At 41.8% G+C, this 60,948-nt stretch overlaps 1 protein-coding gene across 3 annotated transcripts; it reads right to left on the bottom strand.

The window, feature by feature from the left end:
- Positions 1 to 816: 816 nt before the first annotated feature.
- LOC141758850 (uncharacterized) lies at positions 817 to 56,600 on the bottom strand. Of its 3 annotated transcripts, none has more exons than XM_074620597.1 (48): positions 56,469 to 56,600; positions 54,884 to 54,964; positions 47,500 to 48,539; positions 45,714 to 45,912; positions 45,242 to 45,609; positions 43,740 to 43,865; positions 42,588 to 42,785; positions 41,777 to 41,917; positions 41,380 to 41,640; positions 41,064 to 41,244; positions 40,285 to 40,451; positions 39,983 to 40,126; positions 39,649 to 39,827; positions 37,552 to 37,724; positions 37,147 to 37,371; positions 36,877 to 36,986; positions 35,372 to 35,587; positions 33,339 to 33,465; positions 33,048 to 33,264; positions 32,775 to 32,922; positions 31,726 to 31,903; positions 31,188 to 31,365; positions 30,076 to 30,202; positions 29,830 to 29,949; positions 28,457 to 28,607; positions 27,556 to 27,668; positions 26,769 to 26,919; positions 26,331 to 26,594; positions 24,878 to 25,090; positions 20,570 to 20,751; positions 20,213 to 20,396; positions 18,687 to 18,829; positions 17,922 to 18,106; positions 15,473 to 15,732; positions 15,115 to 15,352; positions 14,812 to 14,995; positions 13,469 to 13,595; positions 13,135 to 13,221; positions 11,526 to 11,708; positions 9,858 to 10,141; positions 9,537 to 9,685; positions 8,294 to 8,378; positions 5,879 to 5,993; positions 4,251 to 4,382; positions 3,922 to 4,161; positions 1,940 to 2,042; positions 1,644 to 1,794; positions 817 to 1,560 (listed from the first exon to the last, which is right to left on the bottom strand). In XM_074620597.1, the coding sequence occupies exons 2-48, from the start codon at positions 54,888 to 54,890 to the stop codon at positions 1,147 to 1,149; spliced, it is 9,168 nt and encodes a 3,055-aa protein (XP_074476698.1). In that variant the 5' UTR covers positions 54,891 to 54,964; positions 56,469 to 56,600; the 3' UTR covers positions 817 to 1,146. The 3 variants fall into 3 exon arrangements, with proteins under 3 accessions (XP_074476698.1, XP_074476699.1, XP_074476701.1); XM_074620598.1 differs by having other exon boundaries at positions 45,242 to 45,606; XM_074620600.1 differs by lacking the exons at positions 54,884 to 54,964; positions 56,469 to 56,600 and adding an exon at positions 52,200 to 52,358.
- Positions 56,601 to 60,948: the final 4,348 nt, after the last annotated feature.

Genomic DNA, 60,948 nt, shown 5'->3' with positions numbered 1-60,948 from the left:
GCAGCGGCTAGTCTATAGTTCTTTTTCACGGGCTTTACACTAAACAACCCGTGTTCTGATCACAAATCTGCTGCTATTGGCTCATTTAGTATTGTGTTGATGCATTACCCCGTGACTGATTCTTTGTAGAAAACAGGCCTCTGGTTACCAAGAGGTTGCATCACAGGATGAAAATAGGGAGGTGCTGTCCCCAGAGGCTGTTTCTGATGTCTCCACCAACACTCATCACATGGCTAATAAGTGTCCTGTTTAGCAAGGATTACCATCCTACAGCGAGTACACAGACTGGCTCTAATAGTGTGGTTCAGGGACCACCAGGGGCCAGAAAAATAAGAGCAAGGAAATATCTGGGTTTTCACACAGAATGATGAAAAAAATGTGCATTGTTACCCCTCCACAGAATCAGATTTCAGATATCAGATGTGGTAGTTTTCTGGGGTTCAGTCTTGAACTGGGCAGAATATCGAATGGCCTTTCTTGGAAGAGTAATAATTGTATCAAGGAGAGCCTTGTAGGTGGTTAAAGATGATTTGCTCAATGAGCATCACATAGATGTTCCGTGTGCCTGCGCTATCAGAAGTACAGCCTGTTCACCGTGACAGAGTAATTACCAGGAATGATGGGAGCTTGTGAGGGACCTGTCCAGTCAGCTCTGCATCCACTTGATTTAACCTAACCCTCAGCTATAATCACTTCATCAGTCAGCGAGGTTAAGGTGACAGAATCCTTCATCACTACTAGAACCTGTCTGTACGCTTATTTAAGGAAAAAGTTGTGTCACTACCCATGAGTCAAATTCATTCAGAGTCATTCAGCTGACAGAAAAAAGATTTATTCCAAAGGGACGCCAGAGTATAGGTGAGGTAGGGGGAATTAAAAAAGGTTAAAACATTCAGTATGTCCACTGATCACTTTAAAATTGTACCCATACTAGAAAACACACAGCTATGTTGGCAATAAAAAGATTTTTAACAGACAAATGAAAAAGGAATGTTTTAACAGGCAAAATAACATAAAACGATTAAAATCAGTGCAGTTAAGACCAACTTAAAAAGCCATGTGAGACACTGTTAGAACACACATGTGGGCCTGTCGTTGTGGTGTGAGTTGGTATAGTGCAAATATCTCCACAAACTTCTAAAGGACTTATACGAACAGATAAAGTGACAGTTCTTTGGTGTGGAGATGCTGCGCCAGGTTCCGAATGCGACACAGGCGGGCGTTGTGGGCGTCTCCCGCGCTGTACACCCGGAATATGTGATAGCGCTGCTTCTCCTTCAGTGCAAAGTCCAGCTCGTTGGCGGAGAGGTGGATGAACGACTTCTCTTTCTTTATAGTCGACTTCACTTCCACGTACACCACCCCTGGCTCTCCCGCGGGTCCGTAGGTCAGCTTGAAGTCGTAGGGCGTGCCGCTCTCTCCGCTCTGGTTGCACCACAGGACGTGTGTGGGTCGCCCGGGGTCGCCGCTGTCCCTCCAGTGGCAGAGGAAGGAGTTGACCAGCTGCTCCCCCCACTCGCCGATCACCGCCACGTCCATCGGGCCGTCAGATAACACCACCTACGCAAGAATAATGCAATTTAGAAAATCTCGCAAAACACTCGGCCTCTGAAAACAAGGTTACCAAGGGCGTTAGTACTGACGGTGGTGGGTCTCTGGCAGGTGAGCTCCATGTCCTCCAGCGTGGCCTGAGGAGCCCTGTTCCAGAGTGGGAAGTCCAGGTTCAGAGGAGGACGCTGAGTCTCTGCAGCCCCCTGAAACACAGTGGACACTACCACGGCATCGGGGACGGCGCTGATAGAGAGAGAGACAAAGGATGAGTTTAGAGAGGAGAGGGAGGTAGAGGGATTTGGGATTATGTGTTGAGTAACAGTAAAAGTCAACATTAGTTTTCTACATCAATGTTTCAGATTTTTGGGGATGAGGAGAAGAGGCCTACAGGCTGTTTGGAGCATCTTGGTCGCTGGCTGTCTCAGCAGGCGGTGCAGATGGAGGACTCTCATCTCTGTCAGACTTGGTGGCCTCACTCTGATGACTGCGCTCTGTCAGTGAATTTAACACAGGATGTTTGATTAGATGATACAAAGAATAAAGCCACGATGGCCAGCATGCTTTATTTTTGTGTGTTCAAAATGTCATAATTTTATCCTATTTGACATTTGTGTGAAATTGTCATAATTAGCATATGAATTCTTGAGTTATGGCCAAAAATGTGTTTTGTGATGTCACAGTGACCTTTAACCACCAAAATGTTATCAGTTCATCTCGAGTCCGAGTGAACGTTTGTGCCAATTTGAAGAAAATTTCTTCCAGGCGTTCCTGAGATATCGCACTCGAGAATGGGACTGGCGTAAAAATCTTGATTAGTGCAGCTTTTAACCCTCTGAGACCCACAATAGACCAGTTTTTGTCTTTTTTAGGGGGGTACAGGGGGTGTTTTTAAGGGGAGATAGCAGATCAACAGTAGATGTCACATAGAAGTGATGTACATCATCTGAAAGCTGGAAACCTGAGGATCAGCACTATGTGTCAAGTTCTTCTAGTCATAACTCAGAAATAAACATGAATGAATGAATGAATGATTTAAAATTAATTGTAAAAGTGTATAAGGGCTTGATCATTATGATAGAAGTATATGATGGTCATCCCCATGCTCTATTATGTCTCATAAGTAAGTTACACAGATTTGGTGCTAAGTTTAACCACTTTTACCACAGGAGAATTGATAAAAATGATCAATAATTCCTCCAAAATACCACATTAAGACACCAAGACCTTGTGGAACACCATAGAAAAAGCCATGCTGTGATTTGGGATCAAAAACGTTTGAGATTTGGAGATTTCTGCAAGAATTGCATTTTTCAGCGATTGGATAGCGAGCACGTCTGTTGTGTAAACTGCTCAGAAACCCCCTTATTGTCAATGTAGCTAGGAAAGCCATCCGTCCTCTGAATGCTCTAGGTCTCTAGTCTGATCCATCCATCCTCTGAATGCTCTAGGTCTCTAGTTTGATCCATCCATCCTCTGAATGCTCTAGGTCTCTAGTCTGATCCATCCATCCTCTGAATGCTCTAGGTCTCTAGTTTGATCCATCCATCCTCTGAATGCTCTAGGTCTCTAGTTTGATCCATCCATCCTCTGAATGCTCTAGGTCTCTAGTTTGATCCATCCATCCTCTGAATGCTCTAGGTCTCTAGTCTGATCCATCCATCCTCTGAATGCTCTAGGTCTCTAGTTTGTGGCTGTAAAGTTTCATGAGGCTGTGATTATCCTAGAGGTCACCACAGGTCATTTTATACAGTGAGGTCAATGAAATGTCTCCTATGGGGACTAACATCATCACACATGAATACAGTTGGGCTCATTGGATTCACAAGAATCTCAGCTTTACAGTGATACCCAATTTATGGAATTCAAGACTGTTTAGAGACCCCAGTATGCAGAAATATTCAAATACACCATTTTAGAATAGGAGACAATAACACATTTATACTGCATGAAAAAACTGCATGTGATTATCATAAAGTGGGCATGTCTGTAAAGGGGAGACTCGTGGGTACCCATAGAACCCATTTTCATTCACATATCTGGAGGTCAGAGTTCAAGGGACCCCTTTGAAAATGGCTATGCTAATTTTTCCTCGCCAAAATCTAGCCCAACTTTGGAGCGTTATTTAGCGTCCTTATCGACATGGTACCAATGGATTCCTTAGGTGGGTAGGGTTTCATATGATATCTGTAGCTTCACTCTATCCCTAAAACTGAACCTACAAGAGCCTCTGAAAGACAGTTAAGTCAGTCGGGATCGCAGGTCTCAGAGGGTTAAATTCAATATTTACAATACAATTACAGGATTTTCCAAGTAGCTCTACAGCAGTATGAACACTGGCAGCAGGAGACAGAAGACTGTTGAATGTGTAACCTGGAGGTCTTGGTGAGTTGGTGGTCACAGCAGCAGGGTCGGTCTGCTCTGTAGGTCTCCAGCTGCTCCTGAGGGGCTGCTCTCCCTCGTAGATGCTGCTGCTGCTGCTGCTGACACTCTTGGGGATGATATGGCTGCTTCCTCTGGGGGCGGCGTCCTTCTCTGGGTCTCTGTCTTTAGGCGCAGCCGGAGGTGGCCACATCTTCATGACGGCCTCTACCACGCTGTTATCCGCCTGACCTGTCGGTACACAGAAAGTCGCGCAGGGAGTCAGAAATGTAGTGAAGAAATGGCCGTGCCGAAACAACCGCGTCCTTCTCAATGTATACCTGAGCGACTGGCTCCCGTATTCAGTATAGATGCTCGGGGAGGCCAGCAGACCAGCGTCTGCTCCCCATCCTCTTGTGCAGGGCGAGAGGTCTCCTCTGGGGAGCTGATGGAGGAGTAACTCCTTGACAGTGCTGAAATACAAGAAGAAGAAAAGATTATGGATAAAAGTTGTAAAGCACCAATCATATATAAAAGCCTGGTTCAGTGCTGTTACGCCATAAAAACAGATTTGTAATGTCTTTTGATCATATTAATCCCTGTGTGTGTGTGTGTGTGTGTGTGTGTGTGTGTGTGTGTGTGTGTGTCTGTGTGTGTGTGTGTCTTTGCTGCAGTGAGGGATCTGCTGCTCTCGCTCTTTGAGCCCTGGCAACAGCTGCTCTTTTATGTCGCCACACACAACAGTGAACAAACCTGAATTAGCATATGTGAGAAACACACCAGATATCTGTGTGTGTGTAGAAGGAGAGTGTTTGTGCAGGGCTCAGACTGAGAGGAGAAACACTCTGAATGTTATGAAATGATAATGGAAATCAGGGCCAGCGTGTCACAGAGAGATTTGGAAAAAATTGCAGATGTAAGATGTCACTAACGCAGACTGAGAGGAAGCAGCAGCGTTGTTGGAATTCATCTCATGCTCCAGTTAAAGCGCTGATGTTACATGCTGATGTTCTGCATCAAACTGGGATTCTCTCACACATTAACAGTCGAGTTTTCCTGACATTGGGAACACTTTAACGAGGGTGTGGACACGTTAATGAGGATGGTAACAATAATCTCCTGATAGTTAACTAATAACACTGATGGATAATTCTGCTGCTGATTCCAACTGAAGACTTTCATCTTTAAAAACTCACAAATACAGTTTAATGTCAGACAGCTGAGCACTGTAGTCTTTTGGGTGTTGTGTCCAAAGCCTGATATATCTTATTCATCTGTGCCATAGAGCTCCATTGTTGATGTTCCTTCGTTATTATGAAGACACACACACTGTAGTTTATTTTGACTCAATCCCCCATACACCTTCCTGCTGCTGGAAATACTTTCTTGCGCACCAAAGACGTATTAATCCGCTGCTGAAAATAGTTCCCAACAAACGCATTCTAGTTTTTATTACTATTTGTTTGTAACGTTTGCTAAAAGCTACAGCGCCCAGCTGTTTTAGGAAATCATTGAGCCTTTTATAAGAATTAAACTAAATATTTGAGAGCAGCTTTTAACGATTTTTGTCTTCAGGAGGAACAAACAGAGAGGGGTAGAGAAGTAGGAGAGTATAGACGAACAGCGTTTTTTCATGTAACTTGTTAATTATAGGAAAAATAAATAAGAACACCTGACTTCTTCTTGAACTGGTTTTGTGGGCGAGGGCTTCCAGTAAGACTATGGAACTATTACTACAGAACAGTGGCAACTGTGGCCCTAAGTGGTAATTACAGGACCATCAGTGAAAAACGGCACAAGCACAATTTTCCTTAATTTTCTTAGATTCTCTGGAGTCAGTTCCTTTAAAGACATTCAACAACAGATTGGAATGAGACCCGGCACGGTGTTAGCTTCTTTTACTTGTGTCTTAAAACACTGCAATTGTCACAAGCTTTACATGCAGTGATGGCTAACTGGCTCTGCGTACCTCTCTCCAGGTTAATGTCTGGTTTGGGAGGCTCCGGGACTTCCCACAGCTCCTCCTCACTGGGCAGCTCTCTGATGTCCTCCTTGCCTAAGAATCTCTTCAGAGCTCCTTGGTCCTGCAGACACAAACAGAGTTAATGACTGCGGTGACTATGCTGCAAAGTTGAGATCTAATCCTGATGTACGACATTAAATCTGTTTTATATTAAAGAGGCGGATCCCCCCCGAGTCTGACTCCAGAGTATTAAATCGGCGTTGCACTTCATTAAAACCTGTAATCAAACAGTCAAAAACGAGATTTTATTTACATTGGCAAATCCAGAACTTAATCAAACTGTCTTATTTAGATTTCAACATCGACTCTATAACGCAGCCCAGTTCTGCTGCACGTCTCAAAGAAGCTGCTGCACAAAGAAAACCACACAAGATAAGAGATTCAACAGAGAGGGATCAAAGTTGAGGCCTGATGTGAGCTTTGTTAACCTTTTAACTGGGACTTTGCAGAGTGTTCTCTGCTGCTCCACTGCTCCACAGAGATGAGAGCAAGTTGCCATGTTATGGAGATGTGTTCCTATCTTTATTCAAGAGCATGACTCTTTGATTTTGCGTTCAGATTTTGTAATGCTTTCTCTCAGAACCCTGTCCTCACACTCACATCGCCCCTGCTTGTGCTTGGATTTGCTCTGCTTTCTGCTCAGACTGTATGCTTGCACTCAGATATGTTGTTGCTTGCACAGATTTCCTGTTCTCCAGCTTCAGCCCTTCTCCTCAGACTCAGGCTGCTTCTGTGTGCTCGTCAAACGTCTGCTCTCACATTGCTGTTCGTCTCACATTTCTCCTCCGTTCTTGGATTTTTTGAGCAATAACCCTGTCCAAATTCCCCAGCCAACAGAATGCCAGGTGTGGTGTTGACCAATGAAATGATCCCTGCCTCGTTGTCCCTGACGGCCAGTTAGTCTTTCATCCACTCCTGTCCTCCAAGGCTTAACTATATGTACTTCCTTCATGACTATTGTTGTCCAATCGACCATATCATATAACTAAAATATTAAAAAGATATATCTAGGTAAAGCGCTGCAACGTGAGAACAGAATATAGCTTTGGTAAGGGAAGTGGGTGTGTTGAGGGTGCCTATTGTTAAACTGCAATGGAAATTAAACATACAGTATAAGCCAGGGGTCAGCAACCTTTAATATCAAAAGAGCCATTTTAGGCAAAAAAATAAATAAATAAAAAAAAAAAAATCTGTTTGGAGCTGCAAAACATTTGATCATTGTGATGACACAGTTTATAGTCTAAGTATATAGTATATAAGTCTAATGCAGTGAGGGCCAAAAAATGCTATGGATTATTAGGGCAACATTGAGGGGAAAAAAAATTGGAGATTTACAAAATAATGTCATAACTTTACGATAAAAAAGTCGTAACATTACAAGACTAAAGTCATAACTTTACGAGAAAAAAGTCACAATATAACGAGAATTAAGTCATAACTTTACGGGAAAAAAAGTCGTAATATTACGAGAATAAAGTCATAACGTTACGGGAAAAAAGTCGTAACATTACGAGAATAAAGTAAGAAGTTTAAGAGAAAAAAAGTCGTAATATTACGAGAACAAGGTCATAACTTTACAAGAAAAAAGGAAATTGCACGTGAAATTACTACTTTATAATATTACGACTCTATTCTCGAAATCTCAGATTTTTTTTTTTCCCTCAATGTGGCCCTAGTACTCTGTTGTACCGTCGTACATTAGACCTACAACAATGATAAATCACGCCCGCTCATGATGGCCGCCTAGGAGAAGACAGACCTCGCGGTCCTCTTAAAAAAATGTTTAGTGGTTACTTTAGTGAAATGTTGATGTAAGAAGCTCTTGCATTTCAGGATGAGTCAGAAGAGTCATTATTTTCCAACGCTGTACCCAGTTCTTTGTGTACATCCATGGTTATTGCACAGAGAAATCTGAGAGCACACAGAAGCAACCTGAGTCTGAGGAGAAGGGCTGAAGCTGGAGAACAGGAAATCTGCAGCCAACAATATAGCTGAGTGCAATCATACAGTCTGAGCAGAAAGCAGAGCAAACCCAAGCACAAGCAGGGGCGATGTGAGTGTGAGGACAGGGTTCTGAGAGAAAACATTACAAAATCTGAGCATGAAATCAAAGAGTCATGCTCTCAGATTGAAAGACCACGCTCTTGAATAAAGATGAGTAGTAATGTAAACGTGACTCCCTCCAGGGAAAACAGCCTATTAGTTCTAGCTCCAGTCAGCTCTGTGGTGGTGGTGGCGGCAGGAAGTGTGTATGTGTGACCGAAAAGACTGAAAGAGAATGACGGGATGAAAGACGAGCAAAGACCAAGATCACTGGATGTGGATTACGGATCGATGTTTGAAGGATCATATATCACTTACATCGAGAGAGGTTATCAGGCCACTCAGGAAATGCCTCAGCTCTTTTCTGTGGCTGCTCTCTGTGCAGAACAGTTTCACCAGCTCCCTGAAACACACACATACACACAAGATTACAAGGTATTGCAAGATATACAGATAATTCATCTATGTATCACTATTTATTTATTTTTTTACGATTTTGAAATAGTTTGTTTTAATGCCAGAATCGATAGATTTGCTTCATTTGTGTCTATGTGGAGGTAGAAGGAAGTTACCGCTTTCATTGTTGTAATCTGAGTAACGTCCGCTTTTCAAAATACGGTGTTCACAAAGGGAACTGAATATACAAAATACATTGGATTATATTCACCAGAAGTATAAAACATGACATGTCCCTTATAAATTAAAAAGAAAATACCACTAATCTGTGAGGGAAATGTCTTTATTCTTTGATTTTTAGGTTGCTGGAAAAAATTTAATAAATAATGTCTGACAATTACTGATATATTTGACTTCTGACTACAAACGTGCTGAAAATCATTTTTACAGGAATAATTTAGAGATTTTCCAAAGAAATAGTCCCTAGAAGTGGATGATTCAACTTTTCCCCATGATCTAGTGTTAAAAAAGTTATATAATAAACGCAATAAATCACAATATCGAATAGCAATACTTAAAAAATCGCAATACATATCGAATCACAATGTAACAGAGGAGAACTGAAGATTTGGTGAAAAACCTGCTGATGGTCTTCTATTATTTAACTTACAACACAAATCGTCCCACTTTGGAATTACAAGTTTTATTCTGTCACACAGTTGAGATTAGATTATTTATTACAAAAACCTTCATCCTGACTTTGGCTGTTCAGTGTTGAAAATGTCTGTATCTGTGTAAATACATTGTACTTTATGTCAGAAGTGTGAATGTTTACAATATCGAGGTGCTATTGTTGCAAGGAAACTGAGGAAAGGCTATTTTTTTCAGTCACAGTTTATTGAATTCACCTCTACTTTATATATATATATATATATATATATATATAAAATCATATTCAGCTACCTTTTAGAGAAACTCTGTTTTTAACACCCCCCTGCTCCAGTGGAGTTCTCAGGTGTGAATGTGTTAAAAGGCGTGCGTTCTCCGAGAACATCTCTTGATTTAATGGAGGTTAAAAAAAAGATGAAGATGATGGTTTTGTTGTTTATCCAATACATGTAGGGATTAGTGTGACAACAGGGCACTCTATCCATCGAACACAAACCTGCAGATGTCCAGCTTGGCCGAGAGGTGATCTTTCTGGATGTAGAGCTCCTTCTCGTCCACCAGCAGACAGGTAACATCCTGCAGCTCCACCAGTACATCCTCACTGTCAGCAACATCCATCAGGTAGTGAATGTACAGCTTCCCCACCTGTAAACAGGAAAGTAGGGAGGGGAAAGTTCCTGCTGTTGAAAAGGGCTCAGTGATAAAGATTTCCTTTAGAGGCCTCAGTCCAGTCAGTATGTCTTTAGTAAACCAACCAAATAAGGAACTAGCTCCAGGTTTTAAACTGCTCTAAACCAACTAGGCGCCAACGTCTGACCTGTCCGTAGTGAAGTCGCTTGATTTTCTCTCCAATGTTGTTGTCGATCAGCTCTGCATAGACTTCAGCCAGCTCGTCGTGGTGGTACAGGAACCTCTGGATGTAAGGTATCACAGCGTGCACCATGGCTTGCATGGACGGACAGGGTCTCCAGTTCTCAGTCTGAGGGTCAGTCTTGACACACTGAGACAGCTGACGGATCCCGCAGATCTCCAGAAACAAAGAGCGGTCCGTCTCGTTGAAGGCAAGTACGGCGTTAGCTCGTTCTCCCGCCACCGTCCGACCTGCCAGGCAATTATACAACAACAGGCAGAGCTCCATGTTAACTTGGGTTATATTTGTGTAGTTTTTGGGCATCATTCCTGTTGGGTATGGTGAAAAGTAATCAAGTACAAATGTAACTTTGACAACTATATGCAAAAACAAAACCCTTTAAAAATGTTTTGAGTGGGATCCTATATGTGAAAACATTACGAGGGTATCAAGAGATATCGAAATTAGATTCATTCAATTGAAGATTCTTCATCGCTTTTATTGGACCCCTCCAGACTGTTGAGGCTCAAGCTCAGGGACAACGCTGACTGCTGGAAGTGCTGCAGCTCTGAAGGGACTCTTCTTCACCTACTCTGGGAACTTCCCATGATTCAGAACTACTGGCTCAAGGTTCATCAACGTACTGTATAAAAAATATTACACCAATTTTGAGCTATATGTTCTCAGTGATACACAAATAGTGGGGAAGTAAATTATCCTGAGAAAATGGAGGCCCTCTTTTCAGGAATAGTTCACAGAGTTGGCAAAAGTGGCATCATACCAACAAAATTCTTTTAGCTTGAAGGACAGGACTGAGAAATATGTGGCGGAGAGGGGAGACTACTTGGAAGATCTTGCAGTAAAGCACACACCATCACATTATATGCGCGCAGGCACTCTTTTTGTGTCTGAAAATGAATTGGCTGCTTATAAATTAGATTAGACCATGGTGCAGATTAATGTGGGAATATGTATTTGAATTGTGTCACTTTTTGTTTTTTATTTGTATGTTATCATGATTTTGTAAATATTTTATTTTTTATATTAATATTATTTTTCATATAGGAGTTATTTGATTTGTTGACCAAAATGTGACAATGTTCATGTAAAAAACCCCATAAAATACTAATCACAAAAATACGACGGAGTATCAGGGCCACATTGAGGAAAAAAAATAAATCTAAGATTTCGAGAATAAAGTCATAATATTATAAAGTAGCAATTTGACGTGTTATTTTAGAGGGGAAATAGTGTGAAAATGAGGAACGTGGAGCATCTTGTGAAGTTATACGTTAGTTTAGGTTTTCACAAATAACCAAATACTTCATCTTTTGGCACATCAGCACCACATTATCATCAGCATCAGGACCTTGAAGAAATTGTGCAAGAAACTGAGTTTATTCCGAAGAAAGAACCACAAGGACCTGATGAGGAGACTAACTCTTTAGTGGAGAAGGAAATTACTTTTTTTCTCGTAAAGTTATGACTTTATTCTCGTAATATTCTGACTTTTTTCTCATTAAATTATGACTTTATTCTCGAAATCTCAGATTTTTCTCCCCTCAATGTAGCCCTAATACTCTAAAAAAAGTTTAAGTTTAAGTTTAAAAAAAAAAAAAGGTAGCAGCAACGTACCAAAGTTCCCGGTCTTGCTCTTGGGAGCAGTCTTCTTCTCTGCTGGCGGCAGGTTGAGCAAACAGATCTTGTGAGGTTTAAAGATCTTTTCCACCTCTTTGTTGTCAGCGATCATGGGTTTGTGTGCCAGACTCACCCAGCTGTTATCCTTGGTGGGGAAGACCCTCATATCAGACACCATACCTGAACACGAGGCAAAAAGGACAGCCAGGGTCAGTTCAGTCTCCTGACACTGTCAAACATGTTGAATACATTTATTTTCTCATGAAGCATTTTAAATCCTGCGTTGTTTACATCTGTGTTTACTAGCTAGCAGTCTTCTTTTTCCACTGCCTTTGTTGGTGATTTGGGGTTTTGTTATGTGCATGTGTTCCAGTGATCCCCCCCCTGCTCCTCTCTGTGCTTTGAGTGCAGCTGTGATTGGTGTGTGTCTGTAGTTTGACGAGAGAAGCGCTGAGCCACAGCCAGTAGACAGGAAGTCTGCATTCATTTAAAATCTGGCCACTCGACACCGTCCCGTAGAGTTGTGCGTAGTTAGTTGTGTGTTTAAGAATGTAACTGCCGGGAACCAATCAGAATATAACGTTTTATTTCTCAGATTCCTCTCTCTTCTCTCTCTCTTCCTCTCTTCTCTCTCTCTCTCTCTCTCTCTCTCTCTCTCTCTCTCTCTCTCTCTCTCTCTCTCTCTCTCTCTCTCTCTCTCTCTCTCTCTCTCTCTCTCTCTCTCTCTCTCTCTCTCTCTCCTCTCTCTCTCTCTCTCTCTCTCTCTCTCTCTCTCTCTCTCTCTCTCTCTCTCTCTCTCTCTCTCTCTCTCTCTCTCTCTCTCTTCTCTCTCTCTCTCTCTCTCTCTCTCTCTCTGTCTCTCTCTCTCTCTCTGTCTCTCTGTCTGTCTCTCTGTGTGTGTGCTCGTTGACCAACGTTGAATGCGGTGTCTTTTTACAAACAGCAACCGACAATGGTTACCTACTGTATTATACCTTTTAAGGACAGATTCTTCCCTATTCTAAAGCTGTTCCCTTAAAACTTCATTACCTTTTTCAGCACCCGAGAAAGATTCTGTACAAATTGATCATTTATCTGTATCAAATTTGAGACGGGTCTGATTGCAGCCGCGCAGGGCGGGCGTTCCTGTAGAGCCTTTACACTACGTGTCAACATTCACACACACATTCATGCACTGGTGCCACCTGCTCATCAGGAGCGATAGACATTCACACACACACTCACACTGCGACATGCAGGGGTGTCACGGATCGAACCAACGACTTTCTGATTAATGGACGACCGCTCCACCGCCTGAGCCACAGCCGCCCCAATCCCAGATTACATTAGAACCGTAGTTCACTCTGCTGCTGCCACACACTGCAGACAGTAAAGTTAGCTTTATGACTGCTTTCAGACTCCATTGGGAAGTCATTCCAGACTGCAGCAACAAATCCCAGCTGCTTTCAAAACATGTGCTGCACTGACAGGTGGTGGCTGATGCTTGTTTACCACAAATACTTTGCAGAGAATAGTCAGGCCAATAGGAAGTTGAACAGACACACAGATTGAAGCGGTAATGAAGGGTGGACTGTGTTTGCAACATGAATATGTATGCATTACTTACCTTTCAAGGTGGAGCAGTAGTTGCGATCGAGTTGGGACTGAGGGATGTTTTCTTGGTCACCTGATACTTGAGTTTGACACTTTTGAGCTGTTGAAAACACATCATATATCATATATCATATCATATCATATCATATCATATCATATCATATCTAAAGTCAGGGATCAGAGGGAGGATGTAACAAGTCAAGCCAGTCAAGAAGGAAAGCTAACAGTTGCTGAGCAGAGAGATAATGAGCTGCAGACAGATGGGACATAAAAAGAAAGGAAACGTGTGAGTATCTGAATGCGAGACACTCCGTGAAACAAAAGACTGGGAATCTAAATGTTCTCACCAAGTCTGGCGTAGAGCACCGACACATCCTGTAGCACTTCAGCAGTTGGTATGGGAGACGATGAACAGATGAGTTCCAACAAGCCAACATACTGATTCATATTGGGACTGAGATCCACATTCAGCAGCTACGTGTATACGGAAGATATGAAATCACACACACACACATACATAGTGTACATTAGTAATGGTGTAGTTTGCTCTTAAAAATGGCTACAAACAAGTAAGGTGTCAGTATATTAAAACAACAGAGACAGCAGAAGAGCCTTCATAGTAAAACCACCTAAACTCCCAAAACCTGCCATCATGGTCTTGATATCTAAATATAAACTACAGGTGACATAGAAGATACTATGTCCTCAACAATACATTATTAGATATTATTACACGGCTTTGTTGAATACTAGATTCTGATTGGTCAATCACAGCGTTCTACGGTCTGTTATTACATATAGCAGACCGTTGCTATGTATAACAGGCCGTTGCTATGGGCACAGTTCTGATGTCGGACTCTGGAGGACCGTTTTTGTGTCAAATTATTGTAAGTAGCCGTGTAATAAGCGGGATAATGTAAAGCTAGTGGGTCATTGTTGTGAAATAAACCCCTTCTGTCTGGGTTTATTTCACAATAATGACCGGCTCGCTGTACATTATCCCTCTCTAAGTAACTGACCGTTCACTAAACCCCTTCCCCTGAACAGAGATTGCCCAAACATAGCTTAGCAACTGTAACTAGGCACAGCTAAGGCCTGCCAAGCTTTTTGATTTCTCCACATGCTGAAGCTGTGTGCATTAGTGACACATATTTATGTCTGTACACACAGGGTTATGTATGTTTAAAGCAAATTAACAGTCTGATCTTATATTTTTCCTCTTAATAATACTAGGACTAACTAACTTTATACTGCAATACTAGAACAATATCGTTTCTTTATTTCCATGTCTTCCCCATAGATCATCAACTGGTGAGGATGCTCACATTTTGCCTGAGACAGTCTTTTAGCGTTATAACATGTATGTAGCCATGAAGTGTATGTTTAAGACATAAAAGAATATCTTATTTTAATATGAGCCAGCTGAAAATGCAGGGAGAGACAGTGTTTTCAACCAACTCATGAAGCCAATGCTGGCTTCATTTGCTAACTAGCTACAGCTAATAAAATCTGGCAGCAACAGCCAAGCACAGCCATCCTTCAGGAAAATCAACAGTTGCCGCCTAGGGATGGAAAGCCTGACAGACATAACAACAGTAACTAAGGGATTCTTAATCAAACAGCTTAATGAATCTAAGAAACCACGAGTCAAGTTATATTTATACATGTAAGCAAAATTGTGTGAGTTTACTTTGGTGAAGAAGGGTTTCATCCCATCCAGAGGGGAGTAGAAGGGAGCCAGGACTTTGGGCGGCTGGACGGGGCTGTCTGGTGCATGAGTCAGCTGTTTGTAGCGCTGAAACATCGCCGTTGGGTCACTCCAGCACACCTCCTTCAGGTGGTAGAAACGTCCCGAACACCACTCAACACTTCGCCTGGGGGATGGGGGTGGGGGGGGTGGGGGTGGGGGTGGGCATGGTTTGATTTGTGGCCTCAGGTGACAACATTTTTGACATTTACCTGAAAAAGTACACTGACACAGCTGACAACGTACCTGTTGTACTCTATGAACACAGCAGGGGTATGCTGGAACAACTCCTTCAGGCTGCTCTGGGGACAGTTATTATGCAGATAGGTGTAGACGTTGTGGATGTGCTCCACCGTGGAAGTGAAATTGGCCCCCTCTAACTCGTCCTCGGGTAGTCTCTGCTCCTGGTCATCTGCCTCTGTTTTGACGCACCACTCCTTCAGGTAGTTTATCAGAACATCCACTGAGATACTTTGTCTCATTCCTAAAAGAGGGATTAAGACACAGATTGTCTATTTTGTAGCGGACTCCAAATAACCTGCAGCAATGATAGGATAACCAATAACTTGAGCACAGATCTCCACCATAGTGTACACATTTTTACCTAGAGCTCTGCTAAACTCGCTGGAGTCTATGTCCACGTAACAGACGTGAGTCCCCAGCAGGCTCTTGACCTCAGGTGAGGGCAGGTAGACGGAGTTTGGACAGAGGTACTTTCTCTCTTGCTGTTCTCCTTCCAGTGGGCGATAGGCTGGCACCCATTCAAGGTTACGCAAGAGGTGGTCGAAGGAGGACTTGGTGCTTTTGATCGGGTGTCCGTCGCTGTCGATCACCTGAGCTGTGAGATACTGAGAGTAGCGGTGTCTGGAAGAATGGGAAAGGTGATCATAAATCATTTTTGGAATAGGTTAACTTTGAAACTCCTCTCAGCAAACAATGACAATGTTTCTTTGACATGATACATTTCATATTAGGGATGGAACGGTTCAGGTAAAAAATCCGAACCGTTCGGTTTGCTAGTCACGTTTCGGGACATGTATGAATTGTTCGGTTCATTTGAAATTAGTTATGAGGCAGATTGTGTATTTTTTCATGTAGAGTTGGGCTCCCGTTTATTGTCACACTAGAAATCAAGGCCTATGGAAGGAGGCTGGGTCACGGGTGGACATGGGACTTAAGGTATGGGGTTTAACACATGCGCAGTGTGACTGAAGCTGCGGTCGTGCCTTGCTATTGGCTCAATTTCGGCGAGTGCTGACCAAATTTTACTGCGCATGTGTTGTACCACGAAGACATGAAGCGTGACCCAGCCCCCTTATTAGTTGGCACGGATGAAGTCCAGAGTGCGGCTGTCACTCAGATAAGGAAATGGCGAGTGGACACGATAAAGTCCAGTTAGAGGATCCACCAGCATCGTTTGTCTCTGCTGTATGGGAGCATTACGGATTTAGTGTTACCATGAAAATGACGGAAAGAAATTGGTGGAAAAAACGGCGACTGTGTGTGAGCACTGTGTGGTTTATGCTAGCGGCAACACTCCGGCGTGGCCATTGTTAGCGTAAGGAGGAAAGAGTCGGCTAGGAAAGAGCAACTCCTTCTCCCCGCAGCATTAAACAGCCTCTACATGCAGACTCAGACAGGATAAAAAAACACAACTACAGCATTGTGGAGGTTTACAGTGAAAGATATGCAGTCTTATGCAGTCTTGGAGGACGCTGGATTTCAGCATATGATTAACGTAACGCTACTTGAGCCGCGCTATAATATTCCCTCTCGCCAACACTTAAGCAACACAGTACTTCCAGCAGCACAATCCCTGTAATGTGTTTTATATTTATTAATTGTTTTTAAATAACACAGTGGTTCAGAAATCCAACTGTATTCCTCTAAATACTGCACTTTGTGAGTGGAAAAACAAATCTTTCAATTAAGAGCTGATAATCAGGGAACTGAGACATATGTTATACTGTTCTTTTAACAAAGCCGCATTTTTTGTTTGCACTAATGACTGTAGAAGACCTTTTCTTTCAATTAAGATTTGACAATGAAGAAGAGTTTATGTTCCTTATATAAGCCATACTTTTGTTAAGGCAAACATTTGTTAACTTATTTTTGCCAAATAAATGAAAAGCATGTTGAAATCAGAACATGACCTCCTCGCTGTAACAGAAATGTACCGAACCGAACCGAAAACCGTGACCCCAAAACCGTGATATGAACCCAACCGTGAATTTTGTGAACCGTTCCACCCCTATTTCATATATGATCATATAACTTCAGAGATACTATGACTACAGTGCATGGATTACAGCCTCTTCTGTTGTGGTTCAGTGATCTTGATGCCACTTGTGACAATTCAACAAAGTGGCAGAACTATGTGACCTACATTCCTCTGCAGTATATACAGTATACAGCCCTCAGCAGCAATGCATGTGCTTAATGATCAGAGTTAAATGCACTGAGAAATTTTTATCCATGCTCTGAAGGAAAAACTGACCAGTATAATAGTAGAGACGCACCGACCACCTGATACCGATACCGTAACCCGGGCTTTGGGTATCGGCAGATACCGAGCACCGATCCGATACCAGCACCAACCTTTAACTTCTATTCTGCTCTTGTACTGGCAGTGTGCACGACTGTTCAACAGTATGACTTTGAGAGCTCGGATGACCTCCACTTGAATTGTTGTCCTCTACTCACGAGCCGGGGCCGAGCTAAAAGCAGCTAAATCCAGATGAATTAATCCCCAGACTGATCTCTCTCTCTGTCGACGTCAAACCCAAAACAAAAGGCTGCTTTTCTCTCAGGGAGAAAATAACATTTAACTGTCAAACTTGACCCCAGTAATCACTTCCTGGCCACAGTAGAGATGATGGGGATTACTACCTGACCCCGACTAAGCTCAAAGCCATTATCTCTGGCGGTTAGGTTTCCGAAACATAACAGACACCTAGTGAGTGCACCTGCTTCTCAAATGGGACAATCGTCATTTGACAGAACATAACATGGGAGGAGAAATATGTAAGTGAGGGTGTGTTTGTGTGTGTTACCCTGTATCCCAGTTTGTCGCCAGAAGCTCCAGCAAGGCCGTTCTCTGCTGTAAGAGGAGGTGGCCGGGCAGCTGGGCTGTGGCCAGGGCATGGAACTCCTCGCAGGGGTAGTCATTGAGCACAAATCCCTCCCCTTGTGGATTTTGGTGCCACTTTGTACTTTCCACTGACCAGACACTGGAGGCCTGAGGAGGGAGGAGGAGGAGGAGGATTCTGTTATGTTTATTTGCAATTAGTATGAAGTATTACAGTTAATTCCCATGTATCTACAGCTGACACCAGAATAATGTAAGTACCATATTTCCCATCTTACATGAAGGCAGCATAAGCCACACAATGACTGATGGTATCATGACATATCCACATACTATCCATACTTGCTGTATCCCAGGCTAAAACAGGCATCAGTCACCTGCTTTTTACTGCTCATCCTCAAAGCAGCTATTGTCTCTCTAGTCCTAGTGTGACTCACGACGGTTAATATCTTCATCCTTTAATCACGGCCTTATTCAACGTGATGAGTCACAGTTGGTTTTTAATGCAGCATGCTTCAGAAAGATTGTGTCCTGCCTCTAGTGTCCATGCAACCAGTAAATATTGTGTCGTTACACAACACATCCACAGCCCCTTTTTCATGTGGGCTCACAGGTGGGGCTGTCACGACCTTGCTCTTGTCTTTTTGAGCCGGTGTAATTGCATTTTTGCAGCATGAGTGGAGTGTGACTCCTAAATAGCTGAGGTAACAGTTCAGGGATGTCTCCTCACCAGTTCTTTAGCAGTGAGTGTTTGTCTCTCTTTGCGGACGATGAGACCATCTCTGACTCCCAGACTGCTGAACAGCTCTCTCCATCCTGCTACATCGCCGTCTGTCTGCACATAGCAGGGACTCAGCAACACCCAATCACAGCCTGGTGGAGGAAGAAGTAGACAGGATGAGTGTTTACAGGAGGAAGACCAATAAATAAATATTGTATAAGACACATAAATCTGGCGAACAATAGAACAGTAAACAGGCAGAGGAGATGAGATAAAATCAAAGATGGAATAGAAAGGACTGCAATGCAACGTTTACTTTTTGATTAATCATTCAAATCAGGTGAAACATGAGTGTGTTTTTGTTTTAAAGGTCCCATATCGTGCTCATTTTCAGGTTCATACTTGTATTTTGTGTTTCTACTAGAACATGTTTACATGCTGTAATGTTAAAAAAACAACGTTGTTTTCCTCTTACTGTCTGTCTGAATATACCTGTATTCACACTCTGTCTGAAACGCTCCGTTTTAGTGCATTTCAATGGAATTGCAACAGAATTGCGTTGCTAGGCAACGGTGTGGGTCCATCTTTACTTCCTGTCAGCTGATTTTATTTCACACACTGCAACAGGAAATAAACTGGGACCCATTTAGAATGTTTACGTTTAAAGCCGTATAATGGTCTAAATATTGTATATTTGTGACATCACAAATGGACAGAAATCCTAACGGCTTGTTTCAACGCACAATTTCTGAATACGGACTGTGTGTATTTCTCCGCATATTGAGCGTTTTGATAGTTTAACAGTATTTTTATATCACTTAAACCTGCTTTATAATATAAAAGACATGAAAATCTCACTTTTTACAATATGGGACCTTTAAATAGTTACAGTAAATCTGCTGCACTGCTCTATGGCCAAAAGGTAAGGAAATATCCTTGATCAGCTTTCATACACTGTATGTCATAAACAACATCATCTACAAACTCCTAAAATGTCTGCTGTTAGTTTACACAAGATGGAAAATGAAAGTAGACATGTCTACAATGCCAGAGTTGTGCAGCAGCTACTTTTTTGAAACACTAAATATTAGGGCTGTGTATCTGGCGAGAATCTGGTAATACCCTATCATGATACAGGAGTAACGATTCGATATATTGCGATACTGTAAGCAAGGCGATATATTGCGATTTTTTTAAATCACATTTTAGGAAAACTGTCATAATATAATAAAACACATCAGAAACACACCATTTTAGAATAGGCAAAAATAACATATTTGTACTGCATGCAAAAAACTGCATGTGATTATCATTTATCATGCATACAATGTTTTTTATGTAAAATATATTGAACATTGAATGACTTCAGATCTACAATGTTATTCCTTCATTTAGCGCAGAGATTTCAGAAATGGCACATCAAATTTCTTAGTGACAGACAAAAAAAAAATACTGGCCTGCCACAGTGGCAGGAAGTGAAAAAGTTAATTTCAGAGCCTGTGTGTGAGTATTAAGAAGTGTGGGTTTCTCCATACCGGGCAGTTTCTTTGGCAGGTCGATGTTGCCGTACTCCTCAGAGAAGTGCACTCTGTCATTGGCCGGGCACAGCAGACCCCTGCTGGTGAGGACAGGTACTGCAGTGTCTGAGTACTCCTGGCTGGAGGAGGAATGGCACTTGATGAAAACCAAGTAACTCACCACCACCGCCTCGGGCTTCAACTGTCGTGGAATGGTGGAATGGTGAAGAGCGATGGGAAGGAAAAAGAGGGTGACAAGAGAGAGAAAAATATATTTAAGACAAATACTTCTTTAAAGCATAAAACTTGCTCTGTAAAATAGCCATTACATCATTTTTGTGACATTTTTATGATCCAGTTTATACAGTATGGTACCTTCCATCTGTTGTTCTGTAATGAAGGGTAGATGTGCTGCTCCAGCAGCTCTTGAGGCTCCAGTTCGTGAACTCCGAGTCTTCTCAGCAGCTCCCGAACCTGCTGACTTTCCAGAGGCTCCACACAGCTCAGCAGAGAGGGGTGAACTACATTCACATCCTCGTACAGAGCAGACAGAGGGCCTGTGAGAAGACAAGGAATGAGAGGAAAGCTGGATTAACAACAAACTGCAGCAAAATCACTTCCCTGCTACAGTGACAACAAATGTTAAATGTTTTCAACTTTCCAAAGGCCATATTTGTTACAGTGCATTTGTACAGAATTTTGTATTGTATGTTATATCACATAATTTTAAATTACGGAAATCATTTATTTGGGTGAACATTTTTACAACATCCCCTTTATAGATTATTTTACAACAGATGTTAAGAGAAGCAGAAGCTATTTTACTATTTTGAAGACATTTTGTAGCACTGATGTCTAGTTTCATTTTGAAACAAGCCGTTAGGATTTCTGTCCATTTGTGATGTCACAAATCTACAATATTTAGACCATTTCACAGTTTTAAACGTAAACATTCTAAATGTGTCCCAGTTTATTCCTGGTTGCAGTGTATGTGAATGTCATCAGCTGACAGGATGCAAACATGGACCCAAGCTGTTGCCTAGCAACGCAATTCCGTTACCATTCCGTTGAAATGCGCTATAACAGAGTGTTTCAGACAGAGCATGAATACAGGTATATTCAGACAGACAGCATGAGAAAAATAATGTGTTTTTTGAACATTAAAGCATGTAAACATTCTAATAGAAACCCAAAATACAAACATGAACCTGAAAATGAGCATGATATGCCCGCTTTAATTTCCTCTTAGCTGTTTCTTGGGAAATGTAACCTAAACATACATAATTATGTGTATAACTGAAAACCTCTAGTGACCTACTTTTTCTACTTTGTGAGACAGGCATCTGAAGGAGCGTTCCCCCACTGATCTCTGTACTGCTCAATATTTCAGAAGAACACTGTGTTTAACTTGGCCGTCTCTCTGAAGCTATCGCACACATCTCTGCCCATTTGACTTCACCTTTAAGCAGAGCCTGAGGTTTGTGCCGCACGCTGGTTTTACTTGTAGAAGGCTCGTTCGAACTACACTCACTGACCTGAAAACCAGCCAGCCTGAGTCAAGACTTCAATCCCACTAATATCATTTCCTGTCAACTTTCATATCATTCTTTGTTCTTCTTCTGTTACAGTCCCTGTAACATCCAACATCATAGCACATATCTTTGCAAATGAAATAAAGTATTGACCGAGTTAATCTGAGACTCAAGTAATACATATGGTTTGGGAAAAAATAATATATATTTTTTTAAGATTTTGAAATAGATTTTTTAATGCCAGAATCAATATATTTGCTTCATTTGAGTCTATGTGGAGGTAGAAAGAAGCTACCGCTTTTATTGTTGTAGTCTGAGTAACGTGACGTCATATCTGTTCCGTATCCGTCAACCAAAACAAACCGCAGCGAGCCGAAACGAGGAAGTAGAAAACGTTGGAGGGTCGGCGTGGATACGACCTGCACCCTCACATGTTAAATCCAGCGTGGTAAACACGACACATCCAGTAAAGGATGGAAACACTTTGGGTTTCACACATTGCAGGAAAAGCAGAGCTAGACATCACGGCTACATGCTAACTCTGTCACGGACAGGAAACGCTATCGTATCGCGGTAACGTGGCGGTTGAGCTGTCCGTCGCTCTCATCTCCGTGGTCAAATGGGCCGACGCTACAACTGTAGAGCACCCAGATACTGACATTTATGTTCTCTGCATTGAAACGGCCCCGATGGAGCTGACCATAGATGGATAAAGAGAACGGAGCTGACAGGAGAGCTAGAGACCACCTTGGAGAAGTTAGAGGAAGTAGACACGTGTGATTATGTCCGGTTTTCAAAATAAGGTGTTAACAAAGGGAACTGTATATACAAAATACATGTATGGAAATAAGATTGATTGGATTATATTCACCAGAAGTATAAAACATTATAGTAAATACCACTTATCTGTGAGGGAAATGTATTTATTCTTTGATTTTATGGGTTGCTGGAAAAAACTGACAATGACTGACATATTTGACTTCAGGACATCTCTGACTACAAACTGAAAAATGAAAATCCGAACTTGAAAATCAAACATTTGACTGTATTCATTTAGATATTTTTTAAAGTAAAAGTCCCTAGAAGTGTATGATTAAACATTTTTCCATGGTCTAGTGTTAAAAAAGTTCACAATATATCGTAATATCGAATTGCAATACTTGTAGAATCGCAATACTTAAATACTTTAATACATTAATACATAAAAATAGCAATACATATCGAATCGGCACCCAAGTATCGTGATAGTATGGAATCGGGAGATAGGTGAATCATACCGCCCTAGTATTACAGCTTTGGTATTTTCTTATACTAAGTTCCTCCACAGCTACAGGATTCATTATTACATTTCCACAGGCCAAGTAGAACTCCCCATTGAGAGTAAGCTCAACTATATTTGTAAAATTAGTGGAGATTCATTTCAACGGTCAGTACATTTCTATGTGCATGACAAACCCCAACCTTACTTTGGAAGTATTACTTATTCATTTTGACTGTAACAGTTATCCAAGTCGCTGCTTCCTAATTATTTAGCAGCTAACTTTTGATATATTACACATCACTACATATAAAGATCTGTCATTTCATCATACTGCTTTGCTGTCACAGCAATACTTTCACTGTCTGAAGTCTTTATCATGCACACGCTATACATGAAAAAAGCTAAGAAGACACGTGGTGACACATGTACTGTACATGGCCCAGAAACTTTTCACTATTTTCTCACATTTTATAGACTAAATGATTCATTGATTAACAGCCTGACACGGACCACTGACCTTTCAAGGTAAGTCAATTAAAGTAACACAGTGATGTATTTTCCAGGTCTTATCAGTTACTTGACCTGATTTGTATTAATGAATGACATTAGTGCTGCTCATGTGAAGCACTGCAGCGAGACAATAAAGTAAGTCCATAAGCACTGAGCTGCTTCTAAAGACACCAAAACCACTTAGAATACATGACTATTAAAGCAAGCACACTGCGGCGGCAGGACGCTCACATCAGAGTGTGAAAATCAATTATTCATGTTTGCCATTCTAAACCTCTGCTTTGGGTCCTGTCTTTGAACGTGATGACGCACAACACGGTTGGCGTGCCTCCGCTTTTGTGTGTACTGTGTGTCTGCTGATGGTGAAGTTTGTCATACACCTACTTCGCTGCCCTCAAAGTCTGTGAATGTGCTGACTCCTAAGAGAGCAGATACAGCTGTTGATACAGCTCCTTTCAGAGGGCTACGAGTCTTGGCCCGACCCCTTGTGGCTCCGTTCTAAAGGGCCTCTACCAGTCGAAAGGCACTCCAAAACTCAGGGCAGGGTCGTAGCTCTATTTCTAGAACTTCTCAGATCTGTTATCTGTTTTACAGTCTGAATTATCATGTCGGTTTATCGGAGTATCGTGGTGCTTGATGCTATTTTTCCATCATTTTGCAGTTTCTACAAGTGCAGCACATCACCGCGGAGCTTTATAAGCACAGATGGAAAGTGTTACGTGTGCAACTCTCACCATTACCAAGGTGATACATGTTTATCTATTTTTGTTTTTCGACATCAGTTTATCACATTTTTGGAAGCTGGAAAGCTGTGAAACTGTACTGCCCTGAATTCTCACTGCTCACTGCTCTTCTTCCTCTATTTGTCATGGCTGATTTAACACTCAGCAATCAGGAGGCACAGCCAGAAATTCTTTGCAGGTGCTGGGTAATAATTATTGCACACACACGCACAGCTGTCTTCTCCTTTAATTCTACATGCCCCTGCATATACTGTGTATCGGACCTATTTTTAGCAGTGTTGCAGTGTTCTGAGAAAACCGATGTCCCAAGCTAGGGAAAATAAAACACGCTAAATGTGTACACACACACAAACAGTATGTACTCACACCCTCACCTTTAGCTAAAGGTAGACCAGGTGGTTGAAATGTTGTCATGTAGAAAACAAGAATAATTGGGAACAACACAGCAGTGTATTTTTTTGTCTTTTTTAGCATCTTGATAAAATGCTTGCAGAAACAAACAAAAAAACACCTGTAAATATATACATCTGAGGCAAAATGATTTGCCCTTGCCAGATGGAGACACTCAAACAAGAGGTCAGTTTGCAATGAAAACACCAAGCACAGTGTGGTAGAGTATACACTGAAGTGAAATTACCTGTCTGAGCCTGAGCTTTCTTTTTCTTGGTCTTGGTTTCCTCCATGGGAAAGAACACCCCTTCCCCGTTCAGTGCCACTACTCGTCCGTCAGCCAGGGGGATTATGGGCAGATCCCTGAGGGTTTGCAAGATGGAGTCCTCCTCTCCGTAGCCATGCTCCAGAGCTCTGAAGTTACAGACCAGCAGCTTGGCCAGCTGACGCAGGCTGCCATCTAGAAGACAGAGTTTGGTCCTTAAATTACAGGATTTTACATTACACAGAAATTAGAAGAGTTTTCAAAACCCAATGAATGCACACCTATAAGAGCACACCAGTTAAGTGTAACGTTTTTAAAAGAATGACTGATGAAGATCTATCTTACTTAGATAGGCCTACCTGCGTGCACTCTGTCCGTGAGCTGCTAGCTTGACAGCTGTGAGTACTAACTGCAGCCATGTTGGTTGTTTATGTTCATAATGATAATTTTGGGGGAGTGTCTTTGGAAGGAGGCCTGAAGGGACGAACTGTGGCCGACTTGGGGACTTTCTCTCTATATTTGGGGACTTTTGGAGCTGGTGCTAATAGCTACTTTCATTGGAAAAGAGTTGGCAACATTGGGCTGGGTTTTTCGGTTGGATCATTTTTTTAAATCTAGCGTACTCTTGCTGGTTTCTCAGCATTACCGACACTACCTTTAATTCTGGCAAAAGAAAACGTGATCACACATCACCAGTTCTGTCCTCCCTCCACTGTCTGCCTGTCTGTTTCTGGATTGATTTTAAGATTTTATTGCTTGTTTTTACTTTTTTTTTGGGCCGGCTTCACCTTATTTATCAGAACTATTGCACCTCCATACTCCGGTCAGAGCACTGAGGTCGACCAATCAGATGCTCCTGGATGTCCCCAGAACTGGACTGAAAAACAGAGGTCGACCGAGCCTTTGCGGTGGCCGCCCCTAATGTCTGGAACAGCTCACCTCTTCAGATTAAAACTGCTCAGAGCGTAGATTCATTTAAGTCACTGCTAAAAACTCACCTCTTCTCGCTGGCGTTTGATTATGTTTATTTTCTGTTTATGCTCTTTTACTGCTGTTATGTGCACATTATGGTAATTGTTTTTTTGCTCTGTTCTTATTGTTGTTGGATTTGTATTCATTTTATATTATGTACATGGTCAACACTTTGGTCAACTGTGGTTGTTTTTAAACGTGCTATATAAATAAAGTTTGACTTGACTTGAGTTTAATTAGCACATATTTCAACTTTGTTTTTCCATATGACATGGGTGGAATAACGTGGGTTTAATAAGTGATGGTTTGCATCAAATGCTTCCAAATCTCCCCAGATCTTATTAATGTGGTTCATTGTCACTTGAGTTATTGTGCTCATCTATTACACATGTTGCATTCTGTCAGCAGTTCTGTTTGATCCATTGTGCTCTGCCATAACTTGAAGTGACATGGATTCATTTACCATCAAATTTCCCCCTCTCCTTCTTCTGCCTTCCATCCATCAGCTCCTTGGCCATGGCTGTGGTTACCGTGGTAACATCGGATCCCCGCAGGTATCGAACTCCCAGGTGAGTGAGCAGGGAGGAGGGCGGGGCGGGGCTCAAACCCGGATGGAGATAGGACAGAGACAGGTGCCTTTCTAGCTCGTCTCCGCCGATCACGTCTCGGATCACAGCGTCCTGACAGACGGCCACTTGGGACGGCAGCTTGTACACAACCTTACCATCTGGGAGAGAAAGCACGGAGAGACAAACTCTACAGGGTTAGATACAATGCTTTCAACTGTCAGTATACCAAAGCTAAGCTCACAGCATTGGTTTACTAGGAATATGTTTGTTTTTGTTTATGCTGTTTTGTTGAGTGAATTCAAAATTTCACAACCTGCACGTGTGAGTAATACCTGAGCTGAGTGTAGGCAGGAACGCCTTGCCCTTGAGCATCTGAATAATCTGCCCAGCAACAGGCTTGAAGAAGTCCAACACCTCGTCAGGCAGCGGGATGAACCGCAGGAACTGGCTGAGACCCTGCAGCCCCTTGAACTCTGGGTGATCCTGGAATAATAATAAGAAAACAGGACACTGGTTTAAATACAGACAATAGCCAAGGACTAATGAGTGGTATTGGTTATTACTGTAATCCTACAGTTGAGCCACCACTTTTTCATCATTTACCAAAAATTCTCAAATAGTGGCCAAAAACACCAAAGCAATCCTGATGAAGCTGTTTTATTTTTGAGTGTTTAACTCTTCAAAAATAATATCTAAAGATGTTTTTGTTCTTCCAGATTTTAACTTTGATTGTTGCTTTTTCAGCCATGAATCTTCAGTGTTACAGAGAAAAGCTTAATATCTGAAACCGGTTGGTTTGAAGGGTATAATAGTGGAAGCCACTACAATTACTATGTGAACAAAAGCAGTAGCACATTATGCTGAATTTACCGTATGACCTGTTATATCCCAGGTAATTTCCCCCCTCCATGATGTTTTTGTTTTTTTTACTTGTAATTGATATATTATACTTTCAGTAACATACTCTACTTCAGTGTCCCAGTTAGATGCTTTGTACCACCTGTTTGCGGCATTTTTTTTGCATTCTTATGTGATCAGGTTCCCTGGTAGGGATCACTAAAGTGACATCTCATCTAGTGTTTTTTTCCCGCCGGCCCTGCAGATACAGTATAGTCTTACAGTGAAGACATCCATGGCCTGGAGGAAGAGCTGTGGTATCTCCGAACGAAGCCACTGGTTCCATGAGCTGTCCCTGTCGACATCTTCACGTGAGGAAGGGATGTCAAAGTCACCTGAAGAAGAAGAGTTATCAAGTGAGAGGGTGCTTTCACATCAGGATCCGAGTACACTTGTCCAGTTTGTTTGATTAGTGTGAACGCTCCGTACCGTACTCAGGCACGGTTCGTCGATCCGTGCCCGAGTCCACTTGAAAAGGTGGTCTGGAGTACGGTTCATGTGTACTCGGGTACAGTTTGCATCAGCTGTGAAAGACAACCGTACCAAAACCAAGGAGGGTGGAAAGAGGAGTGGTCACGCGTCATATCTTTGGGGTACAACACGTGCGCAGTAAAATCTGGTCTGCACTTGGTGAAATTGAGCCAATAGCAACGCACGACCACAGCTCCAGTTACACTGCGCATGTGACATACCCCATACCCCAAGACCCGTGTCCCAGAATCTTTCAATAGGCCTTGACCGAAACAGGGAAGTGAACTGCTATTTAACAGTCAGCGAGTAGTTGTGAAAGGTCAGGCTTTTTTCAACGCCGCCGGTCTCCTCCCTAATCTGTATACATATAAAACGGTTTCATGTCTATGTCTGTATATGCGCGCCGATCTCATCCTCTGAACTGCACCGCCGTGGGTGATGAGGCAGGAAGGCAGGCGAGAGGTTCCTTAAAATATAGACAATGGTAGGCGATTGCTCAGCTTTCACTAATGTGAAAGCTGAAGGGGGGTGGGGGGGCAATGGTACTTGGGCACGGTACGGCTCAATTGTCGTGATATGAAAGGTCAGATTTCTTCTTCATTACACAAACTGTGTGTCCATGAAGCTCTATAATTCTAAACTCCATTCTCACCTTGGATGATGAAACGGAAGCCAAAACTGCGAAGGGGCAGGTAAGCAAACACGGGTTGTTTCTGCGGCTGGCATACGATGTCACTTTCTGTGATGTTGCTGTCAAGCTGGAAAGCCAGGGCAAGCTCAGTGGACTCAACATCCTCTTTGATCTGAAGGAGAAACACATGAATGTAAAAACAGATGCAACAGCTTACAAACCCGCAGAAATGGATATTGGTCCCTGTTAAATGGGTTAGGGTAGGGATGCACCGATACCTTTTTTCCAGACCGAGTACAAGTACAAGTACTTACATTTGGGTACTCGCCGATACCGAGTACCGATACGAGTACTTCTCTGTGCCAAAAGACCCTCGTTAACAGTCAGCTGGAGGGTGTGAGCGACACACGGCAGGCTGGGGAGTCCCGCATATGAGGCGGTGCGCCGCGATCGGCTCTAGATCGGCTTGGAAAGGCTCGGGGCGAAAGTGCTTCCCGGGGGCCAAAGTGTCACCGGGGCGGACTGTCCGGCCCACGTAAAAGGCATCAGGGGTCTGCTGCGATGTCAGCAACCCACCCGACCCGTCTTGAAAACACGGACCAAGGAGGCTAACGCACGCGCGAGTCAGAGGGTGCAAGCAAAACCCTGTGGCGCAATGAAAGTGGGGGCCGGAGCGCGCCAGCTGAGGTGGGATCACGGCCCCACGGGGTCGGGCGCACCGTCAGGGAGGTGGAGCGTGAGCACGTGCGATAGGACCCGAAAGATGGTGACGAAAGGTTAATGCCACGCTGCCGTAAAGTGTTATCGGTGCCGTTGTATCGGAGCCATTTTGCGAGTACGAGTACATGAGCACAGTATCGGACCAATACCCGATACTGGTATCGGTATCGGTGCATCCCTACTGCTGGGAAACTGGAGCACAGAATGTCTCAACATATTTTCTCTCACTCAGCTTCATTTCTTCTCTTACATAACCTGACTGCAGGTAACGGGTAGCTGCCTCTGGGAAATGGAAGAAGAAAAGTAAACCGAAGAAGAAAGAGCAGCAGGGATTATAGCGTTGTTTCACACTGACAGATCATTAAAATCTGTTTGGTGGTGTTGATGTGCTTGTCTAGATTTTTTTGTCATATATTCCTGCTTGATGTGGGAACCAGAAGCCTGCCTAATGACATCTGGCAGAGAGAGAGAGAGAGACTTTTACAGAGCAGAACGAGGACCAGTTATATAGTGCAAACAAAGAAATGCAAAGTTACAGTGAATTTTATTTATTCCCGAGTAAGGATGGAATGTAGGAACAGACGTCAGCTTCTTGTTCTGAAATCTCGATATGATACGTGCATCTGAAAATGAAGCCATAGAATGAGATTTGAATGTTAGTGTGTCTGCATTACCTTCTTGGGCTGCACCGTAGTTTTGACCACTAGCCAGCGCTCAGTGCCCTCTGTGTGCTCCACCTCTAACACATTGTGACTCAGGTCTTTTCGAGTCATTGTCACCAGACGCTTCTCACTCTGCAGAGAGACAGACGCAGCGGGTGGTGGAAGTAGAGAAAAACAGGTTCATGGTTTGCTTTAGGATTGAAACAATGACCTAAATCATGTGTGTTTGCATGAATGTGAGCAAATGTGTTAAGCTACCTGATTGTAGATGGAGATAGAGCGCAGCCGGTGCAGGAAGAGCAGCAGGGAGGGGTGCACGTCATGAAACAGGTTCCTGGTCTGATGGCTCTCGGAGCGCAGAGGAAGGCAGATCTTGGTGGTCCAGCTGATAAGAGAATAGATGCACAGAGTTGGATACAAGCACGGCAGTTTTAACAGCTTTTGACCGACTAATCGGGGAAAATACCCGCGCTGACATGCTTCTATTCATGATCTTAAATACGGATCAATAAGATCACTTCCTGAACAGATTCCACGATCAGCAGATGGATTTATTAGTAGTTTAGCTTCTGAAATCATGTTAAAATCACATATCTGCTGGTGGCTGGTTCGCTTGCTTTCACACCAGAAACGAACCGCACCAGAGTCCGCTTGGAGGCGGACCGAGAGCCACTTTTTCAGGTGGACCAGAGTTCGGTTGTTTGGTCCGCACCAGAGTTCGAATGAGCTTTCACACCAGCTCTCAAACCGCACTAACCAGGCAAACGGACCTGAGTTCATTAGAAACCGAACCAAACGGGTTATGTGTGAAAGCAACCTTAGCACCAAGTCAAGTCTGAAATGTGATTCTGTTAAATTAAATTCTTAGCGTTAAAGGCCAATCAATTTATTTGAGGTATATTTACTACCATAATTAATCTGTTTGAGTTAGATCAATTTGGATTATGGATTGCATCTTTAAGTATATGTAGAAGACATTTGACATGTCCCAGGAGAAAAGCACAGGTGAACATAATAAAATGAATGATGACTGACTTCCATTTACTGCAGCTGCTTTCTGTTTCAGGGTAATGGTATTGTGCATGCTGGTCCACTGCCACACTGTCACGGCTTACTGGGACACTTGAATAGACTGAATCACTGGGACACGTCACGCTAACAACAACATCACTACCGGGTAGAAGTTGTCTATTTAAATAGTATGTGCGTGACAGCAGAGGTTTTCTACCCGGAAGTTATTGTAAACAAACATTGTGATTCGGCGTATAGAACAGAGTCATGGATAATGTTACAGTAACACCTGTGCTTTTCCTACTATGACCAGTTTAAAATGTCTGCTACTGCCGCCTCTTGTTTCTCAATCATCCAACCTGTGCTGCTTCATGTCCTTCAGCTGTGTGTCTAGAAGCCTCTCATCTTCAGTCCAGTGGGGGAGGATGTATCCCATGGGGCCGCAGGTCTTGTCAAAGCGCAGGTGGAAGCCATTGGAGTGAATCTCAGGACAGTCTGTGACTTTAAACACCGATTTGAAGCCGATGCCCTTCTGACCTATGATGAGTGGAGCAATCAGGATGATTAAAGGAACAATTTCAACCTTATCTCTATCCACTATCTGTACTATCTACTATAGTGTATCTATCTATACTATCTATGAGTGTGAAAAATGCCTGCAGTTCTTGCCGATGTTCTCTGTGTCTCTGAGCGAAGCTGCAAAATCTGTTGTTCTTCCTGCACCCCGTGACGTAACCGTGACGTCATTGGAGGCAAGGAAGAACTACAGAGTGCTACTTAAGACAAGGTCAGATTTTCTAACTTCCCACATTCAGTATATCCTCTGGTGACACAAGCTTGGGCACTTCTAATCATGAGCTTTGACTTAGAATTTCATGGCATCATGTACATACTTACCTATGTATCCATATTTGTGTTTGCCCTTGGTACTGCGACCCACATCACAGATGGCCCTGATGTTCCTCTCCTGGAAGCCAGTCTCATTGTTGAGAATGGTGATGCTGTCCCTCTCCACCACAAAGGCCAGCGCTGGAACAACACCGACCTCTGATGGGTAACTGTTGTCATCAGCGTTCTGTGGTTAGGAAAAGTCATAATTAGACATAACTCAAATTAAAGACATGAGAGCCATCTTCAAGGTAAATACAAATATTTCTACTTTTATAGAATATTAATCACACCGGATCATAATATAAAGAACCAAAACATTCAATAAATTAGATTTTTTAATCAGTAGTAAGGATAATATATTTAGGGCTGGAGTTCACTCAAAATGGCGGCAGAGCCATTAACTCAGGCCCGATTCCAAACCACCCGCTACGCCCTCTCCCTACCTACTTCCACTCCGTTTGTGTGTTCACATGGAGAAAACAATGACAGATATTGTCCAGAAACCCTCACAGGTACTGCATTTAGCATAAAACAATATGCTCAAATCATAACATGTCAAACTGCAGCCCAACAGTCAACAACAGGTGTCGGTGTGTCAGTGTGCTGACTTCACTATGACTTGCCCCAAACTGCATGTGATTATCATAAAGTGGGCATGTCTGTAAAGGGGAGACTCGTAGGTACCCATAGAATCCTTTACATTCACTGATCTGGAGGTCAGAGGTCAAGGGTCCCCTTTGAAAATGGTCATGACAGTTTTTCCTCGCCAAAATTGAGTGCAAGTTTGGAGCGTTATTTTACCTCCTTCACTACAAGCTAGTCCATTGGTTGGTACTGATGGATTCTTCAGGTTTTCTAGTTTCATATGAGACCAGTATTTTCAATTTAGCTTTAAAACTGAGCAACCTCCGAAAGATTGATTGTGTTAACGCGTTAAAGAAATTAGTGGCGTTCATTTTGCGTGTTAACACGTTAACTTTAACAGCCCTACTTCCAATAAATGACCATCAAGATTTTGGCGTCATCTTTAAGAGTGTAAATATTAGAAGATCCACCTGAATGAGTTCCAGGACAAAGTGTGTGTCTTTGCTGTAGAGTTCAGTGGAGAGGCGGTCTAAGCTGCGGCCCAGCCTGTCCTGCTGGACCTGCATCAACCTCTGGCCTTCGGCGGTCAATTCCACACCGATACCAAACTCACTCTTCCTGTCAGACAAATAGAAGAAAGAATAGATCAGCTATACGTTTAAGGAGCCATATTTGGCAAAACAAAATCATGATACTTAGTGAACATTGCGTAGGTGATTGTGAAGGTTGACGAGAGAACAAACCTGATGTCCTCAATTACGGCTCTTTGGAGATCTAATGTGGTTGCTGATTGGCAGCCGGCAGCATCCTTTTCATCAGACATCTCTGACTGTTCCTCGTCCCGGCCTCCTTCAGCTTCACTGCTGACGTCTGATGTCTCTCCGTTAGCCAGCGAGGCCAACTCGTACAGCTCCTCTTCATCTTCTCCCTCCTCAACCACCACGTCTTGCTCGCCATTGACTAGAAGAAAACATTTCACAATTAAAAGAGAGAAACTGGCACGGTCCTTAATTCAATATGAAATGAAAGTTCACCTTGTTGTAGGCTCTGGTTGAGATTGGAGGAGGCAAAGCTGCTGTCCATTATGTTATCCTCGAGATACTCATCTTCACTCATGTTTAGAGCTGACAGGCTGCTGCTCTCAGAATCTATCAGATTAGACTGAAGTCAAGAAAAAAAGAAAAATTACAAGCCAATAACATTAATGCATCTGTTTTTTTTTCATTAAACATACAGCGTGCACAACATGCAGGGGCAAGCTGATTTAACTATTAAATCACTGATTACTAACTAAGAACAGGAATGCATAGTGCTTCATTAATCAGTTAGGGTTGGGTTTGATAGCGCTGTATCCAAACTGAATCCTGTATAGAATCTGAATCTGATTTCAGTATTAAATCTTCTTATCAAATCTGAATCCATCTGGGTTAATGTTCAACTTTTGACGAAAATAAAGTTCTAAATACTAAAACTGAAGAGGAGAGAAACCGTTTAGAGTGGCAGCCTAATTAAAGTTCACAACCTGGAGCTACAATTTGGAAATGAGAAAAGATAGAACACAATTCATCACAAAAGACATTTTTGTGCCAAAGTTGCTCGGTATATATATGAACATTTGTTTTACTAGAGTAGCAGGAGGTAAGAAATGTTGATTAAGTTTCTGGCACATGGAAATGAGCCCACTGACTTTGGCACGCATTGTTTTTCACAAGTAACTTTCTCCAAATACTCCTAGGTCCTGATTCAGAACTATTAAGCTGATAGGCTTAAATTATTGGTATGATATGAATCAACGTTTAACTGGGAAAAATGAAACTCCTAGATCGTTTTTACTAGAGAAGACGTATCACTCTGTCCGTGTTGTGGGAAACACAAAACATTCCACTCACGGCTGTACCGTGGTGTCGGCTGGAAGACACCCAAAATGTTGAGATACCTCTACTGGAGGTAGAACAAAGCACAACATTGTTTTTCATATTCTCTTAGGTCTCCTACATATGGAATGGATTCTTGTATAAAAATATTTTACTGCAAAATTTGCACTGCAAATTGACAGATATTGTGACACACCCCATAAATAAAAGAAATGCAAAATAAAGCCAGGCCAAATGGGAGATGATGCACCTAAACTCATGTGTGATATTGACCAGGGGGTTCCTCTACATGTGTGACGAAACAGAATACGAATATATTGACGCATTGAGGAAATACAGTATTACAAACACATAAGTACAATAAGCGGAAATATCAAATATGATGGTCTATGGTGAATGTATTCATTTACTTTTAGGCAGCTTTGGCTGGGATTGTCCCAGAAACACCAATCAGGGTTTGCTGGAATGGTATGGCTGTTCTGATAGCAGCAATACATGATATATAACGGTAGCAGGTATGGCCAGTGGTCTACATTAAGAAATGCAGGATGTGTTCCAGCCATGAAATGGGGGTAAATGGCATGTCTGCAGTCAAAAGATACTTAAAAATACATTTCAGTCAGGGAGAAATTGTAACACACCACTTATATAAATGTTCTTGATGCAAATTTTAAGTTGGGGATAATGTACAGCGAGCCGGTCAGTGTTGTGAAATAAACCCCGACAGGGCGATGCAGCACCCTGATGCGAAGCATCGCCCTGAAGGGGTTTATCAGGTAGGGGTATCTCAAAAACTAAAGCACTTTTGCGGGGTCTTCCCTCCAGCCAAGCTTCTTTGTCTGAATATAGACACACAAACCAGACATCAGCCAAGTCATCAATGTCCTTATTGAATTACCGTTAATTGGTGATAGCTGATATGATCTGTCTGTGTTTGTCGTTGCTGTAGCAGTATTACACTACCCAGAGATGCTACCACTCAGAATGTGAAAAAGATCACTTCCTGTGGATCAGATTATTGTTTTTTCCCCTCACGCAAGATGTAGTCAACACTGTATGTTTAGAACAATATACGTACAAGGTCCATACGTTTAAGGACTAGGACTGCAGGTGTTGATATTTGTCAGTTTAAATAGGACTCATTCCACCCTACCAGAGTACTTTATGTTTTTCTATTTTTCTTGTATTCTGACCTTGGCCTGTTCAACAGGTGCTTTGTGCATGTTGCAACTTTGGCTCTGTGGTGGGTTCAGCTTTTTCTGGTAGTCTTTGATCCAGTCCGTGATGCCCCGGAGGAACCCCAGTCGATGCAGACAGTTCATGTGCCTCAGGTCAGACTGGGACACAGTGATCAGGACCTGTTTAGACTTGGCCTGGCCCAAGGCAAGAGAGAAAGGCTCCAAAAACACCTACATGCAAGAACAAACACAGAAATTCTTCATCAGAGATACAACAGAAATGCACTTTCTTCAACTTAGTTTTGGAAACCATGTCAAAAAACATGATTACAGAAACTATGTTGTCATAATTGCAAATATGAATACGAAAAGGAGTTACAATGATAGCTTTAATCCTGTGTCTAATGTTAACACCAGAGTTTTAACACAAACTGCAGTAAATCAGAAAATCACCAATAAGCCAGGAAGCTGCTGTGTCTATCTGACCAGACTGGCTTACTGGAAAAGTCTGTGGTTGGCATGACAACTGAAACACTGATAACCGCCTCCTCAGCAATTTAGGTGAGCAGATTAAATTCACAGGCTAAAGCTGCCCACTCTTTTCGTTTGTTAAAAGCTGTGCTCCATCTCGCACCGCACCAGCCCCTTATTAGTCCATCAGTCTCTACTAGGGCTGGGACGATTCACCTATATCTCCTGAATCAATACTATCACGATACTTGGATGCCGATTTGATATGTATTGCAATTTTTAAGTATTGCGATTCAATATAATAATTTATTGTGATTTTTGTTAACTTTTTAACACTAGACCATGGGAAAAAGTTTAATCAGACACTTCTAGGGACTTTTAATTTGAAAAAAAAGATCTAAATGAATCCAGTAAGAATGTTTGATTTTCAGCATGTATGTAGTCAGAGATGTCCTGAAGTCAAATATATCAGGATCATTGTCAGACATTATTTATTAAATTTTTTTCAGCAACCCAAAAATCAAAGAATAAAGACATTTACCTCACAGATTAGTGGTATTTTCTGTTCAATTTAAAAGGTACATGTAATGTTTTATACTTCTGGTGAATATAATCCATCAATCTTATTTCCATAGATGTATTTTGTATATACAGTTCCCTTTGTTAACACCTTATTTTGAAAACCGGACACAGTCACGTGTATACTTCTGCTAACTTCCCTGCTAGCTCTCCCGTCAGCTCCGTTCTCTTTATCCATCCATGGTCAGATCCATCGGGGCCATTTGAATGCAGAGAACAGAAATGTCTGTATTTGGGTGATACGATAACGTTTCCTGTCCGTGACAGAGTTAGCATGCAGCTTTAGCTCTGCTCTGTCCAGCTCTGCTTTTCCTGTCAATGTGTGAAACCCAAAGTGTTTCCATCCTTTACTGGATGTGTAGTGTTTACCACGCTGGATTTAACATGGGAGGGTGCAGGTCGTATCCAGGACGACCCTCCGCTATATGATCGGATCCTGAAATCTACGTGGGCAATGCAGTGTGACTGACCTGCTGTAGAAGAGCCTGGCAGGTTCTAGAGGGGATTCGTATCAAACATGCCAAGAGGAATTTGGCCACTCTGCTGTAACATGACACATCCTCTTCAGCGTGGGACAAATCTAAGGAACACAAACTGTATTTTAGTAAAGATGAAACAATCATGTTGCATTTGAAATACAATGCCTTATCCCAGCTGTAAATATTTCCTTGCTAAGAAGCAAATGAGAAAGGCATTAAGGGATTCAAAGTGAACTTTAATCAGCCCTGATGCATCACTACCTTCTTTAGCCATGGCTGCTGCCAGGGAGCTCTGCATGTGATTGGCCAGGAGGGCTGTGGGAGCGTTATCGATCCCATCGGCTACCACCATGGACACGAGGTGGCCGGCTGTGCCGACGGGGTCGAGGGTCATGGCTGCACTGGAGAAATGCCTGTCTCCCGTGTGTGTGGTGATCCTGAGGAGCAAACCTGGTGTCACCTCCAGCGCTGCCAGGCCTGTATTAGCTGCGTTGTAAGGAAATAAAAACAACCACATTTCCCCAGAAAGACATTAAAATTTTCATTTACTACAATTTCATTTCTTTCATCAAATGGGCATGTTTGAGGAACAATTAAAATTTCACTGCACAGTAAGAGGTGTAGTACATTTATCTATAAATGATCTAGCCACACACAAACTCCTACCTGCATTTCTTTCGATGAATTCTTTGAGGGAGCCATGAAGGGGTTTGAAGATCAGCTCCCATTGGCTCCACTCACTTAAATCCTCCAGCAGAGGGCAGGAGAGCAAGCTGGCCAGGGCCTGGGCCTTAGACATCTCTCCTAGGCGTCCCACTGCCTCACACCCACCTTCAGCACTGTTCACGGGAGGGATGTGGGACACAAGAGGGCATAGATGAGGACTAAACTTGTACAGTTACATGTTAGGGGTGGCCGATATATCACATATACTTGATGTATTGCAGCTTGTTGTCTCTAGTAAATGATTACATCGCAAACATCGAGTACTAATTGTCCTGTAATTTGAGACTCGCTTTGGCGTTTCGCTTCTCTCGCTCTCTCTTATGGCTCTCTTCCTCTCACAGACACAAACAGAAGTGGGCGTGGGGTGTGTGACGTATGAAGCGTGTGTTTTTGTATCTGGAGGGAAAGAGCCTGGAGAGAGCAAAAGAAGTGAAGCGCCAAAGCAAGAAGACGTGTTGAGTTCAGAAACGGTGATGGAAGATGCCAGCCCCCACTTCGAAAAAGACGGTCAAACTAACCTCCACGTTGTTATATGTGTATATACTCAGGATTACAGTGAGAGCCTGTGCGAACTGACTTCAAAATAAAAGCCACCTTCAGGTGAATGTGATAGGCGATAATAAATAAATAAATAAATAAAACAAAACGAAAATTAAATAATAAATAAAATGAATGAAAAAATAACTACTGACTTCAAACTGTATTTCATAGAAAAATGTAATTTCAATTGTGTGAATAATTAGTCAAACTTAATGATAAAGAAAACAAACTAATCTGACTTCGGAATTGATAGCCGACCCCTCAGAGTATCCCTCAGACAATATTAGGACATTCTGATGTGGAATTTCAAAATTAATGCCCAAACTGTCACAGGAGTTGTGTTCCCTCTAAATTCAGATTAGCTAACTAGAATGTTACTTTAGAGAAAATATGAAAATATGGAGATATATACTGCAAGATATAATTTATAAGCCATATCGCCCAGTCCTAGTTACATGCTGGAAAAATCTCTTCAAAACCTACTGAGATGATGCCCAAAATGACATCACATTTTAAGTCATGCTTTGGGCATATGCAAAATTTTGATTCAACATTTGGCTCTATTAACCCTCTGAGACCCACAATAGACCCGTTTTAGTCTTTTTTTAGGGGGGTACAGGGGGTCTTTAGGGGGAGATAACAGGTCAGCAGTAGATGTCACATAGAAGTGGTGTACATCATCTGAAAGCTGGAACCTGAAGATTAATCTGAGATGCAGCTCAGCACTGTGTGTCAAGCTGTTCTAGTCATAAATCAGAAATAATCATGAATTAATTAATTCATTATTTAAAATAAATTGGCAGTGTATAAGGGTTTAGAACATTATGATAGAAGTATATGATGGTCATCCCCATGCTCTATTATGTCTCATGGTTGTTCATTGGATCCACCAGAGTCTCAGCTTTACAGTGATACACAATTCATGGAATTCCAGACTGTTTAGGGACCCCAGTATGCAGAAATATTCAAACACATCATTTTAATATAGGAGACAATAACACATTTATACTGCATGAAAAAAATGTCATGTGATTATCATAAAGTGGGCATGTCTGCAAAGGGGAGACTCGTGGGTACCCATAGAACCCATTTTCATTCACATGTCTTGAGGTCAGAGGTCAAGGGACCCCTTTGAGGATGGCCATGACAGTTTTTCCTCGCTAAAATGTAACTCAACTTTGGAGCGTTATTTAACCTCCTTCCCAACAAGCAAGCGTGACATAAAAACTAAAACTGAACCTGATAGAGCCTCTGAAAGACAGTAAAGTTGGTCTCAGGGGGTTAAAGGACCATTTCACAGATTTCACACAAAAGTAAAGTTAGCTCATTATAAGAAGTACTGTGAAGTACAGCCTGTGAAAACATGTCTTCTGTGGACCTGGAGGGAGCTTTCCAAAGTTTGAAAAAATAAGGCTTATTTTGCTTGGTCTTAAAATGTGTAACAGAAAGCCCGTCTGTCTGTCTGTCTGTCTGTCTGTCTGGTAATACACTGCTAACCTTGATCTGCTGTGTTTGGCAAACAGGGCTGACTCGTAGTAGACCGGGCTCAGTCCTCCTCCAGCCAGCCTTTTCTGCCGTTGGACCAGGCCAGTCAGCATTTGCAGAGTGCCATAACCCAGGTCACGACTGTCCCGGACCCTGTAGTGGGATCTCAGTGCTGACTCTATGTGGGAGAGCTGGGAAAAGGAAGGTGAAAATTAATGTTCCTGTCACCTTCTAGAACATTTGTTCTACAGGGGAAAAAATCACAACACTGAGAGAGGAAGAGCTTTGTTTTAGTACTTCAAAGTGTATATATGTTTTCATCAGCATGTGCCTTTAAATGACTCACTTCATCTGGATCAGCAGACGTTATGTCGCCACACTGAGTGATGAACTCAAACACGTCTTGTCTGGTGGGTCTGAAACCACTGCCCGCAAGCTCCATGCTGCCACTGCCCAGAATCAAAGTGGAGCCCAGGGTGTCCTGTAGCAGCTGCACACAACCAGAGATAAAAAAAAAACAGGATGAATTTGTGTCTCATCACTGTGGCAAAATCAGGAGATCTTTTCAAGGGCTGCAAAACTCAGTAGACTTTTATTTCACAGAGTTAACAGAAAAATAAAAGCTTTTAGAGATGAAAAAACTTGTACCTGAATGTGTTTAACCAGGAACTCCAGAAAGTTGCCTTGCTCTAAAGAGAGGAAATCTTTGACCTGGAAGTGTTTGGTCAACTTCTTCTCCAGAGAGGCCATGTGGGCCAAAGTGATGGCTGTGTTCTGAGAGGACAGGCTGTCTTTCAGGTACTGCTTCACTTTGGCTGAGAGACACAGAACAGAAATGTCTGTAAATCATAGAATCATAGACTAACATGGACCAGATATATGGAGTCAGATCAGTCTCAGTATTAATGAACGCACACAGAAGGATTCACAAATGTATTTTGTTATTTATATATAAATGACTCTCTTCACAAAAATATTTTTCAAAAAAATTCCACATATAAAAAATAGGATTCACAAATATATTTCTGATGCACACACAAATATTTCCTGTTTTAAATAAATGTAATATAAATCCACAAATATATGTGTATTTAAAAGTATTTACAAGTTTCATCAAAAACACATTTTCAAAGGGAATTATCTGTAGTCCCCACGAGGGTAAGATTTACATTATTGAAAATTGCAAATACTTTTAAATACATATATTTGTGAATTTATATTACATTTATATACAACGATAACTATTTTTGTGTGCATTAAAAAATATTTTTTGGACAGAGTCATTTATATATAAATCACAAAATACATTTGTGAATCCTTCTGTGTGCTTTTATTAATATTGGCACTGATCTGACTCCATACATACATATCGTAGACATCATCTGATTAGCTAATACTGTATGTGTGGCAGAAACTCGATATCCTACCTCCACTGGGAAGGGATGTGGTGGTTTTGTCCTCATTTTTAGTTTGTTCTGTGCTGTTGGATGCCTTATCTTTGGGCACCAGGTCCAGTGGGACTGCCAGGGAGCCACCACAGATGGCCAGCTGAAACAGAGCCTTTGCCAACCGGTTACCCGACACCTGCAGCAGGAAGTTCTGGATGTGCTGCATTGGAAATTAAACAAAGGTGTGGGTCTCAGACATGGTAATCATCGACATGACTAACAAAAAATCCCACACTGCCACTGAGCAAGCATCGGATTCTCTAATAGAATCCATCTGTCAGTGTCTAGAACCCACCTTAGCCATCCTGGGACTGAACACCCCCTCTGCGTTTGAGAAGACTGCCAGCACTACCTCGGCTGCCGGCATGGAAGCGTACTTTTTCCTGAGGTCTATGCTGCCTGAGGAGGAGAAGGAACCTGCTCCTTGCACCGGCTCCAACACGCTCTTCTTTATCTTTCTCAGCCGCTCGTGGGTCTCCTCCTCCAGCTCTCTCTGGATGTCCTCCCTGGCTTGCTCCATGATGGCGTGCTCACCTCGACTCACCTTCATTAAGGTCTGAAGTGGACGGAGAAGGATTGTTAAACAAGCTGAGAATTATATACAAACAAACCGGGGGTTGTTGCGAGCCTGGACAGAAATAGTGAAAATAAAAATAAGTAGAGAATAAAAAGCAGTAGGTCATGTCTCTTACCGATATGGGCAGCCCAACACTGTGTATCCTGATACCCAGCTCGTAGGGAGAGTCACAGTTGTAGTGGTCGGCCAGATATTTCATAAACTCAGCCAGGTCTACTTTTGGCTTGTTCAGCTGCTTCCTAAACACACGAAGTTGCTAAACAATGGAAACAGAGTAGACACATTCAGGCAAAAGTGAATTAAAAGTGAAAAAGTTCAGACAAGACAGAAACACACCAAACCTTTCGGAAAATGATTAAACAAATAATAAAAACAACAATACGTAGAATAACATAATCCTTAAAAATGAATGCCTTTAACTAAACCGAAAGACACGTGTTGCAGTGCTATTCTGAGCCGAGTCACGACACGGAGACGATCCAAGCCAAGCCAGGGCCGCCGTTGCGCAACCCATGCGGGACTCGGGCCGAGAGGGCCGAGCGGAAGCCTCCAGAGGCTGCATTACCCACGGGTGGTGCGAGACATCAGCCTCATAACCCCGAGAGGCGTGTGTGCACCGTCCACACAAGGAGTAAAAACAGAACTTGTGGACTCATCAGGACACATTTTGTTAGAAAATCTAGGGGTGGGACGATTCACGCATCTCCCAATTCTATCTCGATACTTGGGTGCCGATTCGATATGTATTGCGATTTTTAAGCAATACAATTCAATATTACGATCTATTGCTATGTATTATAAAATCCTAAAGCTCACACGCAAAGCTCAGTCTACAACATGAACAAAAATATAATCTACAATATGTTTGTTGGTAAATGTTTAATACCAGTTTCATCAAATAAATGCTTCTGTCATGTGAGTCCTACCTTTAAGATGTCAATTGTCTCGATCTGGTGGATGTCATCATCCTTAGTGTTGCTGTCGATCTTGAACATGCGGTGGATGAGGGGGAGTTTGCAGAGGGGCCCCAGGTTCAGCTCTTCATAGCGCTTCTTGTCCTTCAGACCAGCCAGTGACTGGCCCAGCTCATACAGGGTACAGACGGACGACGCTGCTTCACTGGACTGACAGACAGAGAAAAAAAGACTTTGATAGCAACCAAGGATCCAGATTAAAACAAGTAGGGGTAGGCGATATATCGAATATACTCGATGTATTGAGGCAAGTTTTACATGGGATGTAGTAAATGACTATATCGCCAACATTGAGTACAAATTGCAGACATGAGACCCGCTTTGGCATTTCCCTTCTCCTGCGGCTCTCTCCCTCTCACAGACCTCACAGACACACTCTCATTGCTGAGTGTGTGTGGCGTACGAGCATGGATGTGCGTATGGGGCGTGCGTTTTCGTATCTGAGGGGAAGCAGGGAACAGAGAAAGAGCCTGGAGAGAGCAAAAGTGAAGCGCCAAAGTGAGTTTAAACATGTTGAGGTCGGAAAAGGTGATGGAAGATGCAAGCCTCCCTTCGAAAAAGATGCTCAAACTAGCCCCCACGTTGTTCTGTGGTACATGTACAGTATATACTAGGTATTATGGTAAGAGCATGTAAGAACTGACTTCAAAATAAAAGCGACCAAGAACTGACTTCAAAATAAAAGTGATCTGACCGGCAAATGTGATAGGCAAGTCAGTCATTCTCTCAATGATAAATTAAGAAATTAAAATAAATGAAATAATAAATAAAATTAATGATAATTAAAAAAATTCTGCCTGCAAACTGTATTTCGGAGAAAAATTTAATTTCAATTGTGTAAATAATTAGTCAAACTTAATTAGAATACATTTCCAAAGACCAATCTGATTTCAATATGACAGTACACCACTTCAGAGTGATTAGTTTGCTACAATGATCACATTGGTATGATGATCATACGCATCACAGGGCTAAATCAAACAGTTATTTTAAAGAAAATATGAAAATATATATTGCGATTTAGCCTAAAAATATCAAGATATTATTTATAAGCCATATCGCCCAGCCCTAAAAACAAGTATTAGCAAATGCATGTGTGCCAACCTCTATGAACATGTTGATCTCTCTCATCATGTACTGAAGGTCTTTTAAAGCCGGAATCTTCCAGAGGTATATCCCTCCTGACTCTAAAGAGGGAATCTGCATCAGCACGCACACCCTGGAGATCACCTGTGGAAGGCATTGATGGGACAATGAGGAAATGAGATACAGTACCTTAGTTAGTTGTACATATTGACAAATGTAACACATTGAGGGTGGGATTTAGCCTCGGATGCTCTTGGGCTAATAGAAACCATACATTTGTGAAAGGAGTTGTTTTGCAAGTATTGTAATTTACTTCTTTTGTGAAAAGAACTACTACCACTACTCCTTTGTATTTGGTGATTTCCATTTCTCATAATGCCCAGGTCACTTACTGGAAGTTCAACATGTCCTGTTGCGACACTGCATCATTGTCCACATGATACATTAAAGGCCGCGTCCAATAAAAAATTTTTTTCCCAGCTGAAAACACCAGCAGGTTCTTCTGAAAACGCTCAGCTGGGAGTGCTTGAGAGCACTTTGGAGGCGCAGCTGTATTTTCAACTGAGATGCTTTTATTGTGTCTGGTTGCTATGATACGGAATATTCGCGGAAGTAAACATGGCGGCACAAGGTTAGAGTACTTGCTCTGGATGAAGGGAAGGCTGAAGGACGTAGGGAGAGAGGACGGACCTGCCGGTCTATGTGGGGTCGTGACATTTTGTGGGCGATCGTTCGGTTCAGATACAGATTCAGATCAACTTTATAATCCCACACGGGGAAATTCAATTGGTCCAGGGCTCCAGACATGAGGACAACATAAAGTCCACAGTATAAAACAATAGCATGACATACACAACAAGATCACAACATACTCAGAATAATAAAAAAGTGATGGTGACAAGTACAGCGCTTTACCCAAAGTTGAACATTTTTCAACTTTCGGCAACCTGAAAGAAAAACACCAAACGCGCAGTGCTCGGCGGAGAAAAGACGCTCAGTGCCTTGTCGCGCTGCTGCCGTTTTTAACATAGCGTAAATACACGGCACTCCCATTGTAAAGCATTAAAAACATGTGTGTCTGCGAGAGCCCTAAAGGACTTGACGATTTGACCCTCACGGACTTTGCATGAACGCGCCTCAAAGTCTGTGAGTCTGTGAGTGTGGACGTTGGGATTGGGCCCATCTGTATGTATATGACAAATGTAATAAAGTTTAGTTAAGTTCTTGTAGTCACCATGAAGTTGCCAGGCAACCAGCAAAGACATCAGGAGCCACTGCACCGGGCCAAGAAATAGTTCCAGCATGTAACTCCTGTTAAACCACAACTTTACCCTCAAGTTATTAAACAAAAGAGGTATGAAGTGTTACATTTACATGTGGTGGTGGGCTTTGGACAGAGCCAGGCTAACTGTTAACCCTTGCTTCTAGACCTTATGCTAAGCTAAGCTAATCACCTGCTGGCTCTTGCTTCATATTTACCATACGGACATGAGAGTGATATCACTCCTCTTCCTCCTCACCTTCTCTTTGGTGACCAGCTCTCCCTCTGCAGCGATGTCTCGTATCACATCTTCCATCAGGCTGTTGATTGAATCCTGATCCAGGTTTCTCTTCCTCCTCCTCCCTTTGAGCTCATCCTCATCCTCCTCCATAGCCTCTACTGCCCGCATATTAGCTCCGTGGACCTCTCTCAGCTGGGCGTGATAAGCATCTCTAAAGATGATGGCACTGCCCTCTCTGTGGGCTGCATCTCTGGTTTTCTTCTTTTTCTCTTTGGTCGAGCTCACATCTGACCCCAGCGCTGGAAAGTCGGCGCCAGAGAGGAAGTCGGACACAATGGCCTTTTGCGGGTTTTCTTCTTCAGGCTCTTTCTTAAGATCCTGTGCTACTGTAGAAGGATATGACAACACATGTTTTGTTTTACAAGTATGGAGAAGTGACAATCTTTGTTTTTTTTTATGCATGGAAGTGAATGTTGTCATGATTGGCTACCTGCAGTTGTCTGCAATGCAACAGTCTTGGGATCTGCTGTTGGTTCGGGTTGAGTGGAAACCTTCTGAGGGCAAGATGCTTCCCAGCTGTCATACAGAGACATGTACTGTGTGATGGGAAGCTCTTCGTCAAACTGCTGGAGATAGCAGCTTTGGAGCTGGTCCATTGACGGAGCACTCAACTGGTACTTGTTCAACACCTGGAACACATCAATAAACGTTTACTGACCATACAAAGGTAGACAGTGGTAATTACTTTGTGTGCTGTAAAGGTCAAAGGTCAGTTTTTATAGAAGTATGTTAAAGTCATGCTCCAACATCCAATACAAACTACAACTACATCCAAGTTATTCATTTAGTATACAGTATTTTAATGCTAAAGGTTTGTTTACAACATCAATTTGTGAATTGTTTTAGTTGATTCAGGGTGTTCTCACACTCTTTCAGCCCTCCAAACCAACTCAGAGCGATGAGTCAGCTTTTTGGGTATATGTTAACACTCCAGAAGAACAGTTTGATTCAAGTCCACGTAGCGGTTCGCTTAATCTGTGCATTGTGAATGCAAAGCGATCCAGGTTTGCTTTGCCTTTTGCCGTTGTATTTTAGCCCTCTAGAGCTGCCGCAGACAAATCACACGCGCTTGCGCACTGTGACAGTCGTAAAAACAACACGGAAACATGGCCGCTAGTGGATGAGGAGTAGTTTGGACCGATGAAGAAACTACTGCACTTCTCCAGATATGAAACGAAGAACGTGTCAAAGTACAACGCACAGAAATGCTGAGGTGTTCCTCCAATTTTCAGTTCATTTGAAAACGATGGGCTTCATAATGATCGCACTGCAGCGGCGCGTCAAAGTAAAATAAACTACATCAAAAGTACTTTACCACACGCGATCAAATGAGAAAAAGCAGGGAGTCCTCTGACACATGCCCCTTTTACGATGAACTGGACAGTATTCTGTATAGAAGCGCCTGTGCCAACCCTAAAAGTGTCATTGAAGGGCAAAGCATTGACCAACTGAGTCCTCTTTCAAATGAACTGACAATGTGAACGCAAAAAGAACTGAGTCCCCTTTTCTGTTGGTCCACTTTAAGAGTTCAGTTCATTTAAAAAGGACTAGATGTGAAAACACCCTCGCACACAAAATAAACTCAATTATATTTGTCCATATATCTCAAAAGTACATTGTCAAAGTGGATAACAAAAGCAAAATGGCCTTTTCAAGTATCAACACCATGCGCTCAGTTTTAGTAATCTGACTGTCTGACACGGATTGCAATTTTGAACTTTGACTTTTAAAGCTTTTGTTTCAAAAAGTTTCACAACGATATTTCAAAGCAGTGGTCTTGGCACCAATATTACTGCTCTCTACATCAGAAAACCAGCGAATGGTTGGTTCTCAGGCGTCTTACTTAAAAGCCTTACAGTAGGTGATTGAACTATTCACAGGAGGCTCCCCTGCTTATGTTACTCCATAGCCAAATCATCCTGCTAGTGGGGGCCTAGGGCAACCCCCATTCCTCTCACTCTCTCAGTGCAGTTGCATGGTGCATTGACTTATGTCAAGTTTTGTGTCAAGGTAAATAGCATCATGTTTGGATGCACTGTCCAGGTCACTATTAGCTATGAGTTAAATGAGTGCTATTGTATTATTATTATATTATATTTTATATTATACATATCATTGATTTAATGTCTAATGTGCTCAGTACATTAGAAACAACGCTAACAGAGTAAACACAACCTGATTGAAAAATACTCTATACATTTGTCTTCATAACTGACCTCTAGGACCCTCTGGAGCAGCTGCTGTTGGGTCAGTTTCTCAGCCGGCTTGGATGCAGTAAACAGTGAGTTAACAGGAGGACAGTGGGTGGAGAATGAAGGAGGACCTAAAAGGTTAATTTCTGCCAGGGTGGGAGGCACATAATGTGAGCTCACATCCACCTGAGGCAACTTAGCACTTGGGGTAGCGCTACTCTTCCCAATAAGTGGTTCAGTCCTCTGTGGTGTGGCAGGCCTGCTGTCCTCTGTGGCTGTTGCTAGCTTCCCAGCTACAGGTGGATTTTGAGGCTGGTGGATCTTATGGAACACCACTTCCCCCCTGACAACTAGATCTCCTTTCAAAGATTCTACCAGGCAGGAAATCGTTTTGAAGCCCAAAGAGACTAAGGCCATGTTGTAGCGGTATTTCTGGCTGTAGGCTATAGCCACCATCTTCAGAGGAATCCCATGAGGGTGTTCGGTCATCATGGCCACAATATTTTCCAAAACCTTCTCGTTGTCTTCTGTAGCTTTTGCCGATACCCCGGCTCCGGCTACGGCCCGGCTATTACAGCGGTGGTTCTTGTAAAACACCAGTTCCCCTTCCACAACCAGATCCCTTTCCAGAGAGGCTACCAGGTTAGCCATGGAGTCGAAGACCAGGGAGGATAAAGTCAGGTTCTTGTGGTATGTCTGGCTGTAGGTTACAGAGAGCTTCTTCAGGGGGATCCCATCTAGGTGCTGCTTCACCATGGCCACTATATCTTCTAAAACCTTCTCTATAGTCTCGCTGTCTTCTGTAGCTTTCGTTGACGCCCCAGCTCCAGCCCGTCTCGAACGGCAGTGACTTTTGTGAAGCACCAGTTCCCCCTCCACGACCAGATCCCTATCCAGAGAGTCTACCAGGCTAGTCATGGAGTCGAAGCCCAGGGAGGATAAGGTCAGGTTCTTGCGGTATGTCTGGCTGTAGAACACAGCCAGCTTCTTAAGGGGGATCCCATCCGGGTGCTGCTTCACCATGGCCACTACTTTATCCAGAACCTTCTCCATTTTGAGTGATGCTACGAAGGAAAAAGAGACCATCAATAACAGATAAACACCGCAAAGTATTTCACCAGTAGTCTGTGTCTCGTCTCACTAATAAACTACATATAATGCATGTGGTTTAAGCAATGTGTTTTAAAACACACACATATCCAACAGAGAATGTAAAATAGGCGTTGGTGTAATGGATACCAAACTTGTGACGTTAGTGATGCTGAGTGAATGAACCCTTAGATGATGGTTCTATGAATGTCATTTACAATCTCCACAGGTTGTCCGGTAAGAACATGAATATGATGACGATGTATCAATTAGTCCAGGTCACACACACTCTCTTTGAGATACCACTCATTTATTGATTGAAGATGGTTTTTTAAATCCTTTTGTGAATAGTGTGGATAGTGAGGATAGTGAGGATAGTGGTTACTAATTTCTCATGGACGCACAGGAAAAGACCATATCAATAATAAATAGAAAAGAGTCCAGAAAGGTGCAACACTGATACTGAGCTGAGTTGGAGGAAAATGAGGCTTGCGATCTGCGCAGAAGGTGATTGGAATAACAGCACTCTCTGATCATGTGAAGACCATGCGCCAAGCCACAGACTATTGGTCCGTGCATGTGATCAATGCATGGGCTGGTGAGGGGATGCTTTTGGTTAAACTGCTGCACCTTCTGAACAGAGAATGATCCTTAATGTTAGAGAGAGAAGAAAAACAGGCAGAGACCTATATACTGGAAACCCTACAACTGCCTATATAATAGCTAAGTATTGTTTGAAATGCACTTGGTGCCATTTAGAGAAATTGCCTGGGCTAATATTAGCTTATCAACGATATATCACACCGTGCTACCAGTGTTACGCGGTGTTCGAGGATACACTCATTACAATACTTGCCCACCTCCCCCTCCGTAGTTTTGCTTTTTTTTAATATAGGAATAAAATCCCATTTAGTTAATTTTTGCATATTTTTCACATACATAGTCAGAGGACGGACGCTACAAACTGAAAGTGAAAGTGTCTGCTCCGTACGGATTCTCAGCTCAGAGCAGCAGGAGTCAGATTTCACACACACGGGACAAGAGAGAGTCAACAGACAAGACGATGGCGGAGGATTTGGTGTCAAAGCGAAAAGCAAAAGCACCATTATTTCAGATTTAACCCCAACGCTATAAGGAAACCATAACGTTAATGAGGCAATCGCCGTGCGGAGTACAGAGCGGTCACAGTATGTGCGCGCAGCGGCGCCGGGTGGAAACCTACAGCCTTGCAGCGAAAGCTCCACTGGAGAGGCCGGACACACAGCCATCCGACGTTAAAGAACAAAGTAGGCGCGCTACAGATATTGAGCGTCATCTTTTCTTGTAAAATGCCCGGTGTAATCGGTAACAACGGTGTTGTTGCAAATGTATTAAAGGTCCCATATCTCGCTCATTTTCAGGATCACACCTGTATTTTGTGTTTCTACTAGAACATGTTTACATGCTGTAAAGTTAAAAAAACACTTTATTTTCCTCACACTGTCTGCCTGAATATACCTGTATTCACCCTCTGTCTGAAACGCTCCGTTTTAGCGCATTTCAACGGAATTGCGTTGCTCGGCAACAGTTTGGGTCCATGTTTACTTCCTGTCAGCTGATGTTATTTACATACACTGCAACAGGAAATAAACTGGGACACATTTAGAATATTTACGTTTAAAACCGTGTAATGGTCTATATATTGTATATTTGTGACATCACAAATGGACAGAAATCCTAACGGCTTGTTTCAAACGCACAATTTCTGAATACGTTCTGTGTGTATTTCTCCGTATATTGAGCGTTTTGATAGTTTAACAGTATTTATATAGCACTTAAACCTGTTTTATAATATAAAAGACATGAAAATCTCACTTCTTACAATATAGGACCTTTAACCGATGGGAAAATGTCTTTCCCGCATAAACTGTATACTAACTGATTGGTATCAAGAAATTGCAGCACAGAAATAGCAAAGATGTGTTTGTTGTAACAGTGACACCATTACTCCAGCAAGCAGCTGCTGTAAAATATCCCACTCAGTACATATCTTGGTCACAATTATCTAATTACCAAGGGATCCTTAAAAAAAAAAAGGATGTTGACCAAAGTATCACTGTTTTTCATTAAAATATTGATTGTAGCAGCTTTAAACTATATAACATATTAACATATAAATATATATTAACATATACATATATATATATATATATATATGTATATATATATATATACATATACATATAAATATATGTATATATATATATATATATATAAATAATCGCGATTCTTATCTTCTAAGATTCTGAATCGATTCAAAATTTCCAAAAATCTAATTTTACTTTACTTTTTTTTCACTACCATGGCTGTCTGCGTCGCACATATTGAATGCACTACAGGATGCACAACGTCACTTTCATCAACTGAAAATCTAATGTAACGATAAGTCAAGCTGAACAAGGAATATCAGCTATTAGCTGTGCGCAAAAAAATGGGTGAGTAGAACTTGCTAACTTCCGACATTTGTACTTTTTAAACAGATGTCACCTTAATAAGGATAATAGATAACTCCTCATTTCAACTTCATGAATCAGCCGTTCTTTGTCCATTGCGGCGCTCTCAAAGTGAGCGACGGGAATAAATAGAAACTGGGCATCCGACAAAAGTTCAGCTAAAAATCGCACACCGCGCTGCGAAGTGCTGCGTCGCCTGCGACCGTTTAGGACATGGCGTCATGGACATAATGCGTGTGATAAAAATCAAACAAAATAACAGTTTTACAGGCTTATTTTGTCTACAATTTATTTTTGAAATTGGCAAGTTTCTCAGAAATAAAAAGGCAGCAACCATTTTTATTTTTTGTATAACTTCAACTTCTTGAAGCCACTGAGAATTGAGAAATACAAAAAATGAAATGACTGTGTATATGAAAGGGGTTGCTTGTTCATTCTAATAATAATAATTATCCATCCATCCATCCATCCATTATCTGTAACCACTTATCCTATTCATAAATCTGCTTTATACCATAAAGCAGATTTATGTGCTATATAAATACTGTTAAACTATCAAAACGCTCAATATAGGGAGAAACACACACAGCCCGTATGCAGAAATTGTGCGTTTGAAACAAGCCGTGAGGATTTCTGTCAATTTGTGATGTCACAAATACACAATATATAGATCATTACACTGTTTTAAACATAAACGTTCTAAATGTGTCCCAGTTTATTTCGTGTTGCATAACTCTTTAAAACCAGGTAGCTAAATACAGCATAGTGATAAGTTGAGCACAACAAGGTGGATTATTTGTTCTTCCAACAGAGACACACCCAATCAATCAACCACTAGTGTCTGTTTATGACTATACAGCTGACAGCTGCACAACATGATGCTTTCATTGATACCACATAGTTGAAAAGGTTTACACTTGTCAACCCATCTATGATACTCCCCCGGCTTTGTCAAAAATAAAATACATATACTGCTCTATTTTCTTATTGTGTTAAACCATGGCATGAACATGACAGAAATAGGCTAATCATTAGTATAGTTGTTATACCAAAACAGCGATAACATTCCCAACATACACAGAGGATAAAGGTCAACAGTACAAAGTTACATGAAAAGTAAAAGAGAGATCGGATCTATCTTACCTAGTCTTTCAAATAACAAGATGTGTGTCTCATCTCCTCCAGAAGCTGAACTACTGTGTATAAACCAGCAACCTTCCTATTTTAGCTTATAAACTGCTCTCCCTCCCTCCTCCTTTCCTGCTGTGTTTCATTCTTAGCAAAGCCACAGAGAAATGAAACTGAAAGTAACCGGTAAGCCCATTCAAGTCTATGGCTTGTTGTGGCCGACAGCCACACTCTCATATTCCTGGAAATGGTTTTGCCTCATCTCACATGCAAAACAATAAAAAAGAGGGCACAAACAGAAGCAGCTGGGGATGCAGTAGAGCAGCATGCTGGCTGTCTTTCACGACCTATACGGTAAATCTCTTTGACTGAGGCACTAATTCATTTCAGTTTGTTTTTATGTTCAAAGGACATCTGCAGAGACACAAAGTTAATGTTAATGAAAAGTAAGTAAAACTGGTTTGTTAGGTGACATCAGTGACAAAACAGAAGGGACAAACAAAGCAAGAGATGGGTGATGTGACTGAGGAAGGGAGGGGAAAGAAACTGGCTTTGACTTTCACATTCCTTTCTCGCCCAAGCTGATTCACCTCAACTGCTGTGTAATAAACCATGTGACCTAATGACACTGTGAATGCCCAGTCAGTGTGATACCTGAGGAAACGAAACTGAGGGTAAGAATGCAACTTTGCATGGCAAGCCGTTCTAACAGTTAATAGCTAAGCTTGACTATTCTGAATTAACATTAGAGATATCCACAATTACATTTTGATTAGTCATAATTACATTGTGACGAATCAGAGCTCTTATTCCAGATGTCTATGACGTCATTGTGACTATTCAAACCGACAGTTAGAGATATCTGTAATTCAGTTCTGACTATCGTAAATGACAGCTACAGATCTCTCAAACCTCATCATGACTAGTCAGAGTTGTTGCCATAAGAGGAACGTTGTTAAAACACCAACGAGGGCTCTTTCTAACCGTAGTGAGGTCGACAACGAGCTACAACTTCATTTTAATAACAAACGACCGTCCTCCGAGCTGGACACATAACATCGGTCACTATGTGCAGCCGGCTGTGAGACGAGAGGTCGGGGACCGCTATGGATCACATAGTTAGAAAATGACATGAATTATAAAGAGCTCATCATCAGGAGTCTGTGGCCAACGAGAGCTTTGTTCACTAGAGAGTTGTGGTAGAAATGTACAGCCTATTATAGATTTATTTTCTCCAGACACACTTTATAAACCCATACGGCTGCAGTGCAGCATCATAGTATGTTTGAATAGCATCACCCTCCCTTCTGACGTAATTACAGATATCTGCAACGTCATTTCACCAAGTCACAACTCTAATTCTATATCTGTAATTACATTTTGACTATCCATAACTCCAGTTAGAGATATCTACAACATCATTCTGATTAATCAAAATTAAATCTTAGATGTCTAAAAAGGACAATGTACGACTAGTCATAATTCAGTTGCAGATATCCACAATGTGAATTACGGATATCCGCAAAAGTAGTTTGAATCAGACTAGTCAAAATGTAATTACGCATATCTAAAATTAGAGTTTGGCCTAGTCAAAATAGAGTTAGGGATTTGAGTTTTGACTAGGCAAAATTATATTGCAGATATCTCTAATGAATATCCTGTCTAGCTATTAAATGTTAAAACGGCTTGCCATAACTTTGGCTCTTTGAATTCCTGGATAACTGTGTGGATATTTATGTCAACAAAGTAACATGTTTGCACATCTACCACCCCACATCTTTTGGTAATCGTCTTGTTCCTTCTTGCCAACTAACCGGAATGACTGACTCCCACTGAGGAATTCACAGCACAATAGTTATCTTCGCATATTCCATTCTGTTTCATTTCCTTCTGTCGAACGGTGACAGTAAAACAGAGTGGATGGCAAAGTCCATGCTATTATAGTCAGTGTAAAAACGTGAAAAACACTTGGATAATGGTGACACTACAACCTGAAAGGGGTACAGAGCACCATCCACGGTGCTAACCTGAAAACCTTGACTTCAGGGTTTTCAGTCCTGTGACGGTGGCTCACTTCTTACTGGGGTGGATCGCCATGGTAACTTAAGCTGAACACATAACCTGCTCCGGTTATGTTCCAGATAAGAGATAGACTCATATAAAAGCACAAGCCTACGGACCAATCAGAGCTTGGTGCATGGATCGTAAAATAATATTACACAAATACGAAGAAGTAAAGTCATAATCCAGGCTAAAAGCAACACAGTTTAAACTGATAAATGCAGGATGGACAGCTGGCAAAAATATGCTGCGTAAATGTGGAAATGAAGGCTTATAATATCACTGCCCATCTAGAGCCCGATAGATCTGACTGACTGGTCCTTGACACGAAAAAGGTTGAGAACCACTGAATTGCATCTTTTCAGCTTCTCTTCTTTTCACGTGAAAAGTTCAACTAGATGGCAGTGGTGTTGTTGATTACATTCCTTAGCTGCAGTCATAGTCATTCATTGAATGAAAAGGCACAGTGCGTTCTTGTACTACTTGTAACTCTGGCCCCACAGTCTCTGTTGACAGATTTTATACAATGAGGTAAAGATTTGCAAGAAGTCAGTTAGTCCACTGAAAACAGCTGTGTGCATTTAAGAAAAATCCAACTTATAGGACTAACTGGTAAAAACAAGCAACTGACAACATACCTTTCATTGGTCAGGCTATGTGCATCATATCTTCTCTCTCCTGGCAGGGCTGTAGCTTATAGCACGGGAAAGGCACGGCAACTGATGAGGACAAGTTGATTTTTAAATGTGTGAACAATCTCTCCCCAGCTGTACTTTGTCCATGTGTCACAAAAATAAATACCAATAGAATAGCCGCTAGGGGATCAACAAATGGTAACTGCAGAGTGGCAATGCGCAAAACAACCTTGGGTCAGTCGTCTTTTTCAGTAAAATGAACACATTTCTGGAACGCCCTACCAAGAGAAATAAAAATACAACCTGACCTGAAAATGTTTAATGAAAAGGTGAAACACTGGCTGAAACTAAACTAAACCCGTGATCACTGATTACTGATTGAGAACGTACATATGTAAATTGACTGTAATGTACAATGTTGTATTATGTGATTTCATGTATGATGTGGTATTATGTATTTAAATTTTTTCTTAAAAGCCTAACCAGGGACAAGGTCTGCAAATTAGCTACGACTAGAAGTCCTATAGGCATTGCATCGGTTGCACTTTAATTAAGTGTAACAATGCCTACATGTTTTTTCCCTGTCAAATAAATGAATAAATAAATAAAATTAGCTGAGAGCAGAAGAGTGACAAGCCTAAATCTGTCATTTATCTGTGCAGTCAAAACTGATCAGTCAAAACAGAAGTTCACAGAGTTCAATAACATGTTGAACCTCAGTCAGTTTGTCCTACAGAACCAGGCTCATGACACATGACAAGTACTGACCCACTGACCCACTGAGCCAGCTTAGCTGACACACAGACTTGATGGTTTTACTTGGCTTGTACTATATAAACCTGCTGTCTCCATTGCATCCTGTTGAAATGACACACACTGTATGTGGCTTTTAACAATATTGTATGTAAAGAAAAACTGTACTTAGCAGACCCTACCTATTTTACAAGTGCAATTACCTCAGTTTACATTACATCTTTTTTTATATTTTATACTTCTAGTGTAACACTTGTGTTTATATTTATTTATTACATCTACTTTACCTGTTTTATTTGCTTTATAACTGTGTGTGTGTTTTACCTGTTATATGTTTTATCTGCCTCGTTTAGTCTCGTCAAGTATTTGTTTTAAAGCACTGACCAGAAGTGGCAACTGTAAATCTCATTGTATTTAATACAATGACTATAAAGCTTTCTATTCTATTCTATTCTATAATAAAGCATTATAGTCATGCAAGATTGTATTTACGTTTCTGTAACATAAATGTGGAAAATAGATCTTAATTTCATTGCATTTCTCTTCCGGTAACAACCAAGATGACAGATTGGATTTCCTCGTTTAAACATTTGTGCACATATATGGTAAATTAAGAGGGGAAGTTGACAATGTGCTCCTCATCCTCCTCCTCCTCCTCCTCCTCCTCCTCATCATCATCATCTGGCAGAAACAAGCAGACAACAGTAGTTCCTGTTGACGTTCCACCAACTAAGGAAATGTTATTATTATGTGCTAACAATAATTCAACTCTATTTAGCAACACTAGGTTAAATAAAAAAGCTAGTTAAGCACGACTGAGTGACTCTCCAGCTACCTGTTATTGTGCCAGACAACTCCTAGTCCTAGTCCTGGTCCTAGTCCTAGTCCCACTCCTACTGCTAGTGTGTGTCTTCTCCTTCATTCAGCATCCTCCGTCTCTGTGCTGAGAACAGAACCATAGAACCATAGAACCATGGCGATGACGCACCAATGACGAACCAATGACGGACCAATGGGCTGCTTGCTTTAGCTAGCGAACATTAGTGATGGGAATTTCGGCTCTTTTTAATGAGCCAGATCATTTGGCTCAGCTCACAAAGAAGAGCCGGCTCTTTCGGCTCCCAAACGGCTCTTCGTTTTACCACTTCTGCCTCATAAAATTCAACCAAATGTAGCGCTGTTTTGACCTATGATTAGTATGTGTGCACATATATCACTTAAATTATTCAATATAATTATACTAAACCTTCTAATTTCCAGAATACCATAACTTTACATGCTGCTTTGTTTCCGACCGTCACTCATCATGTCTGCTATTCGCGCACCGCACTCCTCTCTCTTTCTCTCCTCCTCTCCATCCTGCTCTGTACCTGTAGACTGTCAGCGCGCCGCGCACACCCGCCCCTGCCTGCTTGATAGTCTGATCATTGTCTGTCATCACCTGATTGGTCGCACGGACGTCATTAACACAACATTCAGTCACAGTCAGTGCATGGTGTCCCCGTGGCGCGGAGAAGATCGTCCTATCATTCTGCTGTGGATTAATTAAAGAAAAGAAAAAAAACGGCTCTCATTGTTCACTTAAAAGAGCCGGCTCTTTGAACCGGCTCGTTCGTGACCAACACATCATTAGCGGACCTGCTATGGCTAACGTTAGCAAACAAGTGTTAAGATTTAACTCTCATATTAGTCAACCAATAGAGAGTGTGAAAATAGCCGATAGTCACAGTATTGGTGTTTCGGACTCTCAACACAGCTGTAATTAAGCGCCATATGGGACGAAATTAATAAGCGGAACTCATGAGATGCTCATATTAGCCGGCTAACCTAGCTAGCATAATGCTGCATTCAGGCTCTACGAAAAAAGATAGTAATTACGACCACTGTATGACTGACTGAGAACTGTCCATGTACAAAAATAGCTCATAAATATAATTTACGTCAGCAACAGAGAATTGTTCATCCCAGCTTTCTGCTGCTATATGCTTCTTGATGTTTGGGGGTTTGTCTTGTCCAATGTTTTGTTGGTGAATGTTTATCATCAAGCTGCCTAATAGAGGATGTAATGACATTTCAGTCAGTCCGCATCACCTAGACTAACGTTTTAATTGTCTGTGTGCTAGAGCAGATTGGTTGGACACAAATAGACAAACTATCGAGTTTACAGGTTTCAAAGAGATCTAACTGAAGATGAATGTCAGAAGTTATTTTTTTCTCACCTGTAGCGTGATTGCAGCATCAATATTTGTCAGGATTGTGCCTGCCTCGGGAGCAACAATTAGACCATGAACTACACACAATTCAATTCAACTTTATCTCAGACACATACAGTAGGTCCTTATCAAATAATGACAACAACACAGATATAATAGACTAATAACAGTTCACAAGTCCACAGTGATTAAAACACACAGAGGCAAACTTCACTCTAGCTTTAAAACAGCTTAATTTGTTAAATTGAATTTGCTTTAACCCGTTATTATTGTGTTAACTTTGACAGCCCTAGTTATTACAGAAAGTGTATGAAGCCCATGACCAAAATAGTCGTACATTCTGTCATTATGTTACTTATTGATGAATTATAGTGAAAATAAATGATTCCATTTTTGCTGGGACCCTCTGGAACCCCCTCAAGGACCCCTGGGGGTCCCTGGACACCACTTTGGGAACCACTGACCTAGACCATGGGCGTAGGAAACATTGAAAATGTGTGTGGGACAATGTGGGGGGACGGGGACGGGGACGGGGGGGGGGGGGGTATGGTGGTCCTCCCTCGGAACCTTTTGAACAGAGTTCAAAGTTTCCTGTATCCTGGTGCCTTTTTACAGGTGGTTTGATACTAATATCTGGTTATACTAGCATGAGAAAAATGATGGATACATTTTGTAATTTCATCCATAGGAAGTGGTTAGCCCCAGATCACATATTCAAAGATATTAGAAAGCTAAAAGAACAGAAATTGATTCGATGACTAATTCAGAGCCATCGTTAATAATAACCACTCATTTATTTCAACTTGAAAATGATATATCATTTTTATTATGATGAGATAAATGTTCATATAATTTAAACAATTTAAATTAAACTTTATATATTACCTTTGCCTCAAGGTACTGTATTGAATGAAAAAAATAAATATATATATATACAGACATCCATGATACACGACTTTTCAACTGATCTGGGTCAAATGTAAGGGTTCAAAGAGATGTGTCATTCGTTTCACCAGGAGTAGGTGCTCATGATGTTTGTGATGCTATGAGTCTTCAGCCATTACATTAATGTCCACATACTGGGATCCTAACTTGTGTTACCTTTTATTTTACCTCTGAAATATTATTAATGTACTATTGTTAGTAGTAGTGGTAGTAACAACAATATAGTGCTAGATGAGTTGACCTCAGCTGCAGTGAAGCATCAGTCTATTGCTGCCATTTGCTGGTTGTTTTATTGTCATGCAGAGGCTTTTATTCAGCTAGGATCACTACTTGTGTAGTAGTGTATGTTTGTAGAGGTATTTAGGTATATATTCTAAAACTGATGAACTTATGTGACATTATTTACACATTCCATATCATCAATAGTTTGACGCTGTATTGTTAGATTTGGCACCTATGCAGTAGATTTGCAGAGAATCTTGTTAAACCCTATTTCATTTTCAGCCTGTGGGTAGCAGAGGTGGCAGAAGTGTGGTCTCTGGACTCTGACTGGGAACTCCTGGTATCCCCCCCTATCAGAGTAAGATGGTAATATACTGTAGTTGGTTTGTTATTATCTATATGAACTATGAAGTGAAGTGACTGTTAACATTTCTGGTTGGAAAGTCAATCAAACAACCAAAAAGAGACATGAAATGACCACATAAAGACACAAATCAACTACAAAGAGATGCAAAATGACTACAAAAAGACTCAAAACAATTAAAAAAGAGATGCAAAACTACCACAAGGACACAAGTAAACTACAAAGAGATGCAAAATGACTACAAAAAGCCTCAAAATATCTAAAAAAGAGATGCAAAACGACTACAAAAATACCCAAATTACCTGCAAAGAGACTACAAAAAGACACAAATCAACTACAAAACAGATGCAAAATGACCACAAAGACTCAAAACAACTAAAAAAAGAGATGCAAAATGACTACAAAGACTCAAAACAACTAAAAAAGAGATGTAAAATGACTACAAAAAGACACAAATCAAATATAAAGAGATGCAAAACGACTACAAAATGACTCAAATCAACTACAAAAAGTGTGTCGTTGCTCCTATAAGTGGGGGCGTTTACTAGTGCAGGTCTTAGTACTTTGAGACATCCAAAAGGATTCTGTTGTTGATCTCAACGATGACTCGTAGCTCCTGTGTCAGCCAATATTTCATAGGTAGAGCCATGGACTCTGATCTTAAAAGAGTTCTTCAGACTTGTAGCAGAGAGAAAGACATCAATTCTTTCTCTGCTGTCAGAGCGTAAGCTCTTGCCTCTCCCTCATCTACGGCCTCTTTCTCTGCCTGATGGAGCATATTAGGCCAGCTGAACCATCTGAAGATTCTCAGCTGTTTTTTTTATTCCTTAATTAGTTGGTTTCTTTCCTCCTGAACAACAGTCTCAGCATGCATGCAGTATTTTTTTATGGCATTCAGCCTGGCTCTGATCTCCGGGGTCAGACCATCCACCAAGGTCTGGACAAACTGTCTCTCCCACACAGTGTCATCAGTGGTATCGGTTGCTTATTCATTGCCACTGTGAATGTTGAAGACTTGGAACATTCAGGAGAAGTAAGCATCAAATGTCCTTTCTGGTATGTGCACACATGCATTCACCTTTGTCATATTTATGACTGGTTTAAATATTGTTCTGCATCGTTACTGGACTTCATACAGTAGTGGGAAGGCATGACATTCTCTTGAGGTGTCAATGCAGATATCTTTGAGGCTTGGTCCAACAGTCCAGCATATGGTGGAGGTGGATGGCCACTGGATGTCAGCAGCTCCTCTACTGTCTGCTGTTATGGCTGTTCCTCCTGCAGCTCCACCTTCTGCCTGTAGATGGTGTTAATCCCTTGGTGTTGTTGTTGTAGGGGACATTGTTGTCCACCAGGGGGAGCTCCATCTCCCAGCTGTGGAGTTTTTTTAGTTGTTTTTTTTAACTGTCCAATAGGTTGTCCACTTTATGGCCACTGACCATTGTACTGGAAGGCAGTGTTATTTTGGGACTGTTATGACTCATCTGACCCGTGTGACAGACCCCTCGGCCAACGGCGTCCCACACACCCATCCTGACATACACTCGTGGTCCCAATTAGGATCTATGAGT

Source organism: Sebastes fasciatus, chromosome 20, assembly GCF_043250625.1.
Source record: "Sebastes fasciatus isolate fSebFas1 chromosome 20, fSebFas1.pri, whole genome shotgun sequence".
Classification (NCBI taxonomy): domain Eukaryota; kingdom Metazoa; phylum Chordata; class Actinopteri; order Perciformes; family Sebastidae; genus Sebastes; species Sebastes fasciatus.
The sequence above is the reverse complement of the archived record's forward strand: the minus strand, read 5'-3'. Positions and strand labels throughout refer to the sequence as shown.

What these genes read in the sequence shown, in the direction of transcription:
- LOC141758850 (XM_074620597.1), bottom strand. An exon ending in GCCGTAATTGAGGACATCAG is followed by an intron (nt 32,923 to 33,047) that starts GTTTGTTCTCTC and finishes TTTGTCTGACAG; the next exon opens with GAAGAGTGAGTTTGGTATCG. An exon ending in CGAGTTTAGCAGAGCTCTAG is followed by an intron (nt 15,353 to 15,472) that starts GTAAAAATGTGT and finishes TCCCTCTTTTAG; the next exon opens with GAATGAGACAAAGTATCTCA.